This window comes from Leptodactylus fuscus, chromosome 6 (assembly GCF_031893055.1).
Source record: "Leptodactylus fuscus isolate aLepFus1 chromosome 6, aLepFus1.hap2, whole genome shotgun sequence".
NCBI lineage: Eukaryota > Metazoa > Chordata > Amphibia > Anura > Leptodactylidae > Leptodactylus > Leptodactylus fuscus.
The window spans coordinates 22,145,595-22,217,110 of NC_134270.1; the positions used below are offsets into that span (position 1 = coordinate 22,145,595).

At 43.4% G+C, this 71,516-nt stretch overlaps 1 protein-coding gene across 1 annotated transcript; it reads right to left on the reverse strand.

The window, feature by feature from the left end:
- Window positions 1-22,654: 22,654 nt before the first annotated feature.
- Window positions 22,655-50,455, reverse strand: LOC142210399 (myosin-3). Its single transcript, XM_075279507.1, has 41 exons — window positions 50,439-50,455; window positions 49,689-49,729; window positions 48,007-48,218; window positions 47,631-47,774; window positions 46,371-46,527; window positions 46,004-46,031; window positions 45,573-45,684; window positions 44,983-45,075; window positions 44,803-44,866; window positions 43,783-43,881; window positions 43,399-43,502; window positions 43,175-43,313; window positions 42,500-42,618; window positions 42,269-42,418; window positions 41,838-42,008; window positions 40,678-40,987; window positions 40,504-40,571; window positions 40,073-40,160; window positions 39,876-39,993; window positions 39,623-39,746; window positions 39,326-39,462; window positions 37,894-38,149; window positions 37,423-37,665; window positions 37,156-37,332; window positions 36,429-36,574; window positions 35,353-35,443; window positions 34,653-35,042; window positions 33,463-33,589; window positions 32,645-32,763; window positions 32,362-32,558; window positions 30,506-30,689; window positions 28,756-28,921; window positions 28,531-28,655; window positions 27,820-28,128; window positions 27,353-27,556; window positions 27,003-27,128; window positions 26,747-26,917; window positions 24,686-24,790; window positions 24,518-24,613; window positions 23,900-24,040; window positions 22,655-23,303 (listed from the first exon to the last, which is right to left on the reverse strand). The coding sequence occupies exons 3-41, from the start codon at window positions 48,208-48,210 to the stop codon at window positions 23,280-23,282; spliced, it is 5,826 nt and encodes a 1,941-aa protein (XP_075135608.1). The 5' UTR covers window positions 48,211-48,218; window positions 49,689-49,729; window positions 50,439-50,455; the 3' UTR covers window positions 22,655-23,279.
- Window positions 50,456-71,516: the final 21,061 nt, after the last annotated feature.

The window sequence follows — 71,516 nt, forward strand, 5'->3', positions numbered from 1 at the left end:
TAGATACACAGCTCAGCAGACAGTATCACATATGATAGGATTAGATACACAGCTCAGCAGATAGTTTCACACATGATATGATTAGATACACAGCTCAGCGGACAGTATCACACATGATAGGATTAGATACACAGCTCAGCAGACAGTATCACACATGATAGGATTAGATACACAGCTCAGCAGTCAATATCACACATGATAGGATTAGATACACAGCTCAGCAGTCAGTATCACACATGATAGGATTAGATACACAGCTCAGCAGTCAGTATCACACAGGATAGGATTAGATACAGCTCAGCAGACAGTATCACACATTATAGAATTAGATACACAGCTCAGCAGACAGTATCACACATGACATTTGGATTAGATACACAGCTCAGCAGTCAGTATCACACAGGATAGGATTAGATACACAGCTCAGCAGTCAGTATCACACATGATAGGATTAGATACACAGCTCAGCAGTCAGTATCACACAGGATAGGATTAGATACAGCTCAGCAGACAGTATCACACATTATAGAATTAGATACACAGCTCAGCTGACAGTATCACACATGACATTTGGATTAGATACATGCACAGCTGTTTTAACACATAGGTTGGCCCAGTGCAATGGTTTCATAAGTGCCCCCTGATCGCCATTACTTAGAAATACATGACCTGCACCAATTATAATCTCCCCTCAGTGGTCCCCACATGGTATAATGCCTCCTTAGTGGCCCCATACAATGTAACGCCATACAATGCAATAATATATTCACACAATCAAACGTCCCTGCAGTGACAGCACATATTACCTTTCTACCCCAGTGGTCCATCAGACATTATATTTTAAGATTCTCCTTCAGTTGCCCACACTGTATAATGTCCCTTCCAGGTTGCCCCAACAGTATATAGGAAACAAAGAGAAATAAAACCTAACACTCCCCTTTTCCCCGTTACCCTATTTTCTTCTGTCTCTTCTGCCGGTGCGATGTAAGTGACATCTCCGCATCACATCTCCGGCTCCAAGACACCGGGAGCAGAGAGAGCGGCCGAATGGTGAAGCCAAGAGCAGACAGATCCCTGCTTCACCATTGTATTCAAGTCATCTGTGCTCAGGATACACCAGTCAGCATTATATAAGATAGGATTAGATACACAGCTCAGCAGACAGTATCACACAGGATAGGATTAGATACACAACTCAGCAAACAGTATCACACATGATAGGATTAGATACACAGCTCAGCAGTCAGTATCACACATGATAGGATTAGATACACAGCTCAGCAGACAGTATCACACATGATAGGATTAGATACACAGCTCAGCAGACAGTATCACACATGAGAGGATTAGATACACAGCTCAGCAGAGAGTATCACACATGATAGGATTAGATACACAGCTCAGCAGACAGTATCACACAGGATAGGATTAGATACACAACTCAGCAAACAGTATCACACATGATAGGATTAGATACACAGCTCAGCAGGCAGTATCACACATGATAGGATTAGATACACGACTGAGCAGACAGTATCACACATGATAGGATTAGATACACAGCTCAGCAGACAGTATCACACATGATAGGATTAGATACATAGCTCAGCAGACAGTATCACACATGATAGGATTAGATACACGGCTGAGCAGACAGTATCACACATGATAGGATTAGATACACGGCTGAGCAGACAGTATCACACATGATAGGATTAGATACACGGCTGAGCAGACAGTATCACACATGATAGGATTAGATACACGGCTGAGCAGACAGTATCACACATGATAGGATTAGATACACAGCTCAGCAGACAGTATCACACATGTCAGGATTAGATACACGGCTGAGCAGACAGTATCACATATAATCATTGGGCTGGCTCTCGGGCTGGTTATTGCTGATTTCTGGCTGGTATGAGGAGGTGGCAGAGTGTGAAGGAAATGAGGCTAACCTCTGGTTATAGGGCTCGGGACCTTTGACTGTGTATTGATAGGCGGCTGTAAACATATCTGTTAGGAGGTGCTCACATTACAGCAGGCGGCGGGCGCAGCGAGGAGGTGACGGGTGGCAAGTCCATTAGCACCCAATTAATAGAGTGCGCAGGTTCAGTGCGATTCCCGCAGGAGACATCTGTGTAGGCAATTATAAGAGGAAGGGTCTCATGTCCTGCAAGAAACAGGCTGCAAATATCAGCTGCGGGGGTCTGAAGGAAGCCGCAACGTCACCAGGGCTAGAGGATCACTATATTTAGGCTGTCAGTCCGGGGCAAAAGACTGACAATCTGTCCAGGGTCTAATACATTTATCTGTATTACACATGATAGGATTAGATACACATACAGTATCTGGAGGGGTTGTAAGGACCTGCACACATAAGGTCACATGATTCTATCATAGAACATTTTATCTTTGTACCGTATTAGCCAGTGGAAATGAAATGGAAAGATTGAGAGTTCTCAGTAGATTTAATGGCTAAAATAAGACGACGACATATTGCGAGCTTTCGGGGCTGCTGCTCGGTCCCTTCATCAGGCTGGTATAACCAGCGCCATACCTCGCATGAGGCGACCTGAAGCGACTGCTTCAGGCGGCGCTATGCCAGGGCCCCAGGGAGGGCGGCATTTTTACTTACCTAAGCCAGTCAAGGACAAGCTGTCCTGGACTGGCTTAGCACCGAGTGGTGGTTTGGGGAGGCCACTGGAGCAGCGCTGCTCCAGCAGCCTCCCATCACGCTCAGGCAGAGAGCAGGTCCTCTCCGTGCCTGCTCTCTGCCTGCGAACGACGCTAAGCCCCGCCCCTTCGATTAGCCCCGCCCCCTCCTGGGGGGGGGGGGCTTTCTGTAGTTCGCCTCGGGTGGTGAAAGGGGTAGGTTCACCCCTGGGTATAACGCAGTATCGAAGGCAAGCACATTTATACAGGAATAGAGTGTTTGATGTACAATTGGTGGAACTGATTGATGTTGTGTTATACCGGCCATGATTTTATCATATAACCATATCTAGTCAGGTCGTCCTCAAGGCTTCAGAGAGGACCATCAGACGTGTGTGAGGTGTCTGTATTGTGGGTGTGAGCTGAGCTGCCCGGCCCGGACCCTCTTGTGCTTCGCACCAGCATCTCTCTGGCGCCTGCCTGGACCACTCATAGAGGAAGCAACCTGGTGGTACCCTACAGCAAAAACCAGATCCAGTATGGATTAATGGATGAAAAAATCAGGGGACCACCTAAACAATGCCCTCAGGAATAGCCCAAAGTCAAACCAGTAGGTAGAACAGTGAGTCCACAATCTGCTGTCCATTTTGCTCAGCCATGGACCCCGTTGCCAAGCCAAAAGGCCACCTTGCAAGATTTCTATCAAGAGTTTGGAAGACAACAATGGTGTCAATAGCAGATGTTTCTATTAATGTATTACAAGTCTTGCTTGACTCAGTCAGTCCACTCATTTTGGGCTTTCCTTGGTTACATCTACATGCTCCGGTCATTGGTTGGAAGAAAGGGCAAATTCTCCCTTGGGGTCCTTGATGCAGCACCAGTCCACCTAGTCCTCCTTTGGAACTGTCTGGCCTTCCCCCCACCACAATACCCATCTTAGGCAGGCATCTTCAGTAAAAAGTAGGCTTAGATCCCCCCCCCCCCCTTCCCATTGCCCTTATAGCTGCCTTATTGATTTGATCCCTGGGACTTGAGAGCAGGTGTATCTGCTTTTCCTGCCCAAAACTCCAACGGTGTCTGAACATGTTAAGCAGAACCTCTAGATGGGGTTTATTTGGAAGTCCAGTTCTCTGGTGGGAGCTGGATTCTTTTTTGCTCAGGAAAAAAATGGTACCCTGCACCCATGTATCAAATATCGTGGACTTAATAAAATTGCAGTCACAAATTTATATCAGCTTCTTCTGATGTCCAAACTTTTTGACAGGATCCGCGGAGCTAAAGTTCATACAAAGTTGGATCTGGGGGGAATGTATAACCTAATTCACATTTGCCAGTGCAACAAATGTAAGACAACCCCCGAGATGGCCACTATGAATGCCTAGGAATGACCTTTAGTCTCTGCAACACTTCAGTAATCTTCAAGGAACACGTGAAGGATATCTTCAGAGGTTTTCTCTAAGTGTTGTGTTGTTGTCTATCTGGATGACATTCTAATCTACTCATCCGAATTGTCTTCTCATTGGAAGTGTGTGCACCAAGCTTTGTGTCCACCCCAAGAGAATCATTCATACACCAAACTAGAGAGGTGGAGAAAAATCTTCTCTGGATTTTTTGGGATATATTGTGTCGGATCATGGTCTCCAGATGGATCCAGAGGAACTTACAGAAATCTTGAACTGGTCTTATCACTGAGCTCCAATATCTGTTCTTACTGAAAAAGGAGAGCGCGCTAAGATTTGGATCCCGAAGGCCGAAAACGCCTTCCAGGAACTGAAAAAAAGCTTAACTTCCGGAACTATTTTAAGGTGCCCCAATGTATCCAAGCAATTCTTCTTGTAGGTTGATGTCTCCTTCATGGGAGCCGGAGCAGTATTATCACCATAAGGAGTGGGGATATCTACTAGAAGTCCTTTGCAATCACTGATCATTCCTGTGTCATCTCTGTAGATCCAGCTGAACTGAAGGATATCCCTCCTGGGAAAACCTTTGTTCCTTGAGCCAAAAAGAAAAAAGTTCTGGTCACTCCGGAGTTTACGAAAATTTACAGCTAATTTCCCATTAATTCTGGTGGCCAACTCTCTCCCAAGATATAAAACATAACGCGTCTGCTTGTGATCACCGTGCACCTAACAAGCTGTCTAGACTGTAGCCGGTTGGTCTCTTGCAACCTTTATCTGTTCCTGATCTTCTGTTCGTACGTATAACGATGGATTTCATTGTGGATTTTCCCTCTTCTATTGGCTGTTTCGTGGTTTGGCTGGTCATTGATGGATTCTATAAAATGGCCCAGTTCATCCCTCAACCTGGTCTTCCTATTTTCATCCAGCATGTCTTCTATTTACATGGTCTGCCACTGTTACGTTCGTGTCTATGCCCAGACCCAGAATCTGGACTGCAGACTGCACCGCTAAGGGAACAGGGGAAGGAGACTTTCCCTAACGCTACGGCGGTTAGCTAGGCCCTGCCTTCGGGTGGTGGTCAGCTGTTCCCAAGCTAGTCTTGGCCCTGACAACTCCTGGCTCTCTAACACGAAGGCCTAGCCCACAGATAGGGTGAGAGCTATGAGAGATAGGACAATGGTAACGACCACCAACTGAGGCTCAATCCAAAGAACCTCAAGTATATTCTGTAGGCCGATACCCAATACACCAACAGATGGCCCAATGGCAAGAAGAGCACAGAACACCAGATCAATCCCCCTCCAAACCCCAGCAGAAAAACACACAAATTATTAAGAAATATTCAGGTTGTGACAGCCACTACATGTAGCTTCTGACACAGGGGTTCAGTTCATTTCAGAGCTCTCTGTGGACTTCGGATGTAACATTAGACTTCTCCTTGGCCTACCAACCGCAATCTAATGGACAAGTGGCCCTTGGTCTTTGCTCGTTTGGTCATGTTTGTGTCATCCATATATTTGGGTTGCAGCCCGACGTTCCAACTTGTAATCCCTGTCCTACTGATTGGACCTATGCCGATTCTTCTTCTGTTTGTAACAGTTTCTTTTTTATTATATTGTAAAAGGTCTTCTTCTTTTCAATAAAAATCATATTTAAAATAATGGACAAGTGGAACGAATCAACTAAGTACTGTAAAACTAACTCCGTCTCGTCATCTCTCACGAGATAAATGGATGCATCTTCTTGTTTGTGCAGAGTTCTCTACAATAATCTCTCGGGAGAATCCTCTGGTACTTCACCTTTTGACATGGTAATGGCCTCCATTCTAGAGTTCCCCATCCTGTGCCAACTTCTCCTGAAGCTCCTAACTACGCCAAACTAAATCATTCCTGATCCAAGTTGTCGGACATATGAAAAACGATGCCGACCAGAAGAGAAGATTACCACCTCAGTTTTCTCCTGAAGAGTCTGACTTTCTTCTAGGAACATTCGCATGGAGATCCCTTCATATACAGTCGTTCCTTGGTTCCTCTGACCATTTGTATTTTTAAGACAGAATGACCTACAAGTGACTTCCATCCACTCTCCAAATTCCTAATTCTTCTCCTTAAGCCAGTGATTCCCAATAGATTTTCCAGGACTTTGGCTCAAGTCCTTCTGTCAGGCCCAAAATTCTGGAGTGAAGGAAGGTTGGAGCAAGAACTCTCTACCTGGTGGATTGGAAAGGGTTTGGCCCTAAAGGGAGGTCCTGGGAAGCTGCAGAGAATATCAGTGCCCCTGCCCTTCTCAAGACATTTCTTCTCCACTCCCGGCCAGTTCTCTGCACTCTCTGGAATACGATTTATTTTAGCAAACCCTGGCTTACCTCTGATTCACATTGTGCAGTTCTTATAGCCCATGGTGGATTTGCCCTTCAGAAATATGCATTGATGGAGACCCATGAGCTGGAGCCCTCACCACTTACTACACTGAAGGGGCCCCTAACGCACCTCCAAACAGCTCCGCCTTCTACTGGTCCCCAATGTGGACAGCTCATCCTCTGATTGCCATACAATTAGATAATAAATAATGAGCATGTCAGGGAATGCTGGGAGTTGTAGTTGGAGACCACTGGTCTATAGTAATGTAACCTAATCAGGTCCCTTTGTATCGTCCACCAATGTATAGACAAGTCTCTGTAGATGAGGAAGGTGTACGGGTGGTCCGGGGGTCCTGACACCAGGCACAGGCTCACATTGCAGGATCGGAATGCTGCTCTTAATGTTTGAGAGGATGAACCTGATCCGGTGAGAACGGCCGACGCCACGACCTCACAGTGTCAGCTACCAGGTATCACTCAGCACCTCACAGCAGACACAACCTCCCCAGCCGTACAGCAGGGGGGGCCAGAGAGTGACCCCAGACTACAAGAGGGGGAGAAAGTGATGAGGAAGAGGAAAGAGGAGGAAGAGGAGGGGGGGATGAAGATCAGGAGGAAGAGGAGGAACATGATGAGGATCAAGAGGAAGAGGAAGGTGGGGATGAGTATCAGGAGGAAGAGGAGGAACATGATGAGGATCAGGAGGAAGAGGAGGAAGATGATGAGGAGGAAGAGGAAGGTGGGGATGAGGATCAGGAGGAAGAGGAGGAAGATGATGAGGATCAAGAGGAAGAGGAAGGTGAGGATGAGGATCAGGAGGAAGAGGAGGAACATGATGAGGATCAAGAGGAAGAGGAAGGTGAGGATGAGGATCAGGAGGATGATAATAAGGAGGAGGAACATAATAAGGCTTAGTTCACATTTGTGTCTGAGTCTGCAGTGTAAGGAGGATGAGGATCAGGAGAAAGAGGAAGATGAGGAGGAAGTGGAGAATGGTGTGAAGGAGGATGAGGAGGATGAGCATAATAAGGAAGATGAGTATCAGGAGGATGATAATGAGGAGCAAGAAGAAGATGATGATGAGGATGATGATGATGGTTATGAGGAGTGCACAGAGCTGAAGGATGTACCAGAGCATAAGCAGGGAGATGTCTCATTGTGACGGACTCTGGGAAAGCTGGGTATATGCCATACTTGTCCTTATTAGTCAGACTGCAGTTTTCCTATAGTTTGGGTAGCCGTTCCTCCGCAGTGATGGTTCAGATCTCACTGATTTCCGCCATCATTATTATTACTTATATAGCGCCATCATATTCCGCAGCGCTGTACACACATTGTCACTGTCCCCTATAGGTCTCCCATCTACATTCCCTATCTATATGTCTTTGGAGTACCCAGAGGAAACCCATCAAACACGGGGAGAACATACAAACCCCTCGCAGATCTCGTTGTAATCGCCGCCATTATTATCTAATGACTTTATAATTGGGGTCGTATTTGCTTCGCCCCGGATTGTGGCCCCCTTCGAGGAGCCGCTAAATCTTCGGGTGACAGGTGAGACTCGCTCCCTTTGGTTTGGCTGCAGTCCCAGAGAGATAATTCGACACTCTGAGGAAATTCTCTGAGCGCCCGATCTGTTCACAGGTCCAGAGGCCGCAGACCAATGGCTTTACCAGATGTCCCAGCCACACCGGGGTTAAATGCCCCACGAATATTAACCCTTGAGTAATCCTCGTCTGTTCACTGCAATCTTAGTTCTGAAAAAGGAGGTGACACCCAGCTTTCCCAGATTCCTGCATCTGACCATAGCATCTGTTTTGCAGTAAGATCTGGCAAAGTGTTCATCCAAGAGTATTGGAAAGCTGGGTGTATATACCTGCCATTACAGATCCCATTTAACTTTCCCAGGCTCCTGCATGGTAAATGTTGGTACTTTGGGAAAGCTGGGTGAATCAGATGCTCACCATAGCCATTCATATAGTTTTGGCTTCACGGGGGAGTTCTAAAATAACACCCCTGCCCCCGAAATTTAACTTGTATACATTTTTGCCTATTTTTTTTCTACTCTAGTCACGTCTAAAGCTGCAGCGAGAGTTCTGCTTTTTACTAGAGAGCAATGCATTGTGTTCAGAGGGGTGGAGCAAACAGATGAACAGTCTCACAGGGGGTGGAGCTAAATCTCTGTCAGAATTCGGAAGCAGCTCTGGATGTGACTAGAGAAGATGATTTAGTGTAATGCAATATTTTTGCCAAAACAATGAAGCAAAGTGTTTTGTTTTAAGCCAAAAGATTACCACTCAACTTTCCCATATTCCTGAATGGCTAATATACCAACCTAGAGACGTGCACCTCTGTAGTGATACATCCACTGGTGGGGGGTTATATGACCCGACAGACACCTGGCTATAGTCCAGGAGATCCCATTGATTATAGCGCCACCTTATCCCCATGTCCTAGTCACCGGGGTTACGACGTGGAACCGTCCATAAATCACCGTCACCCTCCTGTCCAAGCCTGGCGTTACGTGGTGAGATATGGCGGGACGTCGACGTTACCTCCATATACAACTAATAGGTCTGGGACAGTAGAACGGTCTTCATTGGGAGGCAGTGCGGTCATAGTCGCTGACTAATGTTATTAGGTCACACTGGTTGTTGGACCCCTCTGACCTCCTGTACATCCCTAAATCGAATCTGTCAGTAAAGTGTTAACTCTTTGCACCTCCAGCAGTTACTTACACCCTAATAGATCCCGGGACCCCAGTACAAGGGCCACAGGACTAGTGTCGGAGTGAGCACCATACACAGGTTGTGTAATATGGCTGCCATGGGGCAGATGTCCTTAGACTGTCATATAATACACCGGTCTTAATAAATGGCGCAGGGACCAAGAGGTTTATGAAGAGGCTGCACCAGAATGGAAACCTACCCCGGGGTAAGAACTGCCATAGATTGCTGATAACTGTGGCCGAAAACTGGTGCAAGTTATTATAACTGTGTCAGGCTGCCCACATTCGCACAATGTGGCAGATGAAGCGCAGAATCGGGATTAAGATGAACCCGTTTGGTACAAGAAAGAGCCAAGTTTTTGCCACAATAGCATCCCTCAGAAAATTGTGTGTATCATATAGTGAGTAAATAATACCGTCACACTGTACTCACATAATACAGCCACATCGTAAGCAAATGATACCGCATTTATGAAACTGCCGTATATGATACAGCCACATAGTAAGCAAATAATACCACCTTATACTACCATATATAATATCAACATCAAAGCGCAAATAATACCGTCATACTGTGCTGAAATCATGAAAATAACGATAATGTTACATAATGTAACCTAACACAAGTGTTCTACAATGTCTATATAATACTGCTATTACATTAGTATAGAGACTGATGGCGCTCATGAGCCAATGGAGTAACAATTGCTGTTACATGGGGTGGCAGCATTGCTTTTTTGCTACAGAGGTAGGTTGTGGTTGGAAGTTGTCATGGTGGTCTGGGCCACATGGAGAACAGGAAAGAAAAATATCTACAATCAGAGAAGATGTCACCTGTGAGTCACTGGATGAAACTGTAATGTACAGTGTGACGGTATTATTTGTACCTTATATAGTATTATTATTCAGTCATTAGGTGGTGGTAATACTGCATATGGTCATGGTATGGCGGTATTAATTGTCCCTAGTAGAGTGAAATTATTCAGACACTGTGGTAGTCATATTATGTGGTCATGGTGTTGCTGTATTATTGTTTAGTCACTTTGTTCTGGTAATTATTTGCCCTATGTATAGCGGTATTATTCAGACAATAGGTGGTGGTAATATGTGAATATGATGTGGTGTCATTATTTGCCCCTTGTATGTTGGTGTTATTGGTAATACTGGCCTCAGTATACTGGGTTATGTTCAGTACTAGTATGGTGATAATATTTGTTCAACGTATTGCGGTATTATTTGGTAACTCTATGACTGTATTATAGAGGTTTGGTATCACACATAGAAGACTGTCTTATATAAATGTTGTCTTGTGATGTATTGTCCGTACAGTATATAGGTATTTGGGGAGGAACATGTATAATCTTTATAGACCATGATAATGCCATCTGAGCCACAGGCTTGAGCAGAGGAAGAAGGAGGACAGGTCCAAAATCTTCCCTGGGGTCCATAGGCCTCTGCTGTCAGGCTATCTGTAGACACAAGCTAAGGCCAGGTCCGCCTCCAGGACTGGACATAATGGCCGGTGTATGTGCAGCCTGAGGTATGAGGAGTTAATGTCACTGGGGCGGGGGAGATGGAGCCGCTCCTGCTGCTGTTTTTATAGGGCAGGGGTCACTATCATGGACCATATTAGGCCGAGGGCTATTAAGAGCATCTCCATGGGTCAGCACTTCTCCTCAGCACGACATATGGTCAGGTCTAGACACGGCCGCCCCTTGATCACGTCTTATTTTTAATTGCTCCTCGCAGGTTCTGTTACCAGTGATGGAAAGAGGAGATCAGGACCAAAGCGGGAGGGTAACCCGAGCCCGCCAAATATGTCAGCCATATACAGCACTGGGGTCACGATGATGGGAGGGATACGTAGGGTGTGATATAGGGAGATCAGATTGTCAGCTCTTGGGGCTAGGGATGATGGGAGTGATACGTAGGGTGTGATATAGGGAGATTAGATTATCAGCTCCTGGGGTCAGAGATGATAGGAGTGATACATTGTGTGTAATATAGAGAGATTGTCAGCTCTTGGGGTCAGGGATGATGGGAGTGATACGTAGGGTGTGATATAGGGAGATTAGATTGTGAGCTCCTGGGGTCAGGGATGATGGGAGTGATACGTAGGGTGTGATATAGGGAGATTAGATTGTCAGCTCCTGGGGTCAGAGATGATGGGAGTGATACATAGTGTAAAATATATTGAGATTATAACTTTACATACAAGGCTCTGAAAAGCTGGGTGACCTGGTTTCCCCTCCCGTGATATCGGTCTGATGTCACTCAGCAGTATATAGCCATCTCCTCTCCGCCATGTCGTTGCGTTGAAATTGATCCTCAGCACATGAGAAAGTCATTGATTCATCAGAGCCGGCGGTTTACATAACACTGGTGACCTGTGAGCGCGGGGGGCACAGGGGTGACATATTATGGAGGTATAAGTATGTATAGGGCATGGCTATATATATATATATATAAGTGATGGGAAACCCGAGACATGTCTGTTGTGGGGAAACAGCTGGTGGAAGACGTAAACACTGAGGGAAGACATGACAGAGCTATATACAGCCTGCAGGGGGGGCACCGCAGCCTGCAAATGTCATTACTGGAGGGGCACATGGCCGCCTCATTAACTCATTACATGTCAGAGCTTTCCAGATGTCACCACAAATTACATTACAATACTGGTAGCTGCCATTCTACTTAGTGAAAGGTGTGATGTCAGTAACAGTGGGCGGGGCTGTGACAACCTCTCAGACATGTCATTATATCAGTGATGTCAGTAACAGGGGGCGGGGCTGTGACAACCTCTAAGACATGCCATTATATCAGTGATGTCCATAACAGGGGGCGGGGCTGTGACAACCTCTAAGACATGTCATTATATTATATCAGTGATGTCAGTAACAGTGGGCGGGGCTGTGACAACCTCTCAGACATGTCATTATATTATATCAGTGATGTCCGTAACAGGGGGCGGGGCTGTGACAACCTCTCACACATGCCATTATATTATATCAGTGATGTCAGTAACAGGGGGCGGGGCTGTGACAACCTCTCAGACATGTCATAATATTGTATCAGTGATGTCAGTAACAGGGGGCGGGGCTGTGACAACCTCTAAGACATGTCATTATATTATATCAGTGATGTCAGTAACAGGGGGCGGGGCTGTGACTACCTCAGATATGATATACAGGGTCACTGTACTATGGTATGTGATTCTTGTATCCTGTATAGTAGTCGCTCTGCTCTATTATGAAGCTGAATGGAGTTTCTGGAGTTATGATGTAGATGTCACCGCCGCAGTCTCCAGATGCTTCACATTCTCCACACATATAATATTCCTCCAGCGCCGACATAATAATGGCGGAGTAATGTTACCAGACCTCAGGGAAGACAAGGAGAGACCGCACCGGTACGGAGAGGGAAAAATGGCGAGATCCAGTGTAGGAGTCATCTGAGGAGATATACAGAGGGGCGCGCAATTATAGGGGGTGCAGGGGCTCCGCTATTCCAAATGGTACATGAAAAGTAGGGGCCCCTTAGCAGATTTTTCCTTGGGGCCCTGGAGCTTCACATAGTACAGAGACCTCCGAGATGAGGAGAGATGTGACGACCTGGCAGTATATGACAATTGAGGTTTTGCTCCCCATTAGTCAGAATATTCCTTCCCCTGGTAGTTATAGCAGTGCGCTCTTTACTCTAGTCGTAAAATTTGTGTCTCATGGCATCCAGTGCCCTAGGTGTCACAGGAACTCCCCTGAATTGTGTTTATTCCTCACCAACCCCCCAGTATTCACAGCAGCCTCACAACTCCTCAGTAGTCACAGCAGTCTCACCAGTCCCCCAGTAGTCATAACAGTCTCAGAACTCTCCAATATTCACAGCAGCCTCACAACCCCCAGTAGTCAGAGCAGCCTCACAACCCCCAGTATTCAAAGCAGCCTCACAACCCCCAGTATTCACAGCAGCCTCACAACCCCCAGTATTCAAAGCAGCCTCACAACCCCCAGTATTCACAGCATCCTCACAACCCCCAGTATTCACAGCAGTGTCAGAACTCCCCAATATTCACAACAGCCTCACAACCCCCAGTAGTCAGAGCAGCCTCACAACCCCCAGTATTCAAAGCAGCCTCACAACCCCCAGTATTCAAAGCAGCCTCACAACCCCCAGTATTCAAAGCAGCCTCACAACCCCCAGTATTCACAGCAGCCTCACAACCCCCAGTATTCACAGCATCCTCACAACCCCCAGTATTCACAGCAGTCTCAGAACTCCCCAATATTCACAGCAGCCTCACAACCCCCAGTATTCACAGCAGCCTCACAACCCCCAGTATTCACAGCAGCCTCACAACCCCCAGTAGTCACAGCAGTCTCACCAGTCCCCCAGTAGTCATAACAGTCTCAGAACTCTCCAATATTCACAGCAGCCTCACAACCCCCAGTAGTCAGAGCAGCGTCACAACCCCCAGTATTCAAAGCAGCCTCACAACCCCCAGTATTCAAAGCAGCCTCACAACCCCCAGTATTCAAAGCAGCCTCACAACCCCCAGTATTCACAGCAGCCTCACAACCCCCAGTATTCAAAGCAGCCTCACAACCCCCAGTATTCACAGCATCCTCACAACCCCCAGTATTCACAGCAGTCTCAGAACTCCCCAATATTCATAGCAGCCTCACAACCCCCAGTATTCACAGCAGCCTCACAACCCCCAGTATTCACGGAGGGATCACACACACACACCCCGCTCCAGTATTCACCGTAGCTTCTTGAGCTTTCCAGCATTCACGGGTCTCCCACTAACCCCTAGTTACTAGTATTCACAGCAGTCTCACAATCCCCTAGTATTCACAGTGGCCCCTCCAACAACATAGTATTCATATTAGACTCACCAACCCCCAGTATTCACCGCAGCATCTTCACATCTGCCTCACTGGCCACCAGTATTCTCAGCGGCCTCACCCCCTCCCCATTATTCACAGTCACCCCACCAACCATCCACCCAGTAGTCACTGTTTCCTCATGTCTTACTGATAGTCCAAGTATGCCTCCCCAGTATCACCTCCATCCTAGTAGTCATTACCACATCCACACTGCTTAGTAGTCACAGCAAGCCATCCCCAATACTACTACATCTCAGTAGTCACAGACAGCGGCCTTCAGCGTCTCCTCCCAGTAGTCACAGCTTGCCATTCCCAATAGCCCTTCTATCCCAGTAGTCATAGTAAGCCTCATTCACTCTCCGCTGTGCTTAGTAGTCACAGCATGGCTCCCCCAGTACCCCTCCACCCACTGCAGCACCCCATAGTCTCTCTCCTGTATAAGTGATGTTCCCCTTTAACCCTCAGCAGACAAACTGATATATCCTGTACAGATACTGAGTGGATATAATGCCGGGACATGTTTGTGCTGGAGAATTCATTATCACGTTTCCCGCTAATCCTCTCTTACATGGCGACTCTATTACTAGGTTAGTGACTTATCAGGCGGTAATAACCGTGTGCCCAGACTTCAGTGTCCATGCCCAGATATATTACAACAATATAGCGCCATTTAATAATGGTTTATTCCGGGGCCCGGAGGGCGAAGAAAAACATTTTCCACAGATTTTCATTGCGGATTTCAATCATTGCAATGTAACATGCAGGAGGGACGCAGAGGGTTTCTGCCGCAAATACCGTCCTATGTAGAGAATATTCTATGACGACTTCAGCGGAACGTCCACCGCGAATATTTCACTTCAGAAATGGCGCAGCCTTAAAGGGATTCTCCATTCTATTTAAAAGAAGTTTATTAAAACAAGACTGCAATGTTCGCACTGCCCACCCCCCTCGTAAAAGGATCCAGGGCGTCTTCAAGACATTCAGCGTATAAATAAATGGTATGTCAGATATTCTGTCATTTAATCACGTAATCCACAATCTGGGGAGATTTCGTCACCACGAGGATTTCACGCACCGAGATGCCGCCCACATCTGTGTCTCCTCAATATGGCTACAGTTAACCCTTACTGGAACTAATTCTTCCAAGTTACAACTCTGCACAGTACGACGGCCTCAGACAACTGCACTATGTGTATTATACTTAACTCCATCTGTACTGCATGTACTATACTGTACTCAAATCAAATCAAATCAAAAAATGCTTTATTGGCACCTACCTGCACTATATGCATTATACTGTACTCTATATGTACTATACTGTACTCTACCTGCACTATATGCATTATACTGTACTCTATATGCACTATACTGTACTCTACATGTACTATATGCACTATACTGTAATCTACATGTACTATACTGTACTCTACCTGCGCTACATGTACTATTCTGTACTCTACATGTACTATACTGTACTCTACCTGTACTATACTGTACTCTACATGTACTATACTGTACTCTACATGTACTATATGCACTATACTGTACTCTACATGTACTATACTGTACTCTACATGTACTATATGCACTATACTGTACTCTACATGTACTATACTGTACTCTACCTGTACTATACTGTACTCTACATGTACTATACTGTACTCTACATGTACTATATGCACTATACTGTACTCTACATGTACTATACTGTACTCTACATGTACTATATGCACTATACTGTGCTCTACATGTACTATATGCACTATACTGTAATCTACATGTACTATACTGTACTCTACCTGCACTACATGTACTATTCTGTACTCTACATGTACTATACTGTACTCTACCTGTACTATACTGTACTCTACATGTACTATACTGTACTCTACATGTACCATATGCACTATACTGTACTCTACATGTACTATACTGTACTCTACCTGTACTATACTGTACTCTACATGTACTATACTGTACTCTACATGTACTATATGCACTATACTGTACTCTACATGTACTATACTGTACTCTACATGTACTATATGCACTATACTGTACTCTACATGTACTATATGCACTATACTGTACTCTACATGTACTATACTATCCTCTACCTGCACTACATGTACTATTCTGTACTATACTGTCCTCTACCTGTGCTGTCCATTACCTGTACTGCATGCACTATACTGTACTCTACTTGTACTACATGTACTGTACTGTACTCTACATGTGCTATATGCACTATACTGTACTCTACATGTACTATACTGTACTCTATCTGTACTACATGTACTATACTGTACTCTACCTGCACTACATGCACTATACTTTCCTCTACCTGCACTACCTGTACTATACTGTCCTCTACCTGCACTACATGTACTATACTGTACTCTATCTGTACTACATGCACTATACTGTACTCTACCTGCACTACATGTACTATACTGTACTCTACCTGCACTACATGTACTATACTGTCCTCTACCTGCACTACATGCACTATACTGTCCTCTATCTGTACTACATGCACTATACTGTACTCTACCTGCACTATACTGTCCTCTACCTGCACTACATGTACTATACTGTACTCTACCTGCACTATACTGTACTCTACCTGCACTACATGCACTATACTGTACTCTACCTGTACTACATGTACTATACTGTCCTCTACCTGTACTACATGTACTATACTGTACTCTATCTGTACTACATGTACTATACTGTACTCTACCTGCACTATACTGTACTCTACCTGCACTACATGTACTATACTGTACTCTACCTGCACTACATGTACTATACTGTCCTCTACCTGCACTACATGCACTATACTGTACTCTACCTGTACTACATGCACTATACTGTACTCTACCTGCACTATACTGTCCTCTACCTGCACTACATGTACTATACTGTACTCTACCTGCACTATACTGTACTCTACCTGCACTACATGCACTATACTGTACTCTACCTGTACTACATGTACTATACTGTACTCTACCTGTACTACATGTACTATACTGTACTCTATCTGTACTACATGTACTATACTGTACTCTACCTGCAATACATGTACTATACTGTCCTCTACCTGCACTACATGTACTATACTGTACTCTACCTGCACTAAATGCACTATACTGTCCTCTACCTGTACTACATGTACTATACTGTACTCTATCTGTACTACATGTACTATACTGTACTCTACCTGCACTACATGCACTATACTGTACTCTATCTGTACTACATGCACTATACTGTACTCTACCTGTACTACATGTACTATACTGTACTCTACCTGTACAACATGTACTATACTGTACTCTACCTGCACTACATGCACTATACTGTCCTCTACCTGCACTACATGTGCTATACTGTACTTTATCTGTACTACATGTACTATACTGTACTCTACCTGCACTACATGCACTATACTGTACTCTACCTGCACTTCATGTACTATACTGTCCTCTACCTGCACTACATGCACTATACTGTACTCTACCTGCACTACATGCACTATACTGTCCTCTACCTGTACTACATGTACTGTACTGTCCTCTACCTGTACTACATGTACTATACTGTCCTCTACCTGTACTACATGTACTATACTGTCCTCTACCTGTACTACTTGCACTATACTGTACTCTACCTGCACTACATGTACTATACTGTACTCTACCTGCACTTCATGTACTATACTGTCCTCTACCTGCACTACATGCACTATACTGTCCTCTACCTGTACTACATGTCCTGTACTGTCCTCTACCTGTACTACATGCACTATACTGTACTCTACCTGCACTACATGTACTATACTGTACTCTACCTGTACTACATGTACTATATTCTCCTCTACCTGCACTACATGCACTATACTGTACTCTACCTGCACTTCATGTACTATACTGTCCTCTACCTGTACTACATGCACTATACTGTACTCTACCTGCACTACATGCACTATACTGTCCTCTACCTGTACTACATGTACTGTACTGTCCTCTACCTGTACTACATGTACTATACTGTCCTCTACCTGTACTACATGCACTATACTGTACTCTACCTGCACTACATGTACTGTACTGCACTCTACCTGCACTTCATGTACTATACTGTCCTCTACCTGCACTACATGTACTATACTGTCCTCTACCTGCACTTCATGTACTATACTGTCCTCTACCTGCACTACATGTACTATACTGTACTCTACCTGCACTACATGTACTGTACTGTACTCTACCTGCACTTCATGTACTATACTGTCCTCTACCTGCACTACATGTACTATACTGTACTCTACCTGCACTACATGTACTGTACTGTACTCTACCTGCACTTCATGTACTATACTGTCCTCTACCTGCACTACATGTACTATACTGTACTCTACCTGCACTTCATGTACTATACTGTCCTCTACCTGCACTACATGTACTATACTGTACTCTACCTGTACTACATGTCCTGTACTGTTCTCTACCTGTACTACATGTACTATACTGTACTCTATCTGTAATACATGTACTATAATGTACTCTACCTGCACTACATGTACTATACTGTACTCTACCTGTACTACATGTCCTGTACTGTTCTCTACCTGTACTACATGTCTTGTACTGTTCTCTACCTGTACTACATGTACTATACTGTACTCTACCTGTACTACATGTACTATACTGTTCTCTACCTGCACTACATGTACTGTACTGTACTCTACCTGTACTACATATACTATACTGTACTCTACCTGTACTACATGCACTATACTGTACTCTACCTGTACTACATGCACTATACTGTACTCTACCTGCACTACATGTACTATACTGTACTCTACCTGTACTACATGCACTATACTGTACTCTACCTGCACTACATGTACTATACTGTACTCTACCTGTACTACATGTCCTGTACTGTTCTCTACCTGTACTACATGTACTATACTGTACTCTATCTGTAATACATGTACTATAATGTACTCTACCTGCACTACATGTACTATACTGTACTCTACCTGTACTACATGTCTTGTACTGTTCTCTACCTGTACTACATGTACTATACTGTACTCTACCTGTACTACATGTACTATTCTGTTCTCTACCTGCACTACATGTACTGTACTGTACTCTACCTGTACTACATGTACTATACTGTACTCTACCTGTACTACATGCACTATACTGTCCTCTACCTGCACTACATGTACTATACTGTACTCTACCTGCACTACATGTACTGTACTGTACTCTACCTGCACTACATGCACTATACTGTACTCTACCTGCACTACATGTACTATACTGTTCTCTACCTGTACTACATGTCTTGTACTGTTCTCTACCTGTACTACATGTCCTGTACTGTTCTCTACCTGTACTACATGTACTATACTGTCCTCTACCTGTACTACATGCACTATACTGTACTCTACCTGCACTACATGTACTGTACTGCACTCTACCTGCACTTCATGTACTATACTGTCCTCTACCTGCACTACATGTACTATACTGTACTCTACCTGCACTTCATGTACTATACTGTCCTCTACTTGCACTACATGTACTATACTGTCCTCTACCTGCACTTCATGTACTATACTGTCCTCTACCTGCACTACATGCACTATACTGTCCTCTACCTGTACTACATGTACTGTACTGTCCTCTACCTGTACTACATGTACTATACTGTCCTCTACCTGTACTACATGCACTATACTGTACTCTACCTGCACTACATGTACTGTACTGCACTCTACCTGTACTACATGTACTATACTGTTCTCTACCTGCACTACATGTACTGTACTGTACTCTACCTGCACTACATGTACTATACTGTACTCTACCTGTACTACATGCACTATACTGTACTCTACCTGCACTACATGTACTATACTGTCCTCTACCTGCACTACATGTACTATACTGTTCTCTACCTGTACTACATGTCTTGTACTGTTCTCTACCTGTACTACATGTCCTGTACTGTTCTCTACCTGTACTACATGTACTATACTGTACTCTACCTGCACTACATGTACTATACTGTTCTCTACCTGTACTACATGTCTTGTACTGTTCTCTACCTGTACTACATGTACTATACTGTACTCTACCTGCACTTCATGTACTATACTGTACTCTACCTGTACTACATGTACTATACTGTTCTCTACCTGTACTACATGCACTATACTGTACTCTACCTGTACTACATGTACTATACTGTACTCTACCAGTACTACATGCACTATACTGTACTCTACCTGCACTACATGTACTATACTGTACTCTACCTGTACTACATGTACTATACTGTACTCTACCTGTACTACATGCACTATACTGTACTCTACCTGCACTACATGTACTATACTGTACTCTACCTGTACTACATGCACTATACTGTACTCTACCTGCACTACATGTACTATACTGTACTCTACCTGTACTACCTGTACTACATGTACTATACTGTACTCTACCTGTACTACATGCACTATACTGTACTCTACCTGCACTACATGTACTATACTGTACTCTACCTGCACTACATGCACTATACTGTTCTCTACCTGCACTACATGTACTGTACTGTACTCTACCTGCACTACATGTACTATACTGTTCTCTACCTGTACTACATGTCTTGTACTGTTCTCTACCTGTACTACATGTACTATACTGTACTCTACCTGCACTACATGTACTATACTGTACTCTACCTGCACTACATGTACTATACTGTACTCTACCTGTACTACATGTACTATACTGTTCTCTACCTGTACTACATGTACTGTACTGTACTCTACCTGTACTACATGCACTATACTGTACTCTACCTGTACTACATGTCTTGTACTGTTCTCTACCTGTACTACATGTACTGTACTGTACTCTACCTGTACTACATATACTATACTGTCCTCTACCTGTACTACATGCACTATACTGTACTCTACCTGTACTACATGTACTATACTGTTCTCTACCTGTACTACATGTACTGTACTGTACTCTACCTGTACTACATATACTATACTGTCCTCTACCTGTACTACATGTACTATACTGTACTCTACCTGTACTACATGCACTATACTGTACTCTACCTGTACTACATGTACTATACTGTTCTCTACCTGTACTACATGTACTATACTGTTCTCTACCTGTACTACATGTACTGTACTGTACTCTACCTGTACTACATATACTATACTGTCCTCTACCTGTACTACATGTACTATACTGTTCTCTACCTGTACTACATGTACTGTACTGTACTCTATCTGTACTACATATACTATACTGTCCTCTACCTGTACTACATGTACTATACTGTACTCTACCTGTACTACATGTACTATACTGTACTCTACCTGTACTACATGCACTATACTGTACTCTACCTGTACTACATGTACTATACTGTTCTCTACCTGTACTACATGTACTATACTGTACTCCATATACTATACTGTCCTCTACCTGTACTACATGTACTATACTGTACTCTACCTGTACTACATGCACTATACTGTACTCTACCTGTACTACATGTACTATACTGTTCTCTACCTGTACTACATGTACTGTACACAGTGATACCTCTCTGAGTACAGATAACGTTGTCACCTGCAGTCCTATGTAACACTGTATTTTGGCTATACTATATTGTTAATGTGACTATATCTTGTGCCATAATTCGCCATTTATCCGTAGCCTTTCACAGAGGTATAAGACATCTTGGGAGGGAGCCATGTTTGATCCTTAAGCCTTGGAGTATTTTTAGGCACAGCTTCGGTGCACAGTTGTCCGGACTTGGGTTACACGGTCGGATCTTGGCCTCGGTCCTCAGGAGATGATCCCAGATATATTTTTAATAAAGTGTCTTATGTTTCCTCCTTGTGAGATGGAACATTCCGGAGACTCTCATGTCTATATATGAGCAGGCTGAGAATAGTGCCGGGGTACGTGCCACCACCACTCTGTACAAATAACAGGGCGACGGTGCCAGTGGCAGCGAAACATGGAGAAACTAGTAACAGAGCAGTATACCATGGGAGAGCGCTCCCAATATTACTGTGAAGGAAAATGGAGGAGCTGTAGAAAGCAGCCAATCAGATTACAGCTAACATCAGCCAAAGGGCCCGAAGCTGGAATCTTATTGGTTGCTATGGGAGCTAATGAGAAATAAGAGCTGGATTCTGATTGGTTGCTATGGATGGCGGTCACACTCTCTTTCATTGGGTACAATAAAGGCAGCTACAAGAAAAATGGCGCAAGTGACTCGCTCAGCTGTATACATCAATTTGTGTAATGGATGCCATCTATCCCCTCCCCAAAAAATAAGTGCACAGTGTCAGTGACAGCTCTGTAGCTCCCTCTGGTGGCAGGACTACTGAATGACACAGAGCACACCACTGTAGGCTCTCATATAATAATGTCCATTGTGCAAATATTCACCCCCTGCTGGCCGCTCTGTACTCCGTATATACCTGCTGTATACTCCCTGTATTACACAACCCGGACTACTACTCGATGACGAGAGACACAGTCATTATTGTGCAAGATATTTATTACTATCACTGATCGCTACAGACGGACGCAGCGTGAAGGGCGATCTACATGGCGGGACCGGCTACATGAGCGGCTGTGGTTCCTCCAGTTCATAGGATTTTATGACCAGTATGCAGCTCGTGCCAGTGATTTCCATAGGAATGGGAAGGGGGCGCCACAGTCTGAGGGCGAGACCACACGTGTTATGTCCCCGTACTGAAAGTGGTGAAATCTGTAACAGAAGCTGCAAATCTTACAATGTGTAGCACAGGACAAAGTTTTCCTAAAAATATCTGCAGTGGTGTGTGGATGTGTAAATCTGCAGAATAATCCACTGTGTGTGACCTCACCCTTAGGGCATTATCTGCAGAGTGTTGGCGACTACTCAGGAATAGAGCAGACACTTTGGCGCTGGACGCACTGCCATTGGTTTGTATGGGGTGCACCTCTACATCCGCCATATTATACTCGGTACACCCATCCACCCTCACATAACACTAGGGTCAGCAGGGTGAATGCTCTGGAGAACAGTCACTGCCCTTTATTTATTTCAGTCCTGTCCATGTAGTTCGCATTTTCTGAGAGAATACACATTATGTGTATCTCGCCGCTGCCGCCATCTTCCCGTCTGCACGATTATTCCTCAGAGGTCATGAACACCTGACGGCAAAGATGAGAAGAATGAGGCACAAAACAAATCTAAGGGAGCCTTCACACGGAGTAACTCCGGGCTCAATGTGTGCTTATTTTTCCTGCTGTAGAAATGCGAGGGTAGCGTTTACGTCGCGTTTACACTGCATTTTTTACTATGAGCCTAAACGCAACGTAAACGCTACCCTCGCATTTCTACGGCAGGAAAAATAAGCACACATTGAGCCCGGAGTTACTCCGTGTGAAGGCTCCCTAAGATATCTTAATATATCGAAAATAAAATGGATATCTGTAACTATACTCTAGTCACAGCCAGAGCTGCATAGAAATTTCTACTCTAGTGACAACCAGAACTGAATTTACAATTCTTATACTCCAGTCACATCCACAGTTTCAGTTACAAATCCACTTTAATCTCATCCAGAACTGTGTATACATTTCTACACTAGTCACATCAAAAGCTTTCATATATAATTCTTATACTCTAGTCACATCTAAAGCTGCATTTACAATTCTTATACTGCATTCCCAGTTTTTGTACTCTAGTCACATCCAGAGCTGCAGCCATGTCCCCATGTATACCCCGGCCCTGCTTAGGTTCCTACCTTTGTTGTGCTGATGGTTTCCCGAGTCTTCAGCCGCAGCTTGTTGACCTGGGATTCGGCAATGTCCGCCCGCTCTTCAGCCTCCTCCAGCTCATGCTGGACTCTCCTGCACTTGGACAGATGGGTGTTTGAATGTTCTTCCTGCACATAGAAAAAAAAGACATAAAGGGTTAATCAGCAGTGTCCTGAGGCAGCCGTCACTACTTATAATACACTGTACTGATCCCAAATTATATTTATTTATACTCTAGTCATATCCAGAGCTCCATTCACTACTATTATACTCCAAGCACACCCAGAGCTGCATTCATGGTTTTCATCTCCGGTCAAATCCCAAGCTGTCCTTTACTAGCATACATCTCTCTGCTGCCCTCTGCTGGGGTCAGATGTAATGGTGAGTACCATGGAAGTAATCAAAGCGTCATAAGATACCATTGTCACTAATGCAGCTCTTGTAGTGACTGGTGACTACTTATGATGTAGTAGCAGAATTATGAATTCAGCTCCAGATGTGTAGTGATGTAATCTCAGGAGGAGAATCAGAAGACGTTGTCCAGTGCCCACAGATATGCCAGCATGCTGCAGCCCCAGGTCCCTTCCCCCACAGCTTGCACTCACCGCCTCCTCAGTCTGCCTCTTGTAGGATTTCACTTTCATCTGCAGCTTGTCCACCAGATCCTGGAGCCGCATATTATTCTTTTTGTCCTCCTCAGCCTGAAGAGAAAAATAAAAAGGTTACTAAGATGTCCTGAGGAAGGAGCAACAGATCACCGGATCACATCTGACCTGGAACGTCAACTCCTTCACCCGCCGCTCATACTTCCTGATACCCTTAATCACATCCGCACTTCTCTTCTGCTCAGAATCCAACTCAGACTCCAGTTCTCTCACCTGAAGGATAAGAAAGGAGGAAGACAGAAGTCATACAGGTCTATAGGAGGTAGCATTATAGTAGTTACATGCTTGTACATAGGAGCAGTATTATAGTAGTTATATTCTTGTACATAGGAGTAGTAGTATAGTAGTTATATTCTTGTACATAGGAGCAGTATTATAGTAGTTATATTCTTGTACATAGGGGGCAGTATTATAGTAGTTATATTCTTGTACATAGGAGCAGTATTATAGTAGTTATATTCTTGTACATAGGAGCAGTATTATAGTAGTTATATTCTTGTACATAGGAGCAGTATTATAGTAGTTATATTCTTGTACATAGGAGCAGTATTATAGTAGTTATATTCTTGTACATAGGAGCAGTATTATAGTAGTTATATTCTTGTACATAGGAGCAGTATTATAGTAGTTATATTCTTGTACATAGGAGCAGTATTATAGTAGTTATATTCTTGTACATAGGAGCAGTATTATAGTAGTTATATTCTTGTACATAGGAGTAGTATTATAGTAGTTATATTCTTGTACATAGGAGTAGTATTATAGTAGTTATATTCTTGTACATAGGAGTAGTAGTATAGTAGTTATATTCTTGTACATAGGAGGCAGTATTATAGTAGTTATATTCTTGTACAGAGGGGGCAGTATTATAGTAGTTATATTCTTGTACATAGGAGCAGTATTATAGTAGTTATATTCTTGTACATAGGGGGCAGTATTATAGTAGTTATATTCTTGTACATAGGAGTAGTATTATAGTAGCTATATATTCTTGTACATAGGGGGCAGTATTATAGTAGTTATATTCTTGTACATAAGAGCAGTATTATAGTAGTTATATTCTTGTACATAGGAGTAGTATTATAGTAGTTATATTCTTGTACATAGGGGGCAGTATTATAGTAGTTATATTCTTGTACATAAGAGCAGTATTATAGTAGTTATATTCTTGTACATAGGAGTAGTATTATAGTAGTTATATTCTTGTACATAGGGGGCAGTATTATAGTAGTTATATTCTTGTACATAGGGGGCAGTATTATAGTAGTTATATTCTTGTACATAGGAGCAGTATTATAGTAGTTATATTCTTGTACATAGGAGCAGTATTATAGTAGTTATATTCTTGTACATAGGAGGTAGTATTATAGTAGTTATATTCTTGTACATAGGAGCAGTATTATAGTAGTTATATTCTTGTACATAGGAGGTAGTGTTATAGTAGTTATATTCTTGTACATAGCAGCAGTATTATAGTAGTTATATTCTTGTACAGAGGGGGCAGTATTATAGTAGTTATATTCTTGTACATAGGAGCAGTATTATAGTAGCTATATTCTTGTACATAGGAGCAGTATTATAGTAGTTATATTCTTGTACATAGGAGCAGTATTATAGTAGTTATATTCTTGTACATAGGAGGTAGTATTACAGTAGTTATATTCTTGTACATAGGAGCAGTATTATAGTAGTTATATTCTTGTACATAGGAGGTAGTATTATAGTAGTTATATTCTTGTACATAGCAGCAGTATTATAGTAGTTATATTCTTGTACAGAGGGGGCAGTATTATAGTAGTTATATTCTTGTACATAGGAGCAGTATTATAGTAGCTATATTCTTGTACATAGGAGCAGTATTATAGTAGTTATATTCTTGTACATAGGAGCAGTATTATAGTAGTTATATTCTTGTACATAAGAGTAGTATTATAGTAGTTATATTCTTGTACATAGGAGGTAGTATTATAGTAGTTATATTCTTGTACATAGGAGCAGTGTTATAGTAGTTATATTCTTGTACATAGGAACAGTATTATAGTAGTTATATTCTTGTACATAGCAGCAGTATTATAGTAGTTATATTCTTGTACAGAGGGGGCAGTATTATAGTAGTTATATTCTTGTACAGAGGGGGAAGTATTATAGTAGTTATATTCTAGTACTTACTCTGGCCTCCAGCTTTTGAAGCTGTTTCTTGCCACCCCTAAGAGCCAACTGTTCAGCTTCTTCCAGACGTAGTTGAAGATCCTTCACAGTCTGATCCAGATTCTTCTTCATCCTCTCGAGGTGGGCGCTCGTGTCCTGCTCTTTCTTCAGTTCTTCAGCCATCATAGCAGCCTGGAAGTTTCAAAAGATAATGACTTTCTTGAAGTGTCCTCTAATATGTAGCTAATACTCCCACTGTGAATAGAGCTTGTCTTACATCAGTGATGGCTTTCTTTGCTTTTTCCTCAGCGTTTCTGGCCTCTTTGGTCACATCTTCGATGTCACCTTGTAGTTGTGAGACATCACTCTCCAACTTTTTCTTGGTGTTGATGAGACTAGTGTTCTGATGAAAAAAAAATCATCACATTGAATCAATTAATATACTATCAGGAGTAAATAAGAGGAGTGCTACCTTGATTACTGAATGCCCACCTGGAGTCCTGACCTCTTCAGGATGGATGGAGACAATGTCAGGAATCAAGGGCACATCACCAAGGTATGATCTAGAGTTTCTCCAGTAACTGAGGTCACCAAAGAACTGAACACATAACATATTGAACAATCTACCTGCGAGTGCAGGAGCTGAACACGCTCGGTGGCATCCAGGAGCTCTTGTTCTGCAACCTTCCTGGACCTCTCGGTCTGTTCTAGAGCAGCCCGTAACTCCTCAATCTCGGTCAACATAAGGGTGTTTCTGCGTTCAACGATGGCAAGCTGCTCCTTCAGATCCTCCTGACCTCGGATGGCATCATCAAGGTGGATCTGTGTGTCCTATTATGACAGAGATAATCCAAGAGTCATTCATTTCATCAGTGGCTGAGATGTAAGAGTGTTTCAATGGGAAAACCAAGTGGTCTCCATGTTGCTGGTTTCCACCAGATTCCCTCTGCGATTATGATCTACAGGTACTTCAAGAGGAACACCAAGCAATCTGCTTGTGAGGTGGGCATAATGGACGTTATTATGTGAGAGGACATCACCACAGTAGTAGACTATAACATATGTTTGGGTGGTCTTATCCTCTAGAGCTTTACCTTGAGTTGTGCTTGAACATTCCTCAGGTATTTTTGAGCCTCAGCCGCAATGCGGTTTGCATGACTGAGCTGTATCTCCATCTCATTGAGGTCGCCCTCCATCTTCTTCTTAATCCTGATGGCCTCATTTCTGCTCCTTATCTCAGAGTCAAGGGCCGTCTGCATGGTCTCAATGGTCCTCTGGTAGTTCCTCTTCATCTGATCTATCTCTTCATCTTTCTCAGCCACCCTGCGCTCAATGTCTGCCTTCACTTGGGTCAGTTCCAGCTGGATGCGAAGGATCTTGGCCTCCTCATGCTCCAGAGCCCCCTGTATGTGTGAAATAGGGGGTCACATTATACAATATCCTAACATGGGGGACAGAGAAGCAACAGAAGAAGATGAGCCCAAGATCCCGGTTCTGTCCAGTGGTGGCTCTGGATCTCTCCTTGGGTCATGTTGATGCTACTAGGCTCATTTAGGAGATATTATAGGTGGAGTCTGGGATCTCATATTTTGCAGATCATAGGGTCACCAATCAATGATAAACCACATTTTTTTTCTGCAAAGAGTAGATGGTATTTGACAGAATGCCATCCACTTTGCAGGTACTCTAAAATGCCGAGTTTTCGCAACATGTGGCTCCGGCCTAAAATGGAATTTGCTCCAACACCCCTGCCTGGAAAGATCGGGTACTGCAGACACATTATGATGCGGTATGTCAGAAGTTACCTCCGCCTCCTCTAGTGAAGCCTGCATTTCACTCTTCTCCATCTCCACCTGCTTCTTGGCCTTCTCCAGCTCATGAATGGTCTTGCTGCTCGTGGCCACCTGATCAGTGAGGTCTGTGATCTCCTCTGTTAAGATGATGACATATATGACAAGGACATTACCCACAAACCTTGGTTTTATAGGCTAGTTATCATACATCTGATATATGACCACACTTGTACTCACGTTGCAGGTTCTTGTTTTCCCTCTTTATCGTCTCCAGTTGGTCCAGGGTCTCCTCATAGGCGTTCTTCATCTTGAAGAGCTCAGTACTCAAAGATCTGGATTCTTTCAAAGAGGATTCAAGTTCAGATTGAGATTCCTCGTATTTCTGACGCCACTCAGCCAGGATCTGATATTTGGGAAAGAAATGTCTGATAATAACTTCCAATCACTTTATATAATAACTTGTTATCTCAGAGCATGGACTTATTATCACAGATCTTGGTCTCTTGTCTGATATTATTCTAGATCCTTACCTCTTATCTGATATTATTCCAGATCCGGACCTCTCATCTGATATTATTCCAGATCCAGACCTCTTATCTGATATTATTCCAGATCCGGACCTCTTATCTGATATTATTCCAGATCCTGATCTATTATCTGATATTATTCCAGATCCGGACCTCTTATCTGATATTATTCTAGATCCTGACCTCTTATCTGATATTATTCCAGATCCGGACCTCTTATCTGATATTATTCCAGATCCTGATCCCTTATCTGATATTATTCCAGATCCTGATCCCTTATCTGATATTATTCCAGATCCGGACCTCTTATCTGACATTATTCCAGATCCTGACCTCTTATCTGATATTATTCCAGATCCTGACCTCTTATCTGATATTATTCCAGATCCTGACCTCTTATCTGATATTATTCCAGATCCTGGCCTCTTATCTGATATTATTCCAGTTCCTGACCTCTTATCTGATATTATTCCAGATCCTGACCTCTTATCTGATATTATTCCAGATCCAGACCTCTTATCTGATATTATTCCAGATCCTGATCCCTTATCTGATATTATTCCAGATCCTGACCACTTATCTGATATTATTCCAGATCCTGACCACTTACCTGATATTATTCCAGATCCTGACCTCTTATCTGATATTATTCCAGATCCTGATATCTTATCTGATATTATTCCAGATCCTGACCACTTATCTTATATTATTCCAGATCCTGACCTCTTATCTGATATTATTCCAGATCCGGACCTCTTATCTGATATTATTCCAGATCCTGATCCCTTATCTGATATTATTCCAGATCCTGACCACTTATCTGATATTATTCCAGATCCTGACCACTTATCTGATATTATTCCAGATCCTGACCTCTTATCTGATATTATTCCAGATCCTGACTTCTGGTGTTATTCCAGATCTGACTTATTATCTTGGATCCTGACCTCTTAGCTAATGTTTTCTCTCATTCTTGGCCTATTACTTCAGAGCTCTAGCTTGCTATATCAGATCCTAATCTCTTATCTGATGTTATTCTAAATCCTAAGCTATTCTCTGATATTATATCACTCAATGTATCAGATATTATTCCTGAGCCCTGACCTGCCAGGTGAACTGTCAGAAACAGCTTTTCCTCCTGAGTACCTCATACCCATTTGAGTATGCACATGTAAGGGCAAAGGCTGATGAATTCCAATATGCCCAATCCATCTTTTCCCCAACATTTTCCCATATGGGAGAGTCAAGACACTCCATACGCATTAGACAGTCTGCAGGTATGGCTGACTAACACCTCATGGACACCTGTATTACATCTTGTTTTATCCTCTCCAACTTTATCCTGAAGCACTGACTTATTATCTCAGGTCTCTGACTTACTATCTCAGGGCTTTGACTGCCATATAAGTCATTGATTTTCTTTCTCTCTGTGTGACGTGTCTGTTGCAGTTTTCTGATACCTTGTCAAAATTCTTCTGCTTCTTGTCCAGGGCAGCCGCCAGGGAGTTTGCCCTCTCCACATCGATCATTAGATCTTCCACCTCTCCCTGAAGCCTCTGCTTAGTCTTCTCCAGGGAGGCACATTTCGAATTCACAGCCTCAATGTGTTCCTCTGCCTCCTGGAGGCGCTGTGCCAACTTCTTCCTAAAGATCAGACAGTATTGATAACAGTCATGGCTGGCCCAGGCTATACAGGGTGTCCGGAAAGTAAGTACATAAAATGAAAGGATGGACTTTAGCCGGTATATGAAGCGTTTTTTATTAATGAATATGTGACTGGAAATGCACCATGGCGGCGCTGCAGGAAGACTGACACAGTGCTGTGGATCCCTTGCTCGCCGGATTTGACCCCACTTGATTTGACATGTCAAGTCCGTTGTGTACGCAACGCCTGTGCCAACCCATGAAGAGCTCGTGAACCGCATACAGGCTGCGTTCGTCAGGGTGAGGGCCATGCCAGGAGTCTGTGGATGGGTTGTCGATCCATCTCCCGGCGTTGCACTGCTTGCATTGGGGCAGGTGGCCAGCACTGTGAGCAATTCTTGTAAATAAGTAACAGGGATTAAACTCATTTCCCATTAAAGCGCTTTCTCTTCTTCATTTCTCCTTTCACATGGCGCAGTGAGGGATCGGTCTCGGTCTACCTGCAGCGCCACAATAGTGCATTTCCGGTCACAAGTTCATTAATAAAAAACGCTTCATATATCGTCCACCCTTTCATTTTGTGTACTTACTTTCCGGACACCCTATATATTACAAGTCACATTACATTTCCTCCAATTCATGGTGTACACACTGGATTATCTGCTTTAAGGGTAAATTCACAAGGAGTGTTTTGGACCAGAACCTGAAACGGAAGCTGCCTCAGGTTCTGGTCCAAAAGACGGGTTGCCGCGACTGAAAGCCATTGCACTGCAACGGCATCCAGCCACGTGCTACGCACTGAATTAGGCCCAATGAATGGGCCTAGTCCGGTTGAGGGAGTTTCTTCAGGCCGAATCATGAGGCGACTCAGCCTGAAGAATGAGCATCTTGCTTCTTTTTTCCAGGAGCAGGAAGAAACACTCCATAAAAAAGCTCCTGTGCGGCTCCCATTGATTTCAATGGGAGCCGTCTTTTTGGTCAGGGTTTTGAGGCGATGACGGCCACAAAACCCTGACCAAAAAACTCTGTGTGAACTTAGCCTAACTGCTGAGACTCCCAACACAAAGACTAACAGCGTTATGCAATGCATGGGCTATACATACTTACATATCATGTGTATGCCACAGGCCCCATGACTAGAAATCTTTATATAGTTATGAAATTCCCGGCACTCAAAGTATGCTTCCAAAGTGAAATTTTATTCCACCAAATACCGACAAATAAACGTTTCGGTCTACAAGACCTTCCTCAGTGTGTCGGTAGGAAGAAGGAGGTATAGGAAGCCAAACAAAATGGATAGGGAGTCCTGGTGGATGAGTATGTCACATTCATCCACCAGGACTCCCTATCCATTTTGTTTGGCTTCCTATACCTCCTTCTTTCTACCGACACACTGAGGAAGGTCTTGTAGACCGAAACGTTTATTTGTCGGTATTTGTCTGAATAAAATTTCACTTTGGAAGCATACTTTGAGGGCTGGGAATTTCATTTACTATATCATGATGGCCGTGAGACGCCATTTCCGAGCACCAGCCTAATCACCGAGTGACGGTTCATTGTTTACTAGAAATCTTTATATTACTGTAGTGATCAGTTTGTCTCGATTCATATTGTGGACTACACTGCCCTAACTGTAAACACTCCTGACAATGTAAATACAATGTGTAGTTACTTGGCATCTTCCAGCTCCTCCGTGCGCTGAATGGCATCAGTCTCGTATTTTGTCCTCCATTGCGCCACCTCACTGTTGGCCTTGGACATAGCTCTCTGTAGCTCTGACTTGGCCTCTTGCTCTTCTTCATATTGTTCCCTCAGGAGGTCACAATCATGGCGAGATGACTGCAAGCTGTGAGCCAAGGCATTTTTAGCCTGGTGGATGAAGAAGATCAGAGAAGACATGAGGCTTACATGACCTGGACAAGAGGTTCTAGTCTAGAGTCCTTCCATTGTCTCACCTTCACTTCTTCTTCCAGACTTCTCTTTAGCTCTTCGATCTGCTGGGTGAAAGCCTGTTTAGATCTAGACAGCTGAGACATCAGAGATTCCCTTTCTTCCAGCTGTCGAGAAAGCTCACCTGAAATAAAATAGAGATTGCGACATTCTAGTGTTTGCCATCCACCGAAACTCTGAGCCACCACTCTCAACAGGCAAAAGTGACCTTCAGATGCGACATAGACATTGGGAAATACATAAATCAAAAATCTTGGAGAACTATCATAAGCCTGGGCCTACCAGCAGACACTTGAGCCCACTACCATAAACCTGAGACAATTACTGTAAGCCTAAGCCTACCATAATAAGTCCGCCATCTTAAACTTGGTATACCAGCATACTTGGGCACCAGATACTACCACAAGTTGGTGCCCACCACATATGTCTGGGTCCACCACTATTATACTGAGCCTACCATAAACCCAAGCCCACCACCATAACTCTGAGCCCAGTACCATGAGCCTGAACCCATCAACACAACTCTGATATAACCACCATAATCACTATAAATGTATGCCTACCACCATAACTCTGAATACTGCATCTTACACTTGGGCTAAGTACTATAAGCCGGGGTCCACCATCATGAGTTTGGGGTAGACTCCGCTTACTGTCCATATATTTTACAAGCATCTGGCTGTACGTGCCCAGTTTTATCAGTAGTATTTTTGACTGGGCTAAAAATAACAAAAATGTTCTCCTACCTGCCCTAAGCAAGAGGAGACCTTCTGACATTTTGGCAGGTCCTGGCTGGACCCCTGGGACCCATGCTCATTTTTACCTGTTTCAGTCTGAAGACGAGCCTTTTGCATGGTGAGGTCGGCCACGGCCCTCTGGTTCTCCTCAGCCTTGCTTTTGAACTCGCTCAGGTGGTCTTCTAGGGTGCGGCAGATTTTCTCCAGGTTCACCTGAGCAGATATTTAGAGGCAAATATTCTAACTCAGCGCCTGCTTCTAAACATAAGGACCTGGCAGGACGCATTGTGGACCAATCAGACTACAAATAGTAGCAGAGAGGAGTTTAAGCAGTAGTCCCATGGTAGTAGTCCTACACGGATGCCCCCAATAGTCAGGTGTTTGCTGATGGATCTGCTCAGGAAGCCCCTCCTTGTAGAGATGCTTATATTACACTGTGTCCATTAAAGTTAATGTATAACTGGGCTCCAGGCTCAATGTAAGGCCGGTTGCAGATGACCGTGGCCGAGATCAGTGTTTTTCCCAGTTAGCACACTAACCCATTCATTTCTATGGGCCCATAAACATAACCGTGAATTACAAGGTCACATGTGCTGGCCGATAGTCCGGCTCGCAAAATATAGAACAGGTCCAGTATTTTGCGGCCCTTCTTCCGTGGCTCCTATTCATTTCATGAAAGGGGCCACAGAAACACAGCCAATGGCCATGTGTCCCCAGTGCATGGCCCGTGCCTCTAATTCACGGCCGGCTATTTGGCCACGGTCGTCTGCAACCAGTCTTAACCCTAGCAGGGCAGATAGAAAGGAAAATTCCATGATGACTACAAACTCAGCATTGCTATATCTATATAATTAAGATGGCTTGTAGAAAGGAATATCCCATAACAAGCGCTGCTATAACTATACTATTACATTTACATGTAGAAACATCCCATGACAACTAAGAACTCAGCTCTGCTACATCTGTACAAGTAAATCATTAGAAACGTTTGGTTTCTCTTCTTGGCGTCAGTGTATGGAAACCTTCTTGTTCATGTCAAGTCACCAAACAACCCATCTTATCCTAGTCTTGCGGAAATAGCTGAGATTTAATTACAATGTATCAAGCAGAGATCTTGAGAATAGTGAGGAGCTGAAGTGCAAAGTCTACTGCAGACCTGTATATGAGACACAGATGACTCTTTATATCCAGGAGACTGGACAGGCCTTCGCTATCACCCATGTACAGGTCGCAATCCACATTGCCCATGGTTGGTCACAACCTCCCCCGTCCTGACCTTAGACTTTGTCATGGACTCCAGATTGCTGTTGATGTCATCGATCTCCATCCTCATCTCACTCTTCTCTTTTTCCAGCTTCTGCTTCACCCGCTGCAGGTTTTCAATCTGCTCGCTGAACTCGGCGCTGCTGTCGGCCTGCTTCTTACGCATGGCAGCCACCATGGCTTCGTGTTGCAGGGAGACCTCCTCCAGATCTCTGCGCATCTTCTGGAACTCCGTCTCTCTCTTCTTGTTGAGCTCGACCTGAGACGCGGTCGCCCCTCCAGCCTCCTCCAGCCTCTCGCTGATCTCCTCCAGCTCCCGGGAGAGTTCGGATCTCTGCTTTTCAGCCTTTGCCCGAGTTGCCCTCTCAGCTTCAATCTCTTCTTCCAGTTCTTCAATACGAGCCTAGAAATATAAGCAGGACATGACATCACCTCTTAAAGGGATGTACTTTCTGCATGTTCAGGAGAGTCCTAACAAATTACATCTGATCAGTAGTGCCAGCCAATCAGAGTAGTGTTGAGCCCCTCCCCCTGGACTCCTTAAGGTCTCTGCAGGTCCCAATGTCAGATGACCCTTCTTGGCAAAGACCACACATGGGAGGGGCTTATAACAAGTTATTTTCCAGTGCCCTAATTAGGGGAGGGGCTTGGTCATTGTGCCCTGTGGTTCAGTGAAATTCGGGCATCTGTAATGTAGGGGGCGCCAGTTGTACCTGAAGCTCTTTAATCTTCTTCTGATGTTGGTTCCCCATCACTTGCTCATCTTCAATCCTGCTCAGCAGCTGACTGATCTCAAAATCTTTCCTGGAAATAGAAGTGATACTCGGTGTGAGGTTTGTGGGTGTGTGTGATGTTAGACATTTTACCTTCACCGCGCCTGTAACATTGTAACAAACCCTCAGGACAGACAAGGCTGTCTGTAAATCACTGATACACTGCAACAAGTCATCAGCTGTGTTAACAGGACCATGTCAGAATGGGTTACAGATGACCTTCTGCATTAGAGAGCTGACCCCCTGTGTTAGAGATGACCGCAGCATTAGGGAGGTGACCCCCAACTTTAGAGAGATGACCACCAGCATTAGGGAGGTGACCCTCTGCGTTAGAGAGCCGACCCCCTGAGTTAGAGGTGACCGCAGCATTAGAGAGATGACCCCCAACTTTAGAGAGATGACCACAGTGTTAGAGAGGTGACCCTCTGCATTAGAGAGATGACCCCCTGCGTTAGAGGTGACCGCAGCATTAGAGAGATGACCACAGTGTTAGAGAGGTCACCCTCAGCTTTAGATAGATTTCCCTAGCATTAGAGAGATGACCCTGGCATTGGAGCAGTGACCCATGTGTTGTAGCAGTGACCTCCAGCATTGTAGAGGAGAGATCAGCATTGCAGAGGTGACCACAGCATTGCAGCAGTGACCCCAGCTTAGTAGTTGTGAACCCTAGGATTACAGAAGTGACCAGAGTATTGTAGAGGGGACACTCAAGATTGTAGAGGTGACCCCAGCATTGGAGAGGCTAACCACAAAGTTGTGGAGGTGACCCTTGGGATTGTAGAGGTGATTAAACAACTGGACAGGTGAACTGGCGTGTTATAGAGGTGACTCAAGCATTACAGAATAGACCCTTGGGATTGAAGTCATGACCCCAGCATTGGATCTGTGATAAGCCTTTGCATCGCAGAGGCCAACCCCCGTGTAGCCCACGGAATGGTAGAGGTGACCCCAGCATTAGAGAGGTGACCCCAGCCACCCCAAAGCTCATGTGCACTCCCCACTGGCGGCCTCCATACTTTTTAAGCCTCTCGTCCAGCTGCTGTCTGTCATTCTCTAGATCCATGATGGAGTCCTGCGCCATCTTCAGGTCGCCCTCCAGCTTCCTCTTGGCCCGCTCGTTGTCCATACGGACTTTCTTCTCCTGCTCCAGCGAGCCTTGCAGCTACAGAAAGGGTTAAAAGAATTAATTGTCCAAGGAGAAACTACAAAGCAGTCCAGTCCCCTAGTCACATCCAGAGCTGCATTCACAGTCCTTTCTAAGAACCTGACTACTCCAGTCACAACTTCTCCGTAGCACTTTCTCTAATAGTTCAGTTGGATCCAGAGCTCTATTCTCAATTCTACACTTACATTTTTGGTTAATACTCCAGTCACATCCAGAGCTGCAGTCACAATTCTGCTCTTAGATCATGTCTTATTCACAAGTGACGTACCGAGCTGGGCAAAATGATACTCGGGTCTGAACCTGAGCTATAATCACAATCAGCTACAGCAGGAAACCATTGGAATTGTTCAGAAGTAATAGGAGTATGACACATGAAGTACCAGTGGAATTGTGAGTGCAGCTTTGAATGTGATTGGAGTATAACCCACGTTAAAAGTGAACATACATAACGCAGAGGATTTTCTAACATTATATGAAAAATAAAAATGGAGTTTGGAGGCGGAGCTAGACTTTAAGGTGACCTCTGGACCTTTCCTGGTGATGGCAGTCCTGGTGTAGGAGGGCTCTATGGCACTTACATCATCTATTTGCTGCTCCAGTTTGGTTTTCAGCTTGGTCAGTGCGTTGACCTTATCCTCTTCAGCCTGCAGGTCGTCCAGGGTCTGCTGATGCGCTTCCTGCAGGGCCTTCTTCTCCTTGGTCAACTTGACGATGGTCTCATCCAGGGCGGCCATCTCCTCGGTCAGGTTTTTAACCTATGATAGAAGACACCAGTGACATGAGCGGCTGGATATGTCTTCATCTTGTGGTCATTTTGACCAGACATCTCCACCAGAAAAGATTACCTTGTTCTCCACGGCATGCTTCTCCTTCTCCACCTTGGCCAATGTCAGCTCCAGGTCATCGATGTCCTTCTTCAGCTCAGAGCACTCGTCCTCCAGTTTCCGCTTCTTGGCGGTCAGCTCAGCATTGGACTCTTCCTCGTCCTCCAGCCGCTCATTCAGCTCCTTGATCTTGGCCTCCAGTTGGATCTTACTCTTGATAAGCTGGTCGCACCTCTCCTCTGCGTCTGTCAAGTTCTCTGTTTCCTGTAGGTGCAAAAGGTTTTCAGATGTTGTTAGACACATCCTCCACCACACAGGAGTTGTCAGACACATGCTCCACCACACAGGGGTTGTCGGACACATGCTCCACCACACAGGGGTTGTTAGACACATCCTCCACCACACAGGGGTTGTCAGGCACATGCTCCACCACACAGGGGTGTCAGACACATCCTCCACCAGAGAACGGTGTAGACAGGTCTTCACACTTACAGACTGAACTAATAGCTGCAGGTCGTTCTTCTCCTGTAGAAGTTTTACCATCTTCTCCTCCAGTTCCTTCCTCTTTGCCTCTGACTTTGCCAGATTCTCCTTGGTTTTGGCAAATTCCTCCTTCATGGCCGCCATCTCCTTCTCGGTCTCTGCACTCCGGAGGAGAGGCTTGATCTTAAAGTAAAGCTTCATCCATGGCCAGTGCTTAACATTCATGAAGGCTCGGATGTTGTACTGGATACAGAAGATGGCTTCCCTGAAGGAACAAAATTCACCTTGTCACTTTGAGGGGTGTGCTTGGGTGCTGGACTATAGGCGTGCAAATGGACATGGATGGGGATGGGAAAAGCCAAAGTGGGCATAGATGGTATGGTGGTATTATGGTATATAGATCTGTATGGTGCTGTTATATGGACCCTGCATGGATGTGTATAGCTATAAATGGTGCCATTATATGGACCCTGTATAGTGTAGTCAGTGGCGTAACTAGGAATGGCGGGACCCTGTGGCGAACTTTTGACATGGGCCCCCCGCCCTGACCGACGCCGAAAACCTCGACCGACCCCCTCCTACGCATTCCTGTACGCTCTATTATGCCCCATAGTGGCCCCTGCACACAGTATTATGCCCCATAGTGGCCCCTGCACACAGTATTATGCCCCATAGTGGCCCCTGCACACAGTATTATGTCCCATAGTGGCCCCTGCACACAGTATTATGTCCCTTAGTGGCCCCTGCACACAGTATTATGTCCCACTGTGGACACCCATAAACAATTATTATACTCTGGGGTCTTTTCAATTCCCAGAGTATAATAATCGGAGACCCAGGGGAAGAAAAACATAAAAAAACACTGTTACTCACGTGGACAACATGGACACTGTCACCACCACACAGCAAGTGCAAAGCGATGTCTTCACCAGCGCTGAGCGCATCTGTCCTTACAAGCGCTCAGCGCTCTTGTCCTGCCTGCCAGCGCTCACCTATGCCTTCACAAGTGCTCCACGCTTCTAAACATGGACTCCCCTCGCTTCTTCTTGCAAAATAAGTCTCCGCCCCACAGCGTCAGGACACACGCTGAGGGAGGAGACATTGCGTAAGGTCCTGTTCAGGCCTGCGCGGGGTGGAAAGCAAACACCCCGCAAAGGCTAACAAAATAGGTCACTCATGGTACCGCCGGTAAGACCGGACCCCCCCCTCCTTCCACCGGAGAAGAAGGGGGGGTGGGCGAGCTTTCAGAAGTAAAAAAAAAAAAACTACATTTTTTTTTTCAAATTGACACGTCGGGGGTCAGGGCCCCCTGACGTGTCGGGCCCTGTGGCAGCTTCATCTGCTGCTACAGCGGTAGTTACGCCACTGAGTGTAGTATATAGCTCTATATATCAGATGGTAAACACTAATTGACCAGAGGTTGCCCAATAGCCCTCTTCACCTTCTGTCCATCATCTTCTTGAACTCTAGCCTTGACAAAAATCCTCGACATAGAGCTTGTGTGCGGGTGATCAACAGGGCGAGGCGGTCATCCCTCATCTCCTCCAGAGTCCCTAGGAGACCGGCCTTGAAAAATACCTACAACAAGAAAGTGCTATAAATACACCCGCTACACATACAAATTAGGATGCTGCAATGCATTGTAATACCATCTAACAACCAGCAGGTATCAGTATAACACAGCATGGCTATACATAAGAGAACTGGTCTGCAGGGACTGGAGGGATTTCAGCGTTACCTTGGTGTGCCCAAATTTATACTGGTTGTGGTCAATGTCAATGGAGCTGAGGAGCTTCTCACAGGCCTTCTTACTGTCTATGAACTGACCCTCAGGGATGGCGCTGGCGTTCAAGATCCGATATCTGCACAATACAAAGTGTTATCAGCCATCTCAAGCCAAGAAATGACTGTAGGATAGGTGAATATAGTTTATTGCTTCCTGTTATCAGCCTTTCAGGATCTTTACAATCTATATAAACCATCTATTGCACCTCTGTTTGAAATCTCCATAGAGGATCCTGTTTGGAAATCCTTTCCTACAGATACGGATCCCCTCCAGCACTCCGTTACACCTCAGCTGATGCAGAACAAGATGGTGGTCCATTTCACCTGGGGAGGAGATAAGCAGATGGTCAGTCACATGTTGTGCCTTACATCTGTATGACATCAGCCCAGAGAGTCACATTACCTGGGGTTTTGGTCTCATTGGGGATAATACAGCGCACAAAATGGGGGTGTGTGGTCCTGAGGTTGGACATCAGCTTGTTCAAGTTCTCCTGTAGCGGGAGATAATAGAGAATTCATACACAGTCATGGCCGCCACAAGTCTGAGCACTGTCTACTATAACAATATGATAAATCTATATAACAACGCTTCTATACGACACTATATCAGCTTCACTATTCATAATATAAACGGCATCCCAATGATCCACATAGCAGGTAAAGTAATCATACACTTCCAGGAAACCACCCTATACATATGCACACTGGCTGAGCATGCATGTGTTTGTAATTGGAAGACAAGAATAATAGTATGAGACCTCTCTGTCTCTGTCTCCACACCCCTCTGTTACTAGCAGTCCTATGTAACACTATAATATTGCACAGACGTCTCACCCTGAAAAGCGCAGACACAGTCTGAAAAGAGGAGCCCTTCTTCTTTGCCCCCTTCTTGACCCCTTCACCTGTGAGATAAGAGCAGCAGGTGTCAATGAGAAATAGGAAACTTCAAGTGTCTTACATAGAGGGTGAAAGACGGGGATCCTGTTGGCTTCCTTGTTAGTGTCTCACCTGCATCCGATCCTGAATATGTGGCATAAAGGTTGGCCAGGATTTTCATGGCAGATTTCTGGTACAGGCCAACCACAGTCTCATTCAGTGGGTCCTTGTTTTTCTCCAGCCAACCTTTAATGTTGTAGTCCACAGTCCCGGCATAGTGGATAAGGGAGAAGTGAGCCTCGGCTTTGCCTTTGGCTGGTTTTGGCTTCTGAAAGTTGCTGGATTTTCCAAGATGTTGATCATACAGCTTATTCTTGAAGGAAGTGTCTGTTGCCTTAGGAAACATGCACTCCTCTTCAAGGATGGAGAAGATGCCCATGGGCTGTAGAGAGTCAGCGCATACAAAAAATATAACTACTATAATACTGCTCCTATGTACAAGAATATATCTAGAAGTATAATCTAAGATTATTTAAGATTATACTTCCATTTATTTACTCCAATGAGTCAAGGAGAATAGGGTCGTGCACCAACAATCATCATTTGAACGACTACAAGGGTGAGCTACTTTATATCTTTTTCTATTTTTGTATTTTAAGAATATAACTACTATAATACTGCCCCTATGTACAAGAATATAACTACTATAATACTGCCCCTATGTACAAGAATATAACTACTATAATACTGCTCCTATGTACAAGAATATAACTACTATAATACTGCTCCTATGTACAAGAATATAACTACTATAATACTGCCCCTATGTACAAGAATATAACTACTATAATACTGCTCCTATGTACAAGAATATAACTACTATAATACTGCCCCTATGTACAAGAATATAACTACTATAATACTGCTCCTATGTACAAGAATATAACTACTATAATACTGCCCCCTATGTACAAGAATATAACTACTATAATACTGCTCCTATGTACAAGAATATAACTACTATAATACTGCTCCTATGTACAAGAATATAACTACTATAATACTGCCCCCTATGTACAAGAATATAACTACTATAATACTGCTCCTATTACAAGAATATAACTACTATAATACTACTCCTATGTACAAGAATATAACTACTATAATACTGCTCCTATGTACAAGAATATAACTACTATAATACTGCTCCTATGTACAAGAATATAACTACTATAATACTGCTCCTATGTACAAGAATATAACTACTATAATGACACCTATAGAGTTTATACCTTCTCAATAAGCTCAATACAGGCAGCCAGGTCCATGCCGAAGTCAATGAACTGCCACTCGATTCCTTCCTTCTTGTACTCCTCTTGCTCCAGTACAAACATGTGGTGGTTGAAGAATTGCTGCAGCTTCTCATTGGTGAAGTTTATACAGAGTTGTTCTAAGCTGTTGAACTACAAGTGACATATACTGATTATATTCCGATAGATTCAGTGCTGTAAATAAAATAGGTGGCGCTCATACCAATACTACAGAGCAGAAACACAGTGGGCCTAATGCAAAATCCCGAACCCCATTCACAAAATCAGGGTCTCTCATTTTGGAAGTTCACTTGTGGTTCGTGGGTAACTGGGGTCCTACCATCAATAACATGCCTGGGGGGATGAATTTGTTACAGCCGCACCTCTCTGCGTGTGTGGTGTTTTGTACAAACCTCAAAGATTTCGAAACCAGCGATATCCAGGACTCCGATGAAATGCTGGCGGGGAAGTTTAGTGTCGAGCTGCTCATTAATGCGCCCAACCATCCATAAGAAGAGCTTCTCATATATAGACTTGCTGAGGGCATTGACATTATGGTGAACCTGTATGATACAATAATGTTATCAACCTGAACTGTCTGTGGGGATAATGAGACTCCGGGCTCCAGATTGTTGTGTTTTTACCTGCTCCACGGTTTGGCCCTTGGTGACGTATTCGTTGCCCACTTTGACCCTGGGGTAGCAGAGAGCCTTCAGCAAGTCTGCAGAGTTCAGGCCGGTCAGGTAAGCTATTTTATCAGCAACTGGGATGGACACAATGATGGTAAGTAAGACACTGGCTGACAGCAGAGAACATCATCACCGACATGTAACATCTCATGGGCACCTCCCAGTCTCCCATCCTGATTCTTGTGTGAGGCAAAACAGCCATGGGAATCAAACATGACCGTTCCAGCGGGTAAATGGCTTCTGCCCCATGTATCCTTACCTCTATGGTTCCTCGTGCAGATAGGACCTGATTTAATCCTCAGTGGTTCTAAACCTGCATTATAGATACCCCAGGGGTACGTGCCATGGCTGAGAACACTGTCCCCACAACCCCCCTTTGACAGTAAGGATGAATGCCCATGTAAGGCCGTAAGGTGTGTGGTCACCCCAAAAATTTGATAGGTCCAATGTTTCCCAACACACCTTCCATCATAGACCCCATTGCCTTATAATGGGGCCTACCATGGTTACATAGGGGTGCTGGCTCCATACAGATCCTTATTTTATCAATTTACTCACTTGGACCTTTTTCACACTGCTCTACAAGATAACTGAGAGTACCAAGGTGACCCAACCCTGACCAGGACTCACCTTCAGTCCCATCAGGCTCCGCTTGCTCTTCCCTTGGTCTTTGTTTGAACTTCATGATTCCATGATGCATGACCGCTCCTGTTAACTTGTAAATTCCAACTTTTTCCTCAGGAGAAAAGCCCAAAATATCAATGGCACTCTACAAAAATTAACATAAAGTAAATGAATAGAAATCCAGATCAATGTGGGATTCATTAAAAATATATATCTGAAAAACATCGTACATCGGTGGCCATCAGCTCCTCCGTGTCATCGATGCTGGCCACCGTAATCTCGCCTTGGCTGATGTAGGGGAAATCATAAGGATTTGTGGTGATCAACAGCATGTCTGGAATAAGACATAACATAAAGTAGAAAGAATAAACAAACAGACCCCATTTTTGTGCAAAATTTTTGAAAATTTTAATTTTTGCAAAAATTTGGTGGCATAGCCTTCAAGTACTTTATGATCAGATTTTCCATAATAATTGTGATGCATTAATGAAAAATCTGTATTTGCTATATTTATATTTTTAAAAATTAATAATAATAATAATAATAATAATAATAATTCTAGCAAAATAGTTGTGTAAAGAACACTGCCACCTCCTGGTGATCGCAACACTAACCAATCAATTCAGGCTTCTTGTTAGATAGGATTTGGTAGAAGATGTGGTAACTGCGTTCTGCCGGGAGCTGGAAAGTTACCCTGGATTTTTCCAACAGATCTACAGTGAGATGGCAAATTATGAAGAAAAAAAATTATATATAACATTTTTATATGCAAAAAAAAAATTTCAAAAATTGACTTCTGTATTTTTATATACCATATACTCGAGTATAAGCCGACTTTTCCAGCACAGCTTTTATGCTGAAAAAGCCCCCCTTGGCTTATACTCGAGTCAGGGTCCACGGAGCACAGAGACCTGCAAGGACCTGCATAAATTAAATAAAGGGGGAGATCCTTTAGTGCTACTTCTTTGTAATTGGCTTGTCATGTAGGTCATGTGACTGTGATGTCACCAAAGGTCCTGTAGCCACTAGTATGTAACATCTGCAGATAAGTCAGTGGTCATTATGTGCAGGACTCATTTTTGTCTTACAGAAGATGTCTGTCATATGGAGGAGAGGAAGCTACAGTAAAGTGAGAGTAAAACACAGGTACCTGCTGGGTTTACTATTCCTAGTAATGGAGTTATTTGGAGTTATTAATTTAGTTTCAGTAACTCCATGTGCCTCATAGTAATAGCAGTTAACCCTGTCATGTCCCTCATATTAACCCCTGTGTGCCCCATATAAGGGTTACTAATATGTGAGACACATGGGGGTACTAATAATGGATCTTAATTATGAAGATACCTCATTATTACCTCCATATGTCCCACATTTCAGTAACTCTTATGTGAGGCACACAGGGGGTTAATGTGAGAGACATGATGGGGTTAACTGCTATTACTATAAGTCACATGGAGTTACTAAGCTGTAATGCACATGAGCAGACTTTTTATCTGCAGGTGGATTTCTCCCCCCCCCCCCCCTCCCTCTAGGCTTATACTCAAGTTTTTTGTGGTAAAATTAGGGGCTTCGGCTTATATTCGGGTCGGCTTATACTCGAGTATATCTTGTAATTATTTTTAATAACTACTCACATGTTTCAATATCTGCTGAGGCAAGTTTCCCTGTGGTGCCAAAGTGGATACGAATAAATTTCCCCTAGAGGATGAAAATGTAAAAAAAACAAAAACAAGCATAATTACCAAATAATAATAATAGTAATAATAATAATAATAATAATAATAATAATAATAAATGAAAAAATAAAAGCATACAAATCTGGATGAGTTGTCATTCCTAATGGTCTTGGCATTGCCAAAGGCTTCTAGGAGGGGGTTGGCCTGGATGATTTGATCCTCCAGGGTTCCCTGCACAAAATGGTAAAAAAAAAATATTTATCCAAAACTGTATAATTATTATAATAGTCTGCATGTATTTTATTGTATCTGCATTACTTATTTGTGTGCCATTTATTTTTTATACTTCATTTATTTCTCATTTACTTTAATCCTCAGACTTTAGGACAGAGCTGTGATCTGTGACTACAGTTTAGCTACAGTATGTAGTCTGGGGTAGATTTAACCACACCCCTTTTCTCATGATTGGTTGAGGCTGCTGCTCTTCAGCAGGGGGGGGGGTGTCTCAGATTACCTTAGACTTCCCTAAACAATGTACTGTAGCTAAAATGTAGTCACTAAACGCCTCTCAGTGCTAATGGAGTGGAGCTAAAAAGCCGCTAAAGAGCAACAAATAAGGAAAATAAAGAGCAGGTGATTGCCCCCTGTAGGGGCTAATTTGTATATTATTTCTGAGCTCTTTAACTATTTTCTTAATTTTGGGTATTTGATGATACGTGCTAGCATACCTTCATCCCACTTAATGACTCCTTCTTCTTCGTGTCACCAACAGCTGCAATTGTTGCAAAGTACTGGATGACACGTTTCGTGTTCACAGTCTTCCCGGCACCAGATTCTCCGCTGCACAACATAAAAGTACATCCCAATGTTATTACCACATGGCCATTAAGTAATGAAAAGAAAAATAATAATACTAAATATTAGTTATCAGACGGTGAAACTATGGGGGGATTCATCAGAAACGAAGCTGCAAATTTTTGGACGAATATTTGAAACTTGAAAAAGTGGGTGGGGCAAGGGCAGGGCTTAATTAGAGGGGCGTAGCTTAACTATAATGACAGGAATTATTTTTTTTATTGTTTTTCTTAATACCTAATTCTTAAACTAAAGCTTGTAAAAATTAATATTCTAAATTCATCATAAGTCTGTATGTACGTACGTGATCAGAATAGACTGGTTCTCACGATCTGTGTGTGAAAAAATAAATATATTTATCAATTTTCTACAATGTAATGTCCATAATAAACAGATTTTTGCTGTAGTAATCTAGAGATAAGGGATATCTTATACCCCAGTCACAGCCAAATCTGCACACAGCATGATGTCTCATCTAATATGCCCCCTGCTGGTTCAGCTACTTCTATTGTGGTCACTTGCATTCTGGGAGGCGTACAGATCATACCAGACACCATGTAGTAATCTCCAAGTTTGCAGATCTGGATGTAACTGGAGTATACGTTATGAAGTAAATCTGTAGCATATTTACCATGCCATGTAGTCCCATACAAAGAAGCAAAGTGACTCACCAGTCAGCATGAACTGATAGGCGTTATCAGAGATGGAGAAGATGTGTGGTGGGGCCTCCTGACGCTTCTTGCCTCGGTAGGCGTTGACCACCTCAGGGTTGTACACAGGCAACCACTTGTAGGGGTTGACAGTGACACAGAACAGACCAGAATAGGTCTATGGTACAAAAGTAAAAATTAGGTTAGGTATTGGTTGCTACATATATACAACTAATATATGCATGGGTAAATTATGGTGGACTCCATAACTTTGGGAGTTTTCACACACCAACTGGAGATCCAGATTGATCATTACACTCTAGGTGACCTCTCACCTGTGTATACAGTGATTTCACTGCTCTATGTCCTGATAGTCTGGTGTGTAGTATTGATCACTATCCTATAGGTGCTGTATACACAGTGATATCACTGCTCTATGTCCTGGTGATCTAGGTGTAGTACTGATGACTATTCTGTAGGTGATGTATATACAGTGATATCACTGCTTTATGTCCATGTAATCTAGGTGTAGTACTGATCACGATCATGTAGGAGATGTATATACAGTGATATCACTGCTCTATGTCCTGGTAATCTAGGTGTAGTACTGATCACTATCCTGTAGGTGATGTATATACAGTGATATCACTTTTTTTATTCCCTGGTGATCTAGTGTATAATAAAGATATTTATCTTGTAAGTTATGTACATATAGTGATCTGCTCTATGTCCTGGTAATCTAGGTGTAGTACTGATCACTATACTGTAGGAGATGTATATACAGTGATATCACTGCTCTATGTCTTTGTAACCTAGGTGTAGTACTGATCACTATAGTGTAGGAGATGTATATACAGTGATATCACTGCTCTATGTCCTGGTAATCTAGGTGTAGTACTGATCACTATCCTGTATAAGATTTATATATATTTTAATATCATGGTTCTATTTCCTGGTGATCTGGTGTGTAGTACTGATCTGTTTCTTGTAGATGATGTATATACTGTGATCTGCTCTATGTCCTGGTAATCTAGGTGTAGTACTGACCACTATCCTGTAGGTGATGTATATACAGTGATCTGCTCTATGTCCTGGTAATCTAGCTGTAGTACTGATCACTATACTGTAGGTGACCTCTCACCAGTGATGTAAAAACAGTGATATCACTGCTTGACATCTTGGTGATCTAGGTGTAGTACTGATCCCTATATCATAGGTAAAGATTTCTATCTAGATGAAATCTTTCTAAGACATTTGATTTGTAAATAGTTGATTTCTTACATAGATCATCCAGGCCTTGTATCGTTCTTTAAGATTATACAGGACGGCCGGCTCGTTCAGATGTGTTAACATCGCCATATCTTCAATTTTATCAAACTTGGGAGGATTCATGGGGTAAACATTCTCAGGTTTCACTGTCACAGTCTGACGTGGAGAGACAGAGAGACAAGGAATTCAGTAAGACATGAGACATAACAATCCCTCTAATTTGCGTATCTTCACTGGCCATGTTTTCAGTAGGTGTAAGTATGCTGAGGTGGATCACCCAGTGGTGGGGGCTGGTACTTCACCCCCACAATCATTGTCAGGAAAATCCACTTAAATAAGAGGGATTCACCAAAGTGAGTCATTCCTTTCTAACCCTCACTTATCTTACCCGTCCATCCTCTGTATCCACTGTTGTTTTTCCCGCCTCTGAGCTCTTGATTTTCCCCTTGATGTACTCAACGGTGGCATCAGAAACATAGCAGTAGGTTTTGGCATCGAAAGGCTGATTCTGGGCCTCAATCCTTTCCTTTTCAGGCTTTCTAAGGAAAGGCGCGGCCACGCCATATGCCATCATCTCTTGGTCACTACTCATGGTTGCAGCTAAGAAAGCAAAGATTGGAGACGTTAACAACCTATAATATGTTCTAATATACAAAACGCCTTTTATTCTTTCCTCCAACTGTTCTGACTGCTTATGTGTCAGTCCTAACTGCAGTTCTTGCATTCTATTGAATTCCTGGAGGACATACACACTTCATACAGTCTAAACAGAATTTACTTTTTAAGTACACAGATAACTCAGTGGGGGTAGATAACTGGATTGTAAAGGCAGGAGCCAGACTTGAAGTTTTCATCATGACTCTAGAATGTAACAACAAGATTTACAAGGTACTTGTAAGACCCCAAGGCTATTTCAGTGTTGGAGATGTCATACTCTGAGATCCGTTGTCCTACGTGCAAATTCAGGAGCTGCATCGTACGCCCACATGAGAGGGCGACTCATAACAGGTGTATAAGCTTCGGCGTGACACTTAAAGGCGAATTCCATATAAGATAAGAATATGAGCCATTGCAGAGATGTGTGTGACCCCAAGTACCATATATCAACAGTGGGAGGACCAAAAATTCTGTATCTACCTGTAAACCCTAGACTAAAGATCAGAATAAAGTCCAGACAATACATCGACTAAAGACAGCAAGATATTGTTATGTGTTAAAAGATAAAATGATGGATGATCATGAGCTTCATGAAACAAGCGCGAGCGCTGGGAATACATGTGCCCGACACCTCAGCTCCGAACTATCAGGTAATCTGCTGTTATTTTAGTAGTTGCGCTCACGTGCCAAGGTATAATAGATGACTATGATGTGGGAAATACTGCTGAAATCTGGTCTGTATCTCACAGATATCTTAAAGGTGTTAGCCATGGACTTCCTTCCTCACAGGGTTATATTTAGCCCAAACCACGGGTTTCTTGGGTGGTTTTGACTTGGGGGTCACCTGAACAGAACCAGCACCCGACAACTGAGATGTTTCCTGTACTTGTACTATGGGAGCTGGTAGGCTGGATAGTAAAATCAGCCCCCGTATTATAGGTAATGCACACTGACAGGTAAAGGAGGGAAGAGGCGGACCAGCTTGGGTGGTGGGCGGTGCTGGTTCTGATCAGGTGACTCCAAATCGGAACCAGCCCAGAGACCCAAGATTGAGGATAAACAGAATCTGACTAGGAACTAACTACATACCAAGTCACCTTTAAAAAAACAAATCCTTAAGCAAATTACCACCATATACACACATGCACACACATATATACACATATACAAACACATACACCCACACAAACATATAAACACACATACGTACACACATAAAGACACATACGTACACATAAATACACACATTCATAAACACACGTACACCCACACAAACATATAAACACACATACGGACACACATAAACACACATACGTACACATAAATACACACACTCATAAACAAACATACGTACACACAAACACACATACGTACACATAAATACACACACACACTTCCCCGAATATTTCTTACTTGTTCGGAGCAGTCACCAGCTGAGAAAGAGCAATGTAGATCTGAGGATCAAAGAAAGGAAGTTATAAGGACTGGACACAATTCACATAACAAACAGTAAAATCATGTGTAATACACAGTGATAATAGAAAGTAGTATAAAACAATGTAATATAACAAAATAATGTCATATAATACAATGTAAAATAAAAAAAGTAATATAATTACATAGTAATATACTGTAATGTTGTACAATGTAATATTTTATAATCTAATATAATATATTAGAAAGTAAGATAATACTATGTAATTACATACTATAAAGTCATATTATACAATGTAATATACTGTAATGCAATACACTAAAATATACTAATACTTTAATACAATACAATGTACTGTAACATACCATGAATATAGAATATGAAGTAATATAACACTATATAATATACTGGAATGAAATGTGCTAGAATACAATAAGTTAATACAGTAAGTAATATAATACTGTGTAATATTATGTAATAGGTCGTAATAAAATATTGCACGGGTAATATAAGATACTGCCATATACATAATAAAGTAATGTCGTGGTTCTCCAGCTGTTGTGAAACCACAAGTCCCAGCATGCCCGCCATAGTATTCTGGGCGTAGCAGTGACCCCACAGCTTGCAGATGTGTGATGTAATATAATAGGCAGTAATAATAGAATAGAATATAACATGATAAGTCTGCCTGCCTGTGCCCAGGACACTTGATCATGATAATGACTTACTGAAAGCAGACGTCCCCGGAGCCCTGACGAATATGAGCGATGAGCTTTATAAAGTGCTCTGATAATCCCTACTGTCTACCCCTCCTCTATTATTGGAAGGCAGAACTGCCCCCCCTTCCCGCTGCAGGCTTTTTTTCCTTTGCTTTATGCTGTATATATAGATATGATGTCGCTTTCTCTATTCTGTTTCCACTTAAGAATTTGGCAAAGGTGCAGGAGGTGCAACCTCAGCATCTTAATAATAGGATTATCACCTTGAGAGGCTGCCTCTTGTGGGCGCCCCCTAGTGACCACACTATGAGCTGCTCGCCAAGGCTTCATTCACACGACCGAGTTCCCTTCTGATTTTCTGTTCTGATATTTTTAGTCTTATTCAGATACATTTTGGTGGATCCGAGATTCCCATTGAAAACCATGTAAAATGGAAGACACTCGGATGAACACTTGGTCGAGAGAATAAAGCCTGTGTCACTAACTGCATCAAATCTGCACCAAAACTGCATGCAGTATTTTCTAATGTAGTGTGCACTGCACCCCGTCTGCACCATGTGACTACCCCCTCATACTGCTTACCATTATGACCCACAACTGGTTTTGGCTCCAATATTATCACTAGAGATGAGCGAGTACTGTTCGGTTCAGCCGATCCGAACAGCACGCTCGCATAGAAATGAATGGACGTAGCCGGCACGCGGGGGGTTAAGCGGCCGGCCACCATCAAAGCGGAAGTACCAGGTGCACCCATTCATTTCTATGGAGCGTGCTGTTTGGATCGGCTGATCCGAACAGTACTCGCTCATCTCTAATTATCACTATGGCCTCAAAATAGTTGTAGGGTACACAATATACGGAGACGGTGGGGGCATTGTAGTCGTCCCTGCAGCTGAACAATATCATTCCCAATTTTATCCCAAAGCCTTGGGGGTAAGCGTGCTGGAACATCTTTGACTACATGGGCACTTGGCTCAGTAACATTGGGGAGCAGTTTACACGATAAGATGGCAGGACAGAGGTGTAATGTGAAGCTCCTGGGCTCCGATGTAAAATCTGTAATGGGGCCCCCACCTACTATGTGTGATCTATAATACCGGTGTCTTCTTATGTTGTAGAGAGATCTTTGGACTGTCTCAGATTCCAGGGCCTGGTAGTAATTGTTACCTCTGCACCCCCTATAACTACACCCCTGTGGCAGGATGTTGTACCTCTATACTAGCAGTACGCCACTGCTTTTACTAAAAGTCCATTGACTAGTTGCCGTCATCAAGTAAAGGTCTGAGCTGAACACATCCAGTATTTACAGTGTTTATCGGACAAAAAGACGCTCTCAGGTTTAGTCAAGAAAAATTTTAAAAATCTATTTCCTAATGTTGCATTATACTGGGGATGTGGGGGGTTGTTACTAACATCACATTATACTGTGCAGGCGGTGACTAAAGTGTGCATTATACTGTGTGCAGGGGCGCTAATGTGGTATTATACAGTTTGGGGGGGACTACTGTGGTATTATATTGTGTGGGGAGCACTAATGTGGCATTTTACTATGCGGTAGAACTACTGTGGCATTATACTGTGCGGGGGCACTAATGTGGCATTGTACTGTGGGTGAGGGGACTAAGGAGCATTGTACTGTGGGTGGGGCATTAGGGGTCATTATACTGGGGGGGCAATACTGTGCAATAGTGCCCCCACGCAGTATACACTCACCGGCCACTTTATTAGGTACACCTGTCCAACTGCTCGTTAACACAATTTCTAATCAGCCAATCACATGGCGGCAACTCAGTGCATTTAGGCATGTAGACATGGTCAAGACAATCTCCTGCAGTTCAAACCGAGCATCAGTATGGGGAAGAAAGGTGATTTGAGTGCCTTTGAACGTGGCATGGTTGTTGGTGCCAGAAGGGCTGGTCTGAGTATTTCAGAAACTGCTGATCTACTGGGATTTTCACACACAACCATCTCTAGGGTTTACAGAGAATGGTCCGAAAAAGAAAAAACATCCAGTGAGCCGCAGTTGTGTGGGCGGAAATGCGTTGTTGATGCCAGAGGTCAGAGGAGAATGGCCAGACTGGTTCGAGCTGATAGAAAGGCAACAGTGACTCAAATAGCCACCCGTTACAACCAAGGTAGCCAGAAGAGCATCTCTGAACGCACAGTACGTCGAACTTTGAGGCAGATGGGCTACAGCAGCAGAAGACCACACCGGGTGCCACTCCTTTCAGCTAAGAACAGGAAACTGAGGCTACAATTTGCACAAGCTCATCGAAATTGGACAATTGAAGATTGGAAAAACATTGCCTGGTCTGATGAGTCTCGATTTCTGCTGCGACATTCGGATGGTAGGGTCAGAATTTGGCGTCAACAACATGAAAGCATGGATCCATCCTGCCTTGTATCAACGGTTCAGGCTGGTGGTGGTGGTGTCATGGTGTGGGGAATATTTTCTTGGCACTCTTTGGGCCCCTTGGTACCAATTGAGCATCGTTGCAACGCCAAAGCCTACCTGAGTATTGTTGCTGACCATGTCCATCCCTTTATGACCACAATGTACCCAACATCTGATGGCTACTTTCAGCAGGATAATGCGCCATGTCATAAAGCTGGAATCATCTCAGACTGGTTTCTTGAACATGACAATGAGTTCACTGTACTCCAATGGCCTCCACAGTCACCAGATCTCAATCCAATAGAGCATCTTTGGGATGTGGTGGAACGGGAGATTCGCATCATGGATGTGCAGCCGACAAATCTGCGGCAACTGTGTGATGCCATCATGTCAATATGGACCAAAATCTCTGAGGAATGCTTCCAGCACCTTGTTGTATCTATGCCACGAAGAATTGAGGCAGTTCTGAAGGCAAAAGGGGGTCCAACCCGTTACTAGCATGGTGTACCTAATAAAGTGGCCGGTGAGTGTAATGTACCATTATTGTGCTCCTCAGTACCCCCTCCCCCATAGTATAATTACATTATTGCCACCTACACATGATTAACATTAACAGCAGCCGGGAGGATCATTAGTCTCCCACCACTGTTCCCAACCTCCGATCTTTCACACTAAGCCACAGCAAGGAGCAGCAATAGTTCCTGCTATTTGTGCAAGAGCCCTTTGAAGGCAGCAATAGTGATTACCGATCCCTGCTGCCCCTACTACATGGGACCAGGGCCTGGGGACAACGGGAGGGAGATGAAGGTTTGGACTGTGGTCCACCAGTTTAGTATCCCTACTCCAGAGCCTCCGCATGCACAATGACATTTAGCAGCTGACACTCATTCATTATTGTGACAAGTGCAAGATGAATATTCCCATTAACATCTCATCAAATCTGTCTGCAGTAAAGAATATTCCTCTCCATTTCCTACTTGCAGTCTTTCCAGATCTCCAAGGTTGTGGCTGCCAGGACTGGAGATTCTCTAACAAAAAGAGCATAAAATACATCAAATTACAAGAGTTACATCCTGCATTATACTCCAGAGCTGCGCTCACTATTCCGCTGGTGCAGTCACTCTGTTTACATACATTACATTACTTATCCTGTACTGATCCTGAGTTACATCCTGTATTATACTCCAGAGCTGCGCTCACTATTCTGCTGGTGCAGTCACTGTGTACATACATTACATTACTTATCCTGTACTGATCCTGAGTTACATCCTGCATTATACTCCAGAGCTGCGCTCACTATTCCGCTGGTGCAGTCACTCTGTTTACATACATTACATTACTTATCCTGTACTGATCCTGAGTTACATCCTGTATTATACTCCAGAGCTGCGCTCACTATTCCGCTGGTGCAGTCACTCTGTTTACATACATTACATTACTTATCCTGTACTGATCCTGAGTTACATCCTGTATTATACTCCAGAGCTGTGCTCACTATTCTGCTGGTGGAGTCACTGTGTACATATATTACATTACTTATCCTGTACTGATCCTGAGTTACACCCTGTATTATACTCCAGAGCTGCACTCACTATTCTGCTGGTACAGTCACGGTGTACATACATTACATTACTTATCCTGTATTATACTCCAGAGCTGCACTCACTATTCTGCTGGTACAGTCACTGTGTACATACATTACATTACTTATCCTGTACTGATCCTGAGTTACATCCTGTATTATACTCCAGAGCTGCACTCACTATTCTGCTGGTACAGTCACTGTGTACAGTGGCGTAACTACCGCCATAGCAGCGGAGGCAGCTGCCACAGGGCCCGAGACTGCTATCATTATACTCGGGACCCCCGAGTATAATGATTGGTGGACCGGGAGAGGTAAGAAACATAAAAAACATGTTACTTACCTCTCCACGATCCTGCCAGGCCTCCTTCCTGACGTCTCTGACGTCACAGGAACCCGGCCTGCGTCCCGGGTCATGTGACGTCCGATGTCATTGTACAAGGACAGCAGCGCAGAAGGCAGCTGAGAAGACAGCGTAGGAGCCGGGGGACAGGTAAGTAACAGTAGTTTTTTATGCTTTTATTCCCCTGGGTCTCCGATTATTATACTCTGGGGTCTGAAAAGACTCCAGAGTATAATAATTGTTTATGGGTGTCCACAGTGGGACATAGTACTGCGTGCAGGGGCCACTATGGGGGATAATACTGTGTTAAGGGGCCACTATGGGGCATAATAGAACACGCAGAAATGCGTAGGAGGGGGTGGGTTCGAGGTCTTCGGCGCCGGTCGGGGGGGAAGTGGCATGTCAAAAGTTCGCCACGGGGCCCCGCCATTCCTAGTTACGCCACTGACTGTGTACATACATTACTTATCCTGTACTGATCCTGAGTTACATCCTGTATTATACTCCAGAGCTGCACTCACTATTCTGCTGGTACAGTCACTGTGTACATACATTACATTACTTATCCTAGAATTAGACGCTCAGGAACTAACTGACCCCCCAAAAAAGTAGTAGTGTGGTACATCCCTCGCTGCTGTACCCCTATAGCTTCCTCTCCTGACAGTACACTGGTTTGAGTGGACGCTACTGTGATCTCTACATAGTGAAGTCTTCATAAAAAGCTACACATACAAGGCGGCCATGACGTGCCAAGAAACTAGTAAAGCTAATCTTTTGATCTCAGATGCCAGGCATTGTCCCCGGGGTATGCCATCCTGCTGCTTACCCTCAATGCCAGCACAAGATAGCACAGAGGTCAGGGCCCTAGGAGGCTCCACTTTTGGACATAAGGGATTTAAGAGCTTCAGAAACTATCCTTAAAAATGATCCTGAAGCAAGATGACATTACAACCCAAAACTTCAGTGACAATACTGCACCCCCCAGCCTGCCCCCCAGACCCTCAGCTGTTCTTACATTGCACTGGTGCAGCCAATTCATATTTAGCAGAACCATCCCTCAGTAACAAAGAAAGCTGGGACATGTAGTTCATCATCAACACTGTCTCTGTCACATGAAGTTTTCTCCTTAACGTCACCTCATAACTGAAACCACCTGTCTCTCCTGAAATACTCTGTGCTGCTCGGAAACCTGCTGTTTAGTGTAGTAAGAGAAGGCAAGATTGTTTCTTCCATCAGAAGAATAAAAAACATGATGAAAGAAAGCTCAAGAATGTAGACGGACACCAGATGGAGGAGACTACATCTGCCATAACAGTAGTGTGAGCTCAGGAGAGGAGTGGGCTGATCTTATACAGAGGTCACAGACTGAGAGTTATATGGTAGAAGGAGCAGGGCCCCCAGCAGCACAGAGTATGTCAGGAGAGGAGTGGGCTGATCTTATAAGGAGGTCACAGACTGAAAGTTGTTTTTTGTTTTGTTTTTTTAATTTAGATTGTGTGCCCCATACAGGGATCACAATGTATATTTTTTTCCTATCAGTAAGTCTTTGTAGAATGGGAGGAAGCCCACACAAACACGAGGAGAACATACAAACTCCTTACAGATGTTCCAGGACTCCAGCGCTGCAAGGCTGCAGTGCTAACCACTGAGCCAACATGTTGCCCCAGACTGAAAGTTACACAGTGGAAGGATCAGGGCTCCAGCAGCACAAAGTATTTCAGGAGAGGAGTGTGCTGATAGAGTAGCAGGGCCCCTCAGTCAGCTGCTGGGAATTCTAATATGTTTGATGATATGCGTGAAATCAGAGGACTTAGTAAAAATACACAAAGGTCTTGCCCCGGCTGAAGGACATGTTACATGCTGTCCTCTCTTTCTGAGTGGTCTGATAACCTGAGAGTAGAACCTGCTGAGCTTGGAGTTGCAGGTCATGTCCAGTAAAGTCCTGGGTCGCCCACTTGCTGGTTCCCACCCTGGGGTGGATTGGGCCCCATTTTATAGGCGTGCTCAGTGCAAGTAGATGGGTCCAGCTGCTGTACAGGGAGGGAGAAGCAGCAGTCCCTTGGTAACTTGTATAGGACTGTTGCCTCTTCCTCCATGTAAAACAGCCCGGTGTACAATTACTATACACAGCACTGCTTTACACACAGGGAGACTCAGCAGTCCTATACAAGTTATCATATGTAAGTCTCCACAATAAGTAGAGGTGAGTAAAAATAACGGTTATACTTACCTCTCCTGGGCACCCGATGTTCCCCTGGCATTCTCTTCTGGCCTTTGGTTACGTATTGTGGTCACATGTGGTGTCATCATCAGAGGAAATGACTGGAGCAACAAATGTATTCCTGGTAACCACCATAGCTGCTTCTGGCAAGTTTGAGAATGAACCAGCAGTCTCCACAAGGAGACCTAGTACCCCTCTAGTGATGACAAGAATGGCTTCTCACCTAGCCAACCAGTAGAGAGAGGTAAGAACCCTGGAACTACTGTCTACAGGTGGGCTTCTTTAACATTTGCGCATTGACTTATAGGGGGCTCCCTCACAATAAGTGGCACTTTTTTTTTCCAGCAGGAGACATAATTTGCATAAGTTCCAAAAAAATTCCTAAGGGAGTATTCGAGGCCTTTAAAGGGGTTGTCTAGGAATTGATCCAACAATGGAGGAGGCCAGGTATGACATTATAAAAAAAGATCAAACTCACTTGTTGCCGGTGCTTTGTTGTCCACCGCCACTGTCTGTTCAGTCTTGTGTCATCAGTGACCTCAGCAGTGGCTGAAGAGGGGCCAGTGATGTGACCACTGATTGGTAATGTGGGGTACACGACTTTCAGCGACTAGGGCGTGGCACAAGCCAGAATCGACACCGTGTTTTATCCAATTACTGGACAACCTCCTTTAAGTTTCCTTACGCAGATATAGTGTTTTTGACTTTGGCTGATGATTCCAGGCAGACGACATATCAAAATGTGAACCTTAGCCAAGGCACTTCATGGGTCATTGGTGATGTCAAACAACACAAGACCTTCATAGCTAACTTGAAGGGAGCCACCTCACCTCCTCTTGGATCTGGTCCTGAGATAGTGTTATGGTCATTGTCTCCACCTGAAAACAGGAGATACTGAGAATATGATAAGCATATCAGGAAACCATAGTACAAATAAAGTAGGACTGACTAATCTGACAAAGTAGAATGTCTTGAGAAGGTGGAATAATAGCCAGCCTTTAAGATAAGCCAACACCAGTTCAGTAAAACCTCTAGGCACTGACAAGATCCTTATGGGAAGGTACGTGAAGCTGGTGATACAATCTTGTATCCTGACTGAAGATTGCCAATCTATGATGTATAGATTAATGTAAATGGGAACATTGGCATGGAAGTTGATCTGTTGAAGAGTTTCGATCACCATATTCTTGACTAGATACCTATTCACAATGGTAATGTCTATGATTAGACTCCATTTCCTCTCTAACAGATTCTTGAATACAGTCCAGACAATCCTTGGTCTTAAAGAATTGCCACTAGTGCTCCTTTTGTATACATTCTTGCAGGAGGGGATAGCATGTGAAGTTTTGTGTTGGTGTTTAGCAGAAATTATTTGGGGTGGGAAGAGGGGAGTTCATGAACTTCTGGCAACTTTCCAGGCACATGGATGAAGTTTCAGAAATCGTCCTCCCACAAGATCCTAATTCAGAGACTGTGTTTTCTGGAAAATTCTTCTGTTGATATCAGTTCTTGTTGTTTGTCGTTACGAAAAAAATCTTTTTTTTATTGTTTATGGATTCGCTACCTCTAAAAGGAGTAAAATCTGAATTTTAGATTAGACTGAAGATAAAATGTACCTCTCTGTTCTTGACGAAATTCCATGATGGATTTCAGTTGAGGACCTTGAATCTGCAAACGGCCTAGGGGTAAGTTCACACGGCTGAAAATGAAGAGAAATTCCTTTTTATGTTGATGAATGGGCCTAATAAGCAGGAAGACTTGAGCCGCGAAATCCAAAGCAAGATGGAGCAGGACACTTATTTTTTCAGCATCCTGCTCCCATTGAAAATAATGCCAGGTGGATTTGAGACACTGCAAATTCCTACGTGTGAATCCTAAGCATCGTAGCAAGAGGAACAGATGCCAGAGAAGTGATGGCAGACGAAGACGTGTAACTACTTTTAAGTAGGAAGTCAAATTCTCAACTATAGAGTCTTCTAGTATGATGGATTCCTCAACCCAAAAACATTTATTGCCAGTCCACATTTTGAGGAATTTTCCCAAACAGTTTCATTACTGGGGTCCAAAAACATACAACTTTAAATCAGGACACAAAAATCTGGATAAAAACCTTTAAGAAAAGGATGATCTAGGAGGATTCTCGCCTTTCTTTTAGGAAAATAGTAGTGTCCTTTATAGGTTTTCCTTCCCTATTTTCACCCAATTCAACTTTAACACTTTTAAAAAGATAGGAGACACGGTAGATAGGAGACTCAATCGACTTGGTCCGAATCTTCAAATATCTTGTCCTCGGAAACTGACAGCAGATCTAACACAGACTCTTGGTTTTTCTAATGTCTTGTGTGCAGGTTTTATAAGCTGAGGTCACCTCCTGGAAAGCATAAGACACCAGAGACGTGAATCAGCCAAAGGACACTGAAGCCCGGGCTTAAGGCATCTAGAGTACAAGTAGTACATAAGAGACCTCCAGTAAGAGTCGCCACCATTTATTACAAAGTCTGTGTCAAGTATTGCGAAGAGTCCTGAGGTACCTACAAAAGAAGCACGCAAAGTCTTAGCCCGAAGGAACAGATGTCTAAAATTGGGTCTAGCAGGTTCTTATGGGGCGACTTTACTTATCTTCTGTCCTAGATGGGAAGAGCTAAATGTTAACTCTTTGTGTGCTTCTTGTAGGACGATAAAGGATCAAGCAATTTGGCCGAACCATGTTTTATGCTGCACATTATCCATGCTCTCCCATTCGCCTCCTGTGTTCGCTGTTTATTCCGCTTTCCTCTTCACGCTCTGACACTTATTATGTCGTTATCGAACAACCTTGTACTGGTTAAGGCAGATTAACACTCAGAGAGACATGTCCGCCGTACACGAGTAAGTGATGACATTTAACAGAGTGGGCGATGCTCCAACGTGGATTATATTGCCAGATAAATATTCTGCAGAGTGTTTATTGGGAGCCATCATGGAAAGCACAAATGAGTATTCCAAGACTGTGGTAAGGGAGGGGAACAGATCTCATTATAATATATATATATATATATATATATATATATATATATATATATATATATTATACACACATAGCTTTATTACAATCTTTCTTAGAATGTCAGTATACAGAGAAAGTGCTAACATCCCATAAACCTTGAACATCGGGACACCCTATATAAAGTGCCTGCCACATAACATCTAACCATAACTGTGACAGCTAGTGGGCCTCTTAAGAACATGAAATATGTTTGGGAGATGGAGGGGAGAGGATTGGGGAGGGGGTCAGTGCTGCTACACCGTAGGGTTTGGAGTTACTATATGGTAATACAGTCCTATGAAAAAGTTTGGGCACCCCTATTAATCTTAATCATTTTTAGTTCTAAATATTTTGGTGTTTGCAACAGCCATTTCAGTTTGATATATCTAATAACTGATGGACACAGTAATATTTCAGGATTGAAATTAGGTTTATTGTACTAACAGAAAATGCGCAATATGCATTAAACCAAAATTTGACCGGTGCAAAAATATGGGCACCTCAACAGAAAAGTGACATTAATATTTAGTACATCCTCCTTTTGCAAAGATAACAGCCTCTAGTCGCTTCCTGTAGCTTTTAATCAGTTCCTGGATCCTGGATGAAGGTATTTTGGACCATTTCTTTCTACAAAACAATTCAAGTTCAGTTAAGTTTGATGGTCGCCGAACATGGACAGCCCGCTCTCAAATGATCTGAAAACAAAGATTGTTCAACATAGTTGTTCAGGGGAAGGATACAAAACGTTGTCTCAGAGATTTAACCTGTCAGTTTCCACTGTGAGGAACATAGTAAGGAAATGGAAGACCACAGGGACAGTTCTTGTTAAGCCCAGAAGTGGCAGGCCAAGAAAAATATCAGAAAGGCAGAGAAGAAGAATGGTGAGAACAGTCAAGGACAATCCACAGACCACCTCCAAAGAGCTGCAGCATCATCTTGCTGCAGATGGTGTCACTGTGCATCGGTCAACTATACAGCGCACTTTGCACAAATAGAAGCTGTATGGGAGAGTGATGAGAAAGAAGCCGTTTCTGCACGTACGCCACAAATAGAGTTGCCTGAGGTATGAAAAAGCACATTTGGACAAGGCAGCTTCATTTTGGAAACAAAAATTGAGTTGTTTGGTTATAAAAAAAGGCGTTATGCATGGCGTCCAAAAAGAAACAGCATTCCAAGAAAAACACATGCTACCCACTGTAAAATTTGGTGGAGGTTCCATCATGCTTTGGGGCTGTGTGGCCAATGCCGGCATCGGGAATCTTGTTAAAGTTGAGAGTCGCATGGATTCCACTCAGTATCAGCAGATTCTTGAGAATAATGTTCAAGAATCAGTGACGAAGTTGAAGTTACGCCGGGGATGGATATTTCAGCAAGACAATGATCCAAAACACCGCTCCAAATCCTCAGGCATTCATGCAGAGGAACAATTACAATGTTCTGGAATGGCCATCCCAGTCCCCAGACCTGAATATCATTGAACATCTGTGGGATGATTTGAAGCGGGCTGTCCATGCTCGGCGACCATCTAACTTAACTGAACTTGAATTGTTTGTCCAAAATACCTTTATCCAGGATCCAGGAACTGATTAAAAGCTACAGGAAGCGACTAGAGGCTGTTATCTTTGCAAAAGGAGGATCTACTAAATATTAATGTCACTTTTCTGTTGAGGTGCCCATACTTTTGCACCGGTCAAATTTTGGTTTAATGCATATTGCACATTTTCTGTTAGTACAATAAACCTCATTTCAATCCTGAAATATTACTGTGTCCATCAGTTATTAGATATATCAAACTGAAATGGCTGTTATAAACACCAAAATATTTAGAACTAAAAATGATTAAGATTAATAGGGGTGCCCAAACTTTTTCATAGGACTGTATATCTGCTACATGGCGGAATTTGCTAAGGATAACAAGAGAACTTGTCACTGGCATCTGACAAAGTATTTGTTCCCAGGTGAAGCCCCATCATTACCTGAATAGAAAAAGATTGAGAAGCCGCTCTATTAAATTTATCTACTAATGGCCACTGATATTTACCCTTATTGCCCCCAGGCTCCTCCTCAGCTCCTAGAAGTGTCAGAGCCAGGACACACTGTGCAGGCGTCTGGAACCAGAGACAAGCAGTACCAGTGAGATGGGTAAGTACCGAGTCCGGTCTGGTGATAGTCCGTGGTATATTTAGTCATTGTTGCCTTTACCCTGGACGGTCAGTGTTATATTTAGTCTATGAGCTACATACAGATAGACAGTGTAAAACATCTTCAGTATTCCAAATAACGCCAACTTCTCCTCCATCAGCAGACATGGACTGGTAATTCTGGCCAGCAGATCTCAAACCTCACCCACCAATCCTGACCCTGCTTGTTCCGTTGTTGAAGTTATAACTTCTGTTTTATCTAAGGGAGCAGGAGAACAATATTGTAATAGGTTAGTCACCATAATAATTGACTTCCACCTGTCTATACTATGTGTAGGCTGCATGCAAGACCTCCAGTGTATCCTATGAGGTGTAGCTTCACATTACTTCCCCTGAGTCACATGACTGATCTGTGTGCATGGTGCCTATACTGTGTGCAGAATCTACAGTGTATTCTTTAAGATGTAGCTTCATACTGCTCCCCCTGACTCACATTGCCTGTCTACACTGTGTTTGCTGTATGCACAATCTCCAGTGTAGTTTATGTTACACAGCTTAGTTCTGCTCTGCCCTACTCACATTGCCTGCTTATATAATCTGTGTCTCCTGTTTGCAGAATCTCCAGTGTTTCCTATTAGATCAATCTTACACTGTGCTCACCTCATTCACGTTGCCTGTCTATACTTTCTGTGTATGCAGTATTCAGAAACTCCAGTGTATTCTATGACATTCAGCTTCACACAACTACCCCCCCCCCCAACTTGCACTGTTTAAACTATTGGTTTGTGCAGAATTGTAAAAGCATAAAAAGAATCAAAATCACATTCTATAAAAGGGCCCCCCTGCTTTATAATACAATAATTAAAGAGATTTGGGGTACACAATTCATGAATATGAACACGTGGCCGCTCTAACCAGTGTCCAGCTTTGTAGTGTTGTCACTTACTGCTTTTCCATGCAGCAATGTACAAAGCTATTGTAAGAGGCCCTACCCAAGACCGATGTCTGTGTGACACCATATCGTAAAGTATCATGGTCCTAAATTATACAACCACAAAAATAGCCTACAGGAGCAAATAGGTGGAACTGTCCTTTTAGCCATCGCAAGGTATAATGTTTCCCATGAATACTGGTATATGTTACTCATGGATAGTTCCTAGTGTGAGGGTACACTGTGGCTCCACGATAGGACTAGTGATATCACCGTTATAATTTATAGGTGAACATGATACTTCAGAAATATTCCTTAAATTCATATTTTATGCTCGTGGACTCTGAGATGTCAAATGTCAGGTGTAAAATCCGCCGTCCTGAGGTGATACATGATATTATTTTGGAAAAATATGAAATCAAGAGCTATATGTAGTGCTTTCTCCCCATGCCCACCACGTGCCACCCTGATATAGACCGGGCTAACCCCTGCTCAGACTTCTTGACATTTGTGCATAAACCTCTCCCATCTGGTCCAAATGCCACATGACATCTGTATGAAAGGACAACATTCCTCCAGGAAGGAGATAAGGAGCATTGGACAAGGACCCTGAGAAAAGGGACAATGAGTAAATGCCAGCTGCTGGCACAAGCAGTAAAATCCTGGAAATACTATACGGGCAACTAACAACTGACTTGTGACACATGCAGACAAATAGCGTAAGGCTCTATTTTCTAGCTTTATAGCAGATTATATATGGGATCTGCATTAGGAGCAATATCCTAACAAACTGTTTCGATCAGTTGCTCAACCAATCCCCTTAGCAATTCAGCAAACCAATTCCCCTATTGGTATGTTATGTAACTGCTAGTTGAGCGACTGTCTATTGCTTTATGATCGTATATACCTCCTGTCACACTCCCAACACCAAATCCTGTCAGTAATCCCAACTAGATATACATAAAGTATTGTTATTTAACCGCTTGCTGACTGCCTGTTGACTATATATCAGGTAGCGGTCAATTAACTCTGCAAGGGTGTATCAGTACATCTTTGCAGAGTTAGCAGCTACAATAGATCATTCAGCTGCAGGAGCAATAAAGTGGATGTCAGTGACAGCCGGACATCCTGAAGACAAGGCAGGGAAGGTTTATTACCATCTCTGCTTTCCCGATCACTGTATACAAAGCTATGCAGCTCCCTCCTGGCCCCGTGCTCACTTGATCTGCAGGAGATGCTGGATCTTAGAGGACGTAGATCAGCTCTGCTGTGTTTACTAGGAGACTGTATCCCTTCTGTATTTGGGGCTAATGTGTCAGCCACAGTTACAACAGAAAAAAAATATAGAAAAATAAAAATTGCATAAAATAAAGCCTTATCAGATGCAAAAATATTTAATCCCTTTCCAACATCTGTGAAACATGGCGTTAAGCCTTTCAAACTGGTCCCCAAAGAAACACCCCCCACACACACACACACACACCCCCTGTCTTCTTCTGGTACGGCTCCCACGTGGCTGTCATGACAGGCTCAAACTCATAGGCCTGTCTTAACTATATTGCTATTGAGGCTTGCCTGTGCCAGACCTCAATAGGCATATAGTAATTTACTCATAGACTGCAATACTAGGCACTTTATTGTAGTCTAGGGGACAAGTAATCTGCAGGAAGCATAGCTTTTTTGCTGTAGATTTTGTTGTATTTTTTTGAGCCAAAGCCACAAATGGATTGAGCAGAACGTAGATGTATAAGAACTTCCTACATATTTCCCATTCCTTTTGTAACCATTTGTGGGTTTAGCTCAAAAAAACTCAACAATATCTGCAACGAAAAAAAGCTGCATTTTTCCCACAATGTGGGGCCGTAGCAGTAAAAACTTTTTTAAATACAAGTTTGAAAAAAAAAAAAAAACCCTTTCCCTAGGTCTCAAATAAAGTAAAGAATAATAAAAAAAAGAAACATAAACAAATTATTCATTGTCAGGCTCAGACTACAAAAAGTATAAAAATAATTTTAGCATATATACAGTCCTATGAAAAAGTTTGGGCACCCCTATTAATCTTAATCATTTTTTGTTCTAAATATTTTGGTGTTTGCAACAGCCATTTCAGTTTGATATATCTAATAACTGATGGACACAGTAATATTTCAGGATTGAAATGAGGTTTATTGTACTAACAGAAAATATGCAATATGCATTAAACCAAAATTTGACCGGTGCAAAAGTATGGGCACCCTTATCATTTTATTGATTTGAATTCCCCTAACTACTTTTTACTGACTTACTGAAGCACAAAATTGGTTTTGTAACCTCAGTGAGCTTTGAACTTCATAGCCAGATGTATCCAATCATAAGAAAAGGTATTTAAGGTGGCCAATTGCAAGTTGATCTCCTATTTGAATCTCCTCTGAAGAGTGGCATCATGGGCTACTCAAAACAACTCTCAAATGATCTGAAAACAAAGATTGTTCAACATAGTTGTTCAGGGGAAGGATACAAAAAGTTGTCTCAGAGATTTAACCTGTCAGTTTCCACTGTGAGGAACATAGTAAGGAAATGGAAGACCACAGGGACAGTTCTTGTTAAGCCCAGAAGTGGCAGGCCAAGAAAAATATCAGAAAGGCAGAGAAGAAGAATGGTGAGAACAGTCAAGGACAATCCACAGACCACCTCCAAAGAGCTGCAGCATCATCTTGCTGCAGATGGTGTCACTGTGCATCGGTCAACTATACAGCGCACTTTGCACAAATAGAAGCTGTATGGGAGAGTGATGAGAAAGAAGCCGTTTCTGCACGTACGCCACAAATAGAGTTGCCTGAGGTATGAAAAAGCACATTTGGACAAGGCAGCTTCATTTTGAAAACAAAAATTGAGTTGTTTGGTTATAAAAAAAGGCGTTATGCATGGCGTCCAAAAAGAAACAGCATTCCAAGAAAAACACATGATACCCACTGTAAGATTTGGTGGAGGTTCCATCATGCTTTGGGGCTGTGTGGCCAATGCCGGCATCGGGAATCTTGTTAAAGTTGAGAGTCGCATGGATTCCACTCAGTATCAGCAGATTCTTGAGAATAATGTTCAAGAATCAGTGACGAAGTTGAAGTTACGCCGGGGATGGATATTTCAGCAAGACAATGATCCAAAACACCGCTCCAAATCCTCAGGCATTCATGCAGAGGAACAATGACAATGTTCTGGAATGGCCATCCCAGTCCCCAGACCTGAATATCATTGAACATCTGTGGGATGATTTGAAGCGGGCTGTCCATGCTCGGCGACCATCTAACTTAACTGAACTTGAATTGTTTGTCCAAAATACCTTTATCCAGGATCCAGGAACTGATTAAAAGCTACAGGAAGCGACTAGAGGCTGTTATCTTTGCAAAAGGAGGATCTACTAAATATTAATGTCACTTTTCTGTTGAGGTGCCCATACTTTTGCACCGGTCAAATTTTGGTTTAATGCATATTGCACATTTTCTGTTAGTACAATAAACCTCATTTCAATCCTGAAATATTACTGTGTCCATCAGTTATTAGATATATCAAACTGAAATGGCTGTTATAAACACCAAAATATTTAGAACTAAAAATGATTAAGATTAATAGGGGTGCCCAAACTTTTTCATAGGACTGTATATCTGCTACATGGCGGAATTTGCTAAGGATAACAAGAGAACTTGTCACTGGCATCTGACAAAGTATTTGTTCCCAGGTGAAGCCCCATCATTACCTGAATAGAAAAAGATTGAGAAGCCGCTCTATTAAATTTATAACTAGAGATGAGCGAACAGTGTTCTATCGAACACATGTTCGATCGGATATCAGGCTGTTCGATGTGTTCGATTCGAATCGAACATCACGTGGCAAACTCCAAAAAAATTCGATTCCCCTCCCACCTTCCCTGGCGCTTTTTTTGCACCAATAACAGCGCAGGGGAGATGGGACAGGAACTACGACACCGGAGGCATCGAAAAAAATCGGAAAAAGTCATTGGCTGCCGAAATCAGGTGACCTCCATTTTAGACGAATAGTGGATTTCAAATCCGGGTCATATGAGAATGTGAACTTTGTGACTAAGAGACAGGGATAGCTGTACAGGCAGGGATAGCTAGGGATAACCTTTATTTAGGTAGGAATGTTATTAAAAATAACTTTTTGGGGCTCTATCGGGTGTGTAATTGTGATTTTTGTGACATAAAACAGACTGGCTCAGCACTGCTAAGTCTCTGCATACCCATAGGAATGCATTGGCCAGCCTTCGGCCAATCAGCGCTGGCTCTGCCGGAGGAGGCGGAGTCTAAGGTCGGACCTGAATGGAGACTGGTGTGGAGCGATCTTAGACTCCGCCTCCTCCAGCAGAGCCAGCGCTGATTGGTCGAATTCCGTACTCTGGCCAATCAGCGCTGTCCAATGCATTCCTATGGGGAAAAGTTAGCTTGCGAAAATCGCAAGCTGACAGGGATTTCCATGAAATAAAGTGACTTTTATGCCCCCAGACATGCTTCCCCTGCTGTCCCAGTGTCATTCCAGGGTGTTGGTATCATTTCCTGGGGTGTCATAGTGGACTTGGTGACCCTCCAGACACAGATTTGGGTTTCCCCCTTAACGAGTATATGTTTCCCATAGACTATAATGGGGTTCGAACACTCGAACAGTGAGCGGCTGTTCGAATCGAATTTCGAACATTTTAGTGTTCGCTCATCTCTAATAATAACGGGGAGGAAAAAATGGACAATTTGCAATTTTTTTTGCCATTTTGCCTCCCACGACAGTTTAAATGAAACTCAATCAAAGTGACACACATTCCCCAATATAATATAAATAAAAAGTATATCTGGGCCTGCAAAAAAACCCATGAAAAATGCCTTATACCAGGGGTAGGCAACCTTTTTTGTTCGGTGTGCCGATTTAAATTAAAAAATCAAAGATGAGGTCCTCGGAGTGCCGGGCAATAATTGTAAAGCTGACAACACCTACACTAAAGTCATATAGCACAAACCGCAACATAGGGGTGCTGTCATACTGCGCTCCCAGCCACATGCGCTTACCACTATTTGCCTGGATACACATGTTCTTTTCCTTTAGAAGCAATGTAACATATGTAACCCACAATTAGTGGTAATGTATGTGACTGGGAGCAGAGTGAGGTAACACCTGTAAAGAGCTGACACACAATGTACCTGTATCCTCCATCCAGTCCTCGGCCGTTAGTAACTTCAGTATTCTGTAAGGGAGCGTTCACACTACCGCCGGTGTCCGACAGCTAGTGTCCGCTGCTAATGTCTGTTCAAAATCTTGTGCGGATATTAGTATCGGACACTAGCTGTGTCCGTGACATTTTGCATTGATTTAAATGGACACCGGGTGCGCTCTTTTACAGTCCGTGGGTGTCCTTAACTGTCCGTTCTCAAAGATATCCGACTTTTCAAGCGGACAGCAAAACCCGACATGTAGGTTTTTCTGTCCACTTGAAAAGTCAGACATCTTTGGGAACGGACACTTAAGGACACCCACGAACAGTAAACGAACGCACCCGATGTCTATTTAAATCAATGCAAAATGTCACAGACACAGCTAGTGTCCGCTGCTAGTGTCCGTGCAAGATTTTGAACAGACATTAGCAGTGGACACTAGCTGTCGGACACCGACGGTAGTGTGAACGCTCCCTAAGTGAAACGCAGATTAATTTCTCACTTTTAGTTCCTGGCGGTGCAGTAACAGCAAAACCCCAGCCAGGAATTAATCGGGGTCACACTTTCAACAAAGTGGCCACACTGGTGCCCAGGAACTGGATTTGGCTTTAATTGCATCTAGTTACAGTGTCACCACCCAATAGAATCACACTAAGGCTGAGGCCACACATTACAAAAATGCAGCTTTTTTTTATTGCAGATTTAGCTGCGTTTTTTTTCCCGTCAAAGCCAAGAGTGGCTAGAAAACGAATGGGAAATATATAGGAAACTTCTTATATGTCTCCCTCCTGCTCAATCTACTCCTGGCTTCGGGTCAAAAAAAACCCCAGCAAAATCTGCAACGAAAAAAAGCTGTTTCTGCAACGTGGGGCTTTAGCCTAAGGCTGAGGCACAGGGAACACAGCTTTTTTTGTTACATATTTTGCTGTGTTTTTCTGAGCCTAAGCCAGGAGTGGATTGAGCAGAAGGGAAACGTGTAAGAAGCTTCCTATATATTTCCCATTCCTTCTGTAGCCATTTTTAGCTTTGGTTGAAATAAACCGCATCAAAATCTGCAACAAAAACGCTGCGTTTCTGCAATGTGGGGCCTCAGCCTTACGCCTCCTGCATACAAATGGCACGGTTGTGGTTTTCACCGACCTATACATTAAAAATGAATTGACAGGGCTGCAAATGCAGACAGATATAGGGGATGTATAGGACAGATATAGGGTACGTATAGGACAGATATAGGGGATGTATAGGACAGATATAGGGGATTTATAGGGCAGATATAGGGTATGTATAGGACACATATAGGACCTGCACCATAGTTTTCAGCTCTTCAATATGGCCCAGATACACAGCTACAAAAAGAATGGCTGTATATATGGGTCAACTGAAATATATAGGTCTGTACTTTTATCCACAGTTGTAGATAAAGAGTCTGGTCATGTGCATTGCAGGTTAACTCAATGTGCCTCATATCAATAGCAGTAAACCCCATCATGTCCCTCACATTAACCCCCTGTGTACTTTACATAAGGGACACTGATATGTGAGACATATGGAAGTAATAAGTGAATATCTTCATTATATAGGTCCTTCATTATTACCTCCATATGTCTCACATATCAGTAACCCTTATGTGAGCAACACAAGGGTTAATGTGAGGAACATGATGGGGTTAACTGCTATTAATGTGAGGCACATGGAGTTACTAACACTAAAGTAATAACCCCAAATGCCTGACATTAATAAGAATAGTTAGTAACACACGTACCTGGTGTTTTTACTTTCACTTTGCTTCCTCTCCTCCTCAGGGCTGCAGACGGCAGGAGCTTCTCCTCACGTGTAGCAGCAGGTCCAGGGAGCCCTTATCCTGTGCAGTGAGAGGCTCACCTCTGATTGGTGGGCAGGGAGAGAAGGGGGCGTGTCCTACACCGCAGCTCTATCAGAGCACTGAAGGGACGCTCTCTCAATTTAGTGTATGAAAGTTGCAGGCTGGCTGGCGTGCCAGCAAAATATGCCTCACGTGCCACTCTTGGCACGCTTGCCAGGGGTTGCCGACCCCTGCCTTATACAGTCCTATACGCAGAAATGATAAGTGTCAGAATGTGGAGACTCTGGTTTTGCATTTTTTTAAGTAGGCCCAGAAAAGATGAGTATAAAAAAGGGCGGGGTGATTAATCAAAAAATAACTGAAAGTGAAAGTCAACCAGGATAAGAGACATAAATTTGTTCATTTCGGTAACTGCAAAATGCGTGAGCTTCCACCTGCAGTTTAGTTCAGGCCAAACACATTGGAATCAGAACTGCTATTATTCTCTTCAGGCAGAAGCACACGAAGAGGACAGGGAGCCATGCCAGAGGCCAGGAGAGGTGAGTAACACCTCCGATCATTATACTCCAAGGTCTGAAGAGACCCCAAAGTATAATAGCAGTTTCAGTTTGGCCATGTTTGGTTTAAACAAAACTGCTGGGCGAACCTCGAGCGTATAGTCCTACTGTAAAATGAGCCTGATTTAAAAGGAGCGTGACCTAAAGAATTGAAAGTAATCGTAATCAAAGAAAAATGCCCGATTTATCGTGGTTTTGATTTTGGTCATAATTGCCCAGTCCTAGTATAAATGTGTTTTTGTTTTTTTTACCTCCCCTAGTCCTCCACATATCATACTCTTGGGTCTGAAGAGACCCCAGAGTATAATAATTTACTGCAATGCATGTTGTGGCAGCCATTTTAGCTTGAGATAAATCCTCAATTGTTCATTTTCTAAACTGGCACAGTCCAGAATAGGCATCCCTGCCACATATAAAGCAAATTTTAAAAGAATAAGTGAAAGGGTTATTAGTCGAGCAATTGCCTGTGAATTTATCTTTCCGCCATCTGAAGCTGTGCATCTCTCCTACTGGCTAAATCCATCCTGCATCCAAGCATTTTCTGGAATAGCCTTTGAGCAATTGCATGTAGACTTATAAAACATAGCTAGCGATGTGCAGTATGAATGTCTAAGTGGTTGAATTTCCTGAGATGACGGCCCTCACTGCTACTTGTGCAGTTGTCTGGTATATTCTGTCACCATCCGCTCGTGTACAAAAAGGTGACGACTGTGTCCTGGACGAGCCGTCCTGTGTGATATACTGAGCAGCTGTCACATCACATCCAATGACCTCCAACCTCCACAGTAAATAGCTCGAGATAAGTAGGTCACATTCACAGTCAGTCTGAAACTATTAGGGGTCGGGGGTTAAGCAAGCTGGCAACCTGGTGAAAA

What these genes read in the sequence shown, in the direction of transcription:
- LOC142210399 (XM_075279507.1), bottom strand. Translation starts at nt 48,210, where the DNA reads ATGAGTAGTGACCAAGAGATGATGGCATATGGCGTGGCCGCGCCTTTC. An exon ending in CAAAGAAAGCCATCACTGAT is followed by an intron (nt 26,918 to 27,002) that starts GTAAGACAAGCT and finishes TGAAACTTCCAG; the next exon opens with GCTGCTATGATGGCTGAAGA. An exon ending in TTCAAAAGCTGGAGGCCAGA is followed by an intron (nt 24,791 to 26,746) that starts GTAAGTACTAGA and finishes CTTATCCTTCAG; the next exon opens with GTGAGAGAACTGGAGTCTGA.